The sequence below is a fragment of the Lytechinus variegatus genome, chromosome 3 (genome assembly GCF_018143015.1).
Source record: "Lytechinus variegatus isolate NC3 chromosome 3, Lvar_3.0, whole genome shotgun sequence".
NCBI classification, from domain to species: domain Eukaryota; kingdom Metazoa; phylum Echinodermata; class Echinoidea; order Temnopleuroida; family Toxopneustidae; genus Lytechinus; species Lytechinus variegatus.
This window is the reverse complement of record NC_054742.1, coordinates 20,994,975-21,067,063: the sequence shown is the minus strand read 5'-3', so window position 1 is coordinate 21,067,063 and position 72,089 is coordinate 20,994,975. Positions and strand designations below refer to the sequence as shown.

The window sequence follows — 72,089 nt, the reverse complement described above, 5'->3', positions numbered from 1 at the left end:
TCATGCGACCTTTAAGAGTTTACGATTACCTCCGCCATCACTACGACGTTGTAGAGAAGGTGAATATCATGGTAAACAACTCTTGATAATAATGCGTCTTTTTCGGGAGGTCATGCGACCTTTATGAGATTACGATTACCTCCGCCATCACTACGATGTTGTAGAGAAGGTGAATATCATGGTAAACAACTCTGGATAATAATGCGTCTTTTTCGGGAGGTTATGCGACCTTTAAGAGTTTACGATTACCTCCGCCATCACTACGATGTTGTAGAGAAGGTGAATATCACGGTAAACAACTCTTGATAATAATGCGTCTTTTTTGGGAGGTCATGCGACCTTTAAGAGTTTACGATTACCTCCGCCATCAATACGATGTTGTAGAGAAGGTGAATATCACGGTAAACAACTCTTGATAATAATGCGTCTTTTTTGGGAGGTCATGCGACCTTTAAGAGTTTACGATTACTTCCGCCATCACTACGACGTTGTAGAGAAGGTGAATATCATGGTAAACAACTCTTGATAATAATGCGTCTTTTTCGGGAGGTCATGCGACCTTTATGAGATTACGATTACCTCCGCCATCACTACGATGTTGTAGAGAAGGTGAATATCATGGTAAACAACTCTGGATAATAATGCGTCTTTTTCGGGAGGTCATGCGACCTTTAAGAGTTTACGATTACCTCCGCCATCACTACGATGTTGTAGAGAAGGTGAATATCATGGTAGACAACTCTGGATAATAATGCGTCTTTTTCGGGAGGTCATGCGACCTTTAAGAGTTTACGATTACCTCCGCCATCACTACGACGTTGTAGAGAAGGTGAATATCATGGTAAACAACTCTGGATAATAATGCGTCTTTTTCAGGAGGTCATGCGACCTTTAAGAGTTTACGATTACCTCCGCCATCACTACGATGTTGTAGAGAAGGTGAATATCACAGTAAACGCATTATTATCCAGAGTTGTATACCATGATATTCACCTGCTCTACACCATCGTAGTGATGGCGGAGGTAATCGTAAACTCTTAAAGGTCGCATGACCTCCCGAAAAAGACGCATTATTATCCAGAGTTGTTTACCATGATATTCACCTTCTCTACAACATCGTAGTGATGGCGGAGGTAATCGTAAACTCTTAAAGGTCGCATGACCTCCCGAAAAAGACGCATTATTATCCAGAGTTGTTTACCATGATATTCACCTTCTCTACAACATCGTAGTGATGGCGGAGGTAATCGTAAACTCTTAAAAGTCGCATGACCTCCCGAAAAAGACGCATTATTATCAAGAGTTGTTTACCGTGATATTCACCTTCTCTACAACATCGTAGTGATGGCGGAGGTACTGGTAAACTCTTAAAGGTCGCATGACCTCCCGAAAAAGACGCATTATTATCAAGAGTTGTTTACCGTGATATTCACCTTCTCTAGATCTACAACATCGTAGTGATGGCGGAGGTAATCGTAAACTCTTAAAGGTCGCATGCATACCTCCCGAAAAAGACGCATTATTATCCAGATTGGTTAACCATGATATTCACCTTCCCCACAACATCGTGAGGTAATCGTAATCTCATAAAGGTCGCATGACCTCCCGAAAAAGACGCATTATTATCCAGAGTTGTTCACCATGATATTTACCTTCTCTACAACATCGTGGTGATAGCGGAGGTAATCGTAAACTCTTAGAGGATGTATAGTCAGATAGTCGTTAATATTACAGCGCATGTCAGCGTGTTCAAATAAATCTTATTTGCCTCCGCTTAAGATCAAAACATATCGTCTTTTCGTTGTTTTTCTTCCTCCATTTTTGTCGGAGATCAAAACAAATTATCACCAATTATCATCATCATCGTTTTGTTCTTCCCCGATTATGTCGGAGATCAAAACAAATCATTATCTTCTTCTCCACCTGCCTTTCCGCTAATATCGGAGATAAAAACAAATCATAATTTTATTACCCTTTATCTTCTTTTCCTTCCACCGCTTTTGTCTGAGATCTAAACAAATCACCAGCGCATTTTGACGGCAAACATGTCGCCACGTGTTTTTTTTTTTGTCTTGTTATGTTTTGGTTTTTCCGATCCGATTTTTTCCCCACTGGTCAAAAATCGGAGTTCGGAAAAATGTAGAAAAAAGGGGAAAATCGGATCGGATCGGGAATTGGAATAAAAATCGGTTACAGCATTACACTGAACATCTTGTGCAAGTTAGAGTAGTATTCAAAGTCAGCACTGCTGCTATATTGAACTGCGTGATGCAGGTGAGACGGCCAGAGGCATTCCACTTGTTATTTTTAGAATGTTATTGTTCAAAAACAACTCATCTGTGTGATGATTAAAACAAGGAAATGCATAAACATTTATAGAAAATAAAGAAGAGAACAGTAGAACCAGAAAAATACAAAGGAGTTCTTGGAAAATATAAAAAGGAAAAGATGAAGAAAAAATAGGAATGTTTATAGAATTAATTGAGCACATGTTTTTCCCCTCACTGTACTATGTATGATCACAGTGCATCTCGCAATTACTTCAGACAATTGTTATAATCTAAACAGCCCTCGCATGTGTACCTCATGTTTTGATAAGGAATTTCATGCCTGTTTGCTCCAGACGATTAGGGTTAGGTCTAGTGTGACACCAGAGAGAGAGACAGATCTAATCGGGGTACTGCATTAGACTGCAAAACTTACACTGTGTGCCATTGTATGCCATACCTCTGGTGTTCCAGAAATTAGGCCTATTAAACCATGGACCTATAGGTCCATGATTAAGCCAAGAAAGTAAAAATGAAAGTAATGATATTTTCTTTCAGACTGTTTGCAGCATGTGGTGAATTGTACAGAGCTTCTACATATAAAAACAAAAGAAAACATAACTACATTTCTACTTAATAAGAAATAATATCAAAAGTGTTATACAAATATTTACAAAGCATGGAGAAACATAAAATCAATTATACTTTTGAGGGTAATAATGAATGCAAAATAACATTATCAACAGAAATATGATAATGTCTTAATCTCGCAGTCTCAAGGTATGTCACTGGTTAAAATTTGTCATTACCAGTCAACAATCAACATGTCATTGTCTAGGAAGTGCCTTTGCATGCAAAGTCTACAAGTATCTATAATTTAATTCAGGAATTCATTGCCTGTCTGTGTTCAAATAGGCTGTAATAGAAATAAAAAAGTTTTTACCCCTTCACACTCACAGAGGGTTGCTAACTCTGCCGAATTTAGAACGAGACAGAAAATTCCTTGGACAGCCATTTCCTGTTTATATGTTCGTCATATTGCCCTTCTGATGAAGGAAAGTAGAGGACCACCGCTGAAGCAAGCAATTGGTAGCCTCCGTTTTGGAACATGCCATTATTTTGAGTAGGATAGCCTACAGGCTAGCAAGTATTCGCATACTGGACAGATTTAATTTGATACGGTGTTCCCTTACATCGCATTGTTGCTAGTGTGTTGGAATATGTAAGCTGGGCTTCTGGCCACCCTAATCATTTGACATTTTTGTAGTAGATTTCTGTGCCTGTTCAAATTGACGGTAAGTTTTAATGTGTATATTGAAGCAAAGTGTTGTAGCTTGTGCTCAAGCTGTTATATATGACCAATATGAGGCAACTTGTAGAATCAATGAAGTACAGTCTGACACCGTTCTCACTTCTTTCCTAAAACTAGTTTAACATGTTGTGAGAATGGATGAAGCGATCTTTCAAACTGGTTCAGAAAACCACCTCGCGATGTAATTTTCAAGATCGCTTTGCCTCGTTAAACTGGTTTTAGCGTAAGTGAGGACACAATTGTTCTTCGGGAAGCGATCTTCGCACATATTGAGCGGGCTACTTGACACAACAGGTGTAGAATGCCTAAGTTGCTGTTTCAAATTTCGCGCAAAACATGTCGCCTCACTGAGAGCATTTCCATAGCAACAAGATCGCTATACATGAACATTGTGAAGTGATTTTGAAAACCACTTTCGTGTGATCAAGTGGGAACGCTAGCAAAGCGATCTTCCTACATGTAATTGGTTTCCTGAAACGGTTTCCAGTAAACAAGTTCTAGAAAGCGTAATGAGAACGGTGTCTTAGACTAACTACAATGATGAAATGCTTCTCTCTAAATAGTGCATAATCTAAACGATATGGCATTGCTTATAAGAGCAGCTATCCCTGATTTTGTCAACATGGAAAATAATTTGGCTTTAATTTTCTCTCTATTGATATTGCAAATGGACTGCATAAAGAATTCCACGCTCAATATAATAAAAAACAAAAATAGAACAAGCAAACCAACAAAGGGACAAATAATAAGTACATTGTATAGACTAACAGTTTTAGTCAATATGTATCATGTGCTTGGTAGTATAGGGAGAATAGACCAAGAAAAAAACAATGTGCAAATAATATTGACCTTCACTTTATGATTGTGTGACCTGCTATTCAGCAGTGACCCAAGGTATTATGGATCAATCATCTGAGTCATTGAACAACCATAAGAGTTCAAATTGATATTATTGTTATTGATTCATAAGAAATTAAAGATAGTGGAAATAAATTATAAAAGTAATTTGGGTATGTAATGATAAGGGTTTTGCCATTTTGGTGGTCTTAAAGGCTTTGAAATTAATTTAGATGCTATAGGTTTAAAACAAAATTCTTTATAGGCTTAACTATGTAGATTTTTGTGTGTGTGTTTGTTTTTTTTTGAGGGGGGGGGGGCGGAAATTGGTTGAGAGTTAATTAATTGTCATACTTTTAATGGTGAATGACAATCATCAGTACCTGTTTTCACTTTTTTGTATAAAATATTGTTTTAAACACTATTAAAGTGATTGGTTAACATTGGTTTGACTTTTAAAAAATCTGAGCTAGAAGGTCACACTTGTCACCTGTGTCTGTGATATGTTTAAAAAATGAAGCCCAGAAAAAGTTGCGTTCAAAAATAATTATTTAATGCTTCAAAAATTGAAATATAAAGTGACCGGAAACACCATCTTAATTTCATCCCATATACTTATGTGTACTATTTAGGCGTCTATACTCTATAAGACGCCTATTTACAAAATCGGGGTTTGCCTTGTAGTGTTAGCTTTTCATTCTCAATAATGGTTGTTTTCAGGGTTTATTAGTTCTAATACATGCACTTGTACACATGTTTCATCTTTGTTTGATATTTTTTTAAATCGGCTGCTTACAAAGTTAAACAATACCTTTAATCATGATTTAGATGATGTTTAAAGTGAACCCCTAAAGCAATAATTGTTGTCACATCACCATGTGTAAATCTATTTTACTCAATACTTATGTATTTGATGCCAAATTTGTTCTATTAATGGTAAACATTATTCTTATCCTTTATAAAACTACTTTAGGAACTGTAAACGTCATTCTCTTTTGATTTCATTGTAAATCTGTTTCTCCCATAGCATTTTCCTCAATTTATATAGGCCTAGCACCTGTTGAACTTGCACTTAATACCTGCTGGGTTTAAACCCTCTTCAAATCAACTCTCTTATGACTGGCTTTTTATGAAAAATACCTTTCAAAAGACTTCAATTAATACTTTAATCGGATTTCACAGCCAGTTTAGTGTTGGTCAATTCTGTAGCTGCAGGCTTTTGTCTGAGTTATTGACTATTCACCTGTTTTGGCGGTACGATTGTTTGAACAGTGAAATTAGGTTTGATACACCGAGTGTCAAAACTAGCGCTTTTATTTCTTAGTGTGTAAGAGAAATGCCATATTTTTATTATTAAACTGAGAGGCTCAAGCAACATTTCCCAAATGCCATTTTCAACTTTAAAGGGTTTATTCTTATTTTTGCTTTCCCATAAACCCGGTAACTACTACATGTACTGATAACTGTTCCTCAGTCATAGAATATATTGATTTTTTTTTATTGTGCTTATAAGTTATGTCTTTTATTTGACAAGAAATTTCAGACAGATACATGTATAGCAGGCCTAAATATAATTATGACAAGTTCATATTGGCAATTTGATAATTATAAGGAAATCCACATTTTGACTCAGTTTTTGTTCTGCTTTAGATGAAAAAAGGTAGTTACTTTTAAATTAGGAATTGAAAGGAAAGAGCAAGCCCCAAATATATTGAGCATACATACTATATGTACCTATACATGTAGGTCTACTTTACTTTACTTATATTGGTCTTTCTTAAAGAGAAGTGAGGAATGATTTATTCATTCTTTATGGCTTTATTTCAAGTTCATGATATAAAATATTCACAGGGAAGTTAACCTTGACATGGTGTGAAATCTACCTCAGGTAAGCTGAGCAGAGATGACACATCATGAAGATATGGCTCTTAAAAGAATGATTAGAATTGTTTCCAGAGGAATGAAACTGATTGATTCAGTATGAGACTGTGCTCTAGAGATTCAAGATGACCATAGTCTGGAAATATAACCACTTCCTTGGGGCATGGTTATTTTCCCTCCTTGTCCTGACTTGTGCAGTACAAAAGTCCCCATTCTTTGTGTTTTTGGAAAGAGAGTAGGCCTAGCCTATATAGTATCATGAGCTGGTTTCAGACCGCCTCGAAGTTCGTCAGTTCCAGGTATTCTCTAATCGGGAAATTTACCCCGATCAGAAAATACCAGGTATTTTGGTAATGTGAAAGCAAACTACGCGTAATCTCCCCGAAAGAAAATACCCGCTAAATAGTAGGTACTTGGCGAAATTACGAGAACTTTCGCGGGGATTTTTCCAAGGTCGCAGGTATTTTGGCGATGTGAAAGCAAATTACGGGAACTTTTAGCCCAGCGTGTCATTGGGCGCGGGAGCTGTGGGTGGCTGCTGGGCTAGTGATTTTGAATCTCGCACCTTGCCTGCTTATCAGACCATACTATGCGCGTGCTCGTAACTTCAGGAACTTATCCTGAAGGGTATGTTTTGGGGCGGTGTGAATGCAGGAATAATTAATGGGTATTTTTTAGCCGAAAACAGTTCCCGTAATTTAACGGGGATTCTTGTGATCGAGGCGGTTTGAAACCACCTATTGATTACTAAAAGAATTCTCCCTTTTTTTTGCAGAATTCATATTCAAATATTCCTTTAGTGGTGTTACCATTTGTATTATTGTAGGAAAGTAATGTGCGTATACTCTGTTTGGAATCTTGATTTGTTGTGAAAGGAATTTGTGTGCAGGCATTGTAGTTAGTACATTTTGTATGTGTGAATGAAAACTATTCTGATTGAATTCGGTTCAAAGCAAAAATACTTTTGGGACAATAGGTAGGGCATATTAGTAAAAAAACAACAACGATGCAATCATATCCATAAATGCATTTACCAAACTACTATGCCAGCAATAAGAGGGTAGGCCTACATTAATATTATTTTCTACATGTGAATACATTGATAATTTGTTCTATGCTGTGATAGATCCAAACTTATAAAAATCTGCCCTTCGTAGAATCGTTCACAGATGTTGTTTTCAAATCTGATCAAACTCAAGCTTTGTGGAATAGAGAAAAATTATGTAGTACTATGTTGGTTTGAAAGTCATGAAAAATGAATTTTCATTGAATTATATTGATCTCTATGTATTTTGTTTGGTACATTAATTCATGTACTTTGGTTGCATCTTCATGAAACATTGTAACCCACATCTTCTCAGTCACAAGCAAACTACAATTTCCATTGTTTATGCCTGATGCCTCCACTCTCCTCACCAACTCCACAACATCATATCAAAGTCTTTCATGCACTCCTGTTATCATCCTCACTCATAATGTGCTAGCTATCTTCTCACTTATACCCCTTTCATATTGCGCTTTTTACCGGTGAACTTCACCAGCAAAGTTCGCCAGCGAAGGGGAAAGTGTCCAGTATGGAAGGTACACAGGAGAATTTCACCGGTGAAGTTCGCCGGCGAAGGTGGAGGACTTCGCCGGCAAAACTGTTTCACCGCAGAAAAGGCCAGTATGAAAACAAACCGGAGAACTTCTCCTCTTTAATGACGTCAGAGGTCATTGTTTTTTCTTACCCGAAGTCCCCTGTACCGAGATTCCACGCGCGATAGTTGCAGCTCGCCAGTGAAAAATGAAGAGGGCGGTATGAAAGGGGTATTACATGTTGGCCTATCCCTATCATTTTTCTCACCTATACACCTAGTGCCATCATCAAACTCCCTCATCCCATCTACATCTCCTTCACCCCCTCACCCTCACCTTTCCCTCCTATTTCCTCACCTGGCCATATCTAGCCCACACCTCCACTTATCAAACCCTTCACCTCCCTCCCCCTATCAAACTCCACACCACCCCCTATCAAACCCTCCCCTCCCTCAACAACCCTTTCACTATCTCCATATTCCCCTTAACCAACATTTTTGTGTGCTGAATTAACAGGGATGGCTTATCAATCCATAGAACATACAGATTCTTTTAAATAATATTTATTACGAAAGCATGTTTTACATGTAAAATTGCACCGAAAATATTAAAATTCTCTGACTTATTTTTTCTTGCTTATAATTTTTCTAGAATATGTTGAAAATTAAATGATTGACACCTTTTGTAATCGATAAGAAATAATGTTTACAATTTTCTCTTCATTTAACGTCGTAAATTAGATTGCGATATCAGTCAATTGAAGAAATTACTTCTGCTCGAGCAAACCACCCGTTGGCTTTTGCAGGGGAAGAGATGTCAGTGGGAAAGGGCACATTTTTCTCTTCGCCGGAGAAGTGAGGAATGCATGCCAGAGATGTTCGCTGGTGAAGTTTGTTGGGGGAAAAGGAAAAGGCCAGTATGAAATGGGTATAATAGTGTCACACCTCCCCTATCAAGCTGTTCACCCCCCCCCCATCAACCCTTCACTCACCCCCTTTCTCATCAATTCTCACCTCATCATGTGCTTCTTCCTGCCCATGAGCCACTGAACAATGATATCTCTGTATCATCATGTATGAGCTATGTACAATCAAAACATGTGAAAAAACAGTTCTTTCATCTCATGGTGGAATATTTAATGCAATGAATATCATATGTTTTCACACCTTTTTCAGGTTTGGAAAAAACTGTAGGGGCCCTGTATACAATAAACCCATGTAGTACTCATGGGGTCTATCATGTTGGCAAGTTTGAAGTACGATCCGTAAATAGCAGTTTGCAAAACATGGAAATAACAGAAATCAAGGAACTTTCAATTGTGTCTTGATAGATAACATTTCTACAAATTTCAACTTCCCATTATTTCTATCGTCTTGATCTAATCATTTCCTGACCTCTCCAATGCTTCCCTCATTCTTATTTCAATTTTATTTTAATTTGACCTGACATCCATAAAACCATTTCCTTCCATGAGGTCCCTTTCTTTCCTGAACTTGACCATTCTGATGAATGATATTTGCTTGTAATATCCCTCAACAATTCCACCGTGCTCTGGTTCAATTCTAAGACCAGACTAGTAAAATTGACGAATGGAAATTCTATGAGCTACAAAGAACATCAATGTATTATGTATATTATTGGGTTTGGAAAATAGGCTTTATTATGCTTTTTAATGGCCTGAATTATGCAACAACATACTGTATCAGGAGGGTTGTGATTGCTTGGTTTGCATGCAGGAGAGGTTCCATATTATGAATTTGATTTTTTTTTACAATGTGCAAAGAAAAAGTACTCAAATTATTCAGTGCTCAAATGGATGGAGACCTGGCAGCTCCTGACTGTGTAATATCTTTGTTTGGCTATTATTTGGCCTAAATTGATATGTTAGGAAAAGCTGTTACATAAATATAGACTGTATGTTTTGGACCATTTCTTCTTTAGATATGAAAGTATGAGTTTATATAAAAACCAGTATACTTAGCAATGTTTAGTGGATCATTTGGATTTATTTATACAAGAATTGTTTATAATTTTTCACAGACATGCATTAGGGGCAAATCTTTGTTTGCCCCTTAATTTTTTTTCTTGACTTGTATTCAAAGTAGTATTACTGAAAGAGATTGTTCAGTTGTTTTGTACATTGTACTTTATTCAACTAGATTGAGGATGTGTAGATTTCAAATACATTGCTCTGAAATAGAATAGTCTGCTTTAGGCAAGAGAAGTGTAGGCCTACTTTTTGGTATGGTTACTCCAGATAAATGATAGTCTTCTCCCGCAACAAGACAATAAACTGTTATTGATTTATATCTACAGTTGTCCTCAAAATTATTCATACCCCTTGTGGAAAAATATTCTTTGGTAGATTCTTTACTTGTAAAAGCTATTATGATGTAACTTTCTTTGTATCTTTTGTCTGCTTGTTGCTATGCATGATTTGACATATGAGCTGGCAAGTCTTCATTAGCATAATAATAGATAGGGTTCATTTCATCACAAACATGAAAAATCACAAATATCAACAAGGGTATGAATAATTTTGAGGACGACTGTAGAATCTGGAACTTTTTAGATTAAAAGATCCTTCTTACCTTTCATCTGCCACTGAGGAAGGATTCATTCTGTATGTTTCTATATACTTATAAAGCACAAGTATTGTTATAGAGATATTTCAATAATTTAATGATTCATCTTTAGTAGGATTGGTTAGGCTTATATGGTGTACAGTATAAAGATACATACCATATCTTATTTCATCACTAATATCCAATTAATATTTATTACAACTCATGTGAGTTTCTGTGAAAGCAATAGAAACTTATGGTAGTCTTCTGTCATTGAAAAAGCTTTTGAAAGAAGAATTGAAGAGGGAATCTGCAATAAATATTTTTTAAGTAGAGAATTGTTGGGCCAGGCGGATTATACACAGATGTTTCATAAATCATAGTGCAGTCCTCACTTAGATCAAGTATGTAGATCTATGTAAACATACATTTGTAATTATATGTACCTACCTGTCATCGTCATGTTGGTGCAAGAACGCCCTTCAAGGGATGGTCGAGGCTGGAAATATTTATACCTCAATAAATAGAGTAAAATTCACAGAGCAAAATGATGAAAATTTCATCAAAATCAGATGACACATAACAAAGTTATTGGATTTAAAGATTTGCATTATTCCGGTGAAACAGTTCTAGGCATATCTTTATGAATATTCATTAAGTGGGCTAATGATGTCACATCCCCACTTGTTCTTTTGTATTTTATTATGTGAAATTAGGTTTATTTAAAATTGTTCTACCAAGAACTAGACAATTGGATTGACAACTGAATAAGTGCATTAGATATTTATTGCCGCAACTTATTTCATCATAAGTGAGACACATCATTTACACATGTAGGAAAAAATTAAACATACATGATTTCATGTAATAACATAAGAAAAAGGAAAGTGGGGAACTGGGGATGTGACATCATCAGCCCACCTAATGAATATTCATGACGATGTGCATAGGGCCTATATATATATTTTTACAAAGTATTGATAAACTTTAAAATTCAATGACTTTATATTTTATCCAATTTTGATGAAATTTTTTCAGCATTTTGCTATGTGAATTTTACTCTAATTATTTAGATATAAATATTTTCAGCCCAGACCATCCCTTTAACACCACACTCTCCCTGCATTGCATGCAGGTGAAAACACCCTCAGCAACACATGAGTGTATTGTTTGAGGACGTTTTTGCACCAATGTGGTGTGCTAAAATGTTTTGATTTGGGCGTTCTTGCACAGACACTACGATATATGCTAGTTCAGTATATTTCTATTAGCTTTTTAGTGAAATTTTTTTAATAATTGCCCAAATAGAATCATTTTTAAACTATTCAATTTGAATGATAAAAATTCCAGTAATCAATATTACAATGTTTAATTTAATCAATCTGTCAGATTTCAAGTTTCCTCTTTCTATTAGTCTGATTTTTTTGGGAAAAAGAACATTTGATTATTTTTGGTGCATTTTGTTGATTAGATTAAAGGTAATTGTATATATAAGGGGACATGGTGACCTTTGCATGCTGCTCTGCCTTCTACTCAAGGCTCACATACCTATAATAAATCATATTTTAGGGAATGACAAGAATATAAACTTTCATAAATCTTAGCAGAAACATGCCAAAGATTTCTTTTAGAGACTCTGGTAATGACATATTTTGGCACATTTGAGGAAAAAATGGACATTTTTATTATTCAAATCCATTTTGAGTTTTGGTAATTTCACCCCCAATTTTTATAATCTGCAGGATGAGCACTGAATTCAGACTTCCTTGAATAACCATATTTTTAAAGGGGAAAGTAATTGATTAGCCCCTGCATTCATTAATTTAAAAAAAAAGAAAAAAAATTAGGGCATCATACAGGAGAAATTTAAAGGTCTAGTCTACCCCAGGAAAACACTGACTTGAATCAAACTAGCATAGTGCTGAAAATTTCATCAAAATCAGATGTAAAATAAGAAAGTTATGACATTTTAAAGTTTCGCTTATTTTTCACAAAACGGTGATACGCACAACTAGGTGACTCAGTCGATGATGTCCATCACTCACTATTTCTTTTGTTTTTTATTGTTTGAATTATACAATATTTCATTTTTTTCTAGATTTGACTATAAGGACCAACTTGACTGAACCATATAGTATTAAACAATGCTAATTCCACAGGTTCAGGGAGGAATTAATAGTTGTATCACTTGACAATGAGGAGACATGAGAATATTTCATATTTTATATAATAAAATGCAAAAGAAATAGTGAGTGGATGACGCCATAGTCTCCTCATTTGCATACCAGCCAGGATGTGCATATAAGAAATTAAGCGAAAGTTTAAAATGTCATAATTTTCTTATTTTATATCCGATTTTGTTGAAATTTTCGGTGTTAAGCTTGTTATATTTTTCTCTTTAAATTCAAATCAACTTTTTGTTGGGGTGGACTTGTCCTTTAAATCAACATGATTGCAGTGAGTGCTTTGCATTTGTTCTGCACAATTGTGTGTGTAAGTTGTGAGTATCTTTAGACACGACAGCGATTACTTTTAAACAAGTACATGTACAAGTATTAGGGTTTTTTTCTTTAATAGATTTGCTTTGTTGTATGTTGTGCTGTTATCACCAAAGAACAAAAGAATTCATGATTTTTGTCTCGCCTGCAAAGCAGAGTGAGACTTATAGGTGCGGTTTTTCCGATGACGGCGGTGGCAACGGCGATAGTGGAGGCGTCGTCAACTTTGAAATCTTAACCAAAGTTAGTTTTTGAAATATCATAACTTAGAAAGTATATGGAGCTAGTTCATGAAGCTTAGACATAAGAGTAATCAAGTATTACTAACCATCCTACCTGATTTTCACGTCACATGACCAAGGTCAAAGGTCATTTAGGGTCAATAAACTTAGACCATGTTGGGGGAATCAATATCAAAATCTTAACCAAGGTTAAGTTTTTTTAAAATGTTGTCATTACTTCTGAAGTATATGGACCTAGTTCATGAAACTTGGACATAAGAGTGATAGTGTATCACTAAGATCCTGCATGAGTTTCAGGTCTCATTATCAAGGTCAAAGGTCACTTAGGGTCAACAAACTTTGACCATGTTGGAAATATTTGTGGAATTGTCTTAACTTTGACATTTTTTTGATATAGTTCATGAAACTTAAACATAAGAGCAATTAAATATCCCTGAACATCCTGTGTGAGATTCAGGTCACATGACCAAGGTCAAAGGTCATTTAGGGTAAATGAACTTTGATAATTTTGGGGGTATTTGTGGATTTGTCATCATAACTTTTACATTTTATGGATCTAGTTCATGAAACTTGGAACATTTGGGCAATCATGTATTCCTGAATATCTTGTGCTTGTTTCTGGTCATATGACAAAAATCAAAGGTCATTTAGGGTCATTGAACTTTGGTTGTGTTGAGGGTATTTGTTGAATTGTCATTGTAACTTAAAAAGTTTATGGATCTACACATGTTTTTCATGAAACATAGACATAAGGGTAATCAAGTATGAATGATTGATTTGCACATGTCTTAGGTCACATGATCATGGTTAAAGGTCATGTTGGGTCAATGGACATAGTATTTTATTATCACATGAGAGTTTTCTTTTGTGAATAATTAGTTATTAGCTGTTTTCAAAGTCAGCACTGCTGCTATATGGAATCATGTAATGCAGGAGACTGCCAGAGGCGCTCCACTCGTTCTTTTTAGAAAACAAAACTGAACTTCTTGTTGACTCCAATTTGTTTATGTACTGAGTGATTTGGCTAAACAGCCGTGCACATGTATTGGAAATTAATGTTTTGTATCCTTTGCAATAAAGTTGAAGTTGACCTATAAATATTCCTTGGTCAAACTGCGCACTACGATTCGTCTATAATAAAGTGCTTAGAGATGTTGTTGCGATGTGTTAAACGCTACATAAATGCGGAATATTATTACTATTATTATGAATGTCTGTGCTTTAGATCATGATTCTGGCTTAAGAGGTTGGATAAACAGTGCCCTAGTCCATCATCTGTAGGAATATCACATTTGCTTTCTGGTGCAATATCCATCTATAGAGAAATGATCCAAGGAAGGTCAAAATCAGGAGAGAAAGTTGTTGTCCTGACCTCACTGACTTGGTGTTCCTTGGTTGGAACTATCCAGATGGACAAATGGAGTAAGGACTAAAAAAAGGATTCATTTCACTGTGCTTTCTCATTTTGATATATGCAGTAGGAACCTTCCATTATGAGTGTAATATAAAAGGGGGTACTGTAACTCTATGTGAAGGAACTGTAAATTAATGTTGCATGTGCTTTATGTTATTGTTTTGTGGGGCAGTATTACCAGTATCATGACATTGGAATATTATAATGATATTGTTGTGAATAAAATGATAGAAATCAAGAGAACAGGGAAGACTAGGTGCCCCCTTCAAGGTATGAATCCAAGGTGAGCTTGTAATGTGATCTCTAATGCTAACCTTGACAGCTCAGATGAGAACCTCTGATTTCAACCTTTTCTTTTGATGATGAGATTGATTTCACATAGATCAACATAGATTAAGGATTGAATTGCATACCTATATGAAATGGGGGCGGTTGGATACATAGCTGTCACAATACAAGTCAAGTTCTTTTCCCCACAGGTGTGTGTGTGTGTACAAAGGGTAGGTTGCGCACTGTCTATTAGATTAGTCAACCTTGCTTGCCAAGTCTATCCAGTTTGAATTTCAGTCTAAACTTCAAGATTCAATTTAGAAAGGACAATCTAGGAAAATGTGTACTTTAGGATGCTTCTTTCTTGACTTGGGTTGATTTTTAAAGAGTTAGTACAGAGGAATTTTAGTGTGAGCTAGCAGCAATGATTTTATTTCAGAAATACATAACATAGGCCTACATTTTTTTCTACTAATGTTGCTAGCTACAAGGCAATATATACAAGTTTTTCTGCAATCAAGGTATTTTCTTAAGCCTTTATCACAAACATGAATTCAAAATACAAACCAGAATGATGTGCATGAGAGCATTCAAGTTATTTTTCACCTGACACTCATATTCACCTTTGCCACTGCGCAACTATCAATACAGGTTGACCAAAACATTTCATATGACAAATTATTATGATTGAGATCTCCATACACATTCAAGAGAACTTATATGACTGTGATTCTGCATTATCATGTTTAAGCCTGAGTCATATCGATTATTTTGAAAACCGGTGTTCGACAGCTCTAATTCGATCGAACATCGATGCATCGAATATTGAAGGCGGGGAAAATTTAGTCTTGTTTTTGCGTCGATGCGATGCGCTTTGCATATGCACTACGCACTGACGGTATGCGCTGGCGTTGGCCGGGTGAGCGTTGCACAAGCAGATGACAGAGCAAAGTTCGTTTGTATTTTCCATGATCACAAAACACACAAAAAAGGCCGGGGACCAAAGCAGAATTCTTCCCAAAATATTTTCAACAATGATATTTGTCGATGACAACATATAAGTTCAAAATGAAACAATAATAAAGACATGAATCACGCAGAGTCGATCCGAATGATTTTCGGTCGACTAGCATTCGCAGTCCATTCACCAGCCCCGTCCGCAGCTCCGTACACTCACTCTCCCGAAACGACAGGCGTGCTTGGCGTCAGCGCCAGCAAACAAGTGCAATCAACGGAGAGCGCTGTAACTTGCCTGAGATTGTGTAGTTGGATCCAAAATGAGCTCCAAATAAATTTATGGGAATAAATACGTAATTTTCTCTGGATGGTCATTTGAATTGCTATTCAATGCTGATATAACGATTGTGAGGAAAGATTGTGGAATATGAGTTATGACGATGTTCGAGAATTAATCCTGATAATGACAATCCAGTTTTTTAGACGCAATTGAGCATGCGATCAAAATAAATACGAATGTTTCGAATCGAGCCCTAAATTCATCTAAATTATTACGATTTAACAAGATTTTATGGTCATACTAAGAATATTGACGATGTCAGCAAAGTATGTTATGTTCATATGGAAGAAATAATACTGGGATTATTTCTATTGTTATTCCATCTCTGGACGTCTCCTCCAAGCTCCGAGAAAATAAGCACAATGCGCATGCGTGTTTGATGACGTATGACATATTTTCCCATTCATGAAATCAGAGCCCAAAAATGGGCACAAACTAGCTTCAAATTGATGGGAAAAAATATCAAACGCAATTTTCTCTGTTTTGTCATGTTAAATGTTATTATATGGTGATATTACGAACTTGAACAGAGTTTTTGCATGTAGACAATGTTCGAGAATCAATCCTGACGTGATGATTATTTTTTTTAGACAAGTGCACTAGCTCGACTCAAGTCAAGTCGATCGTCATGAGATGTCCGCCATTGAAAATTGAAACGAAATACAAACGTTTCACATCAAGCTCTAAATTCATATTAATGATTATCATATGCAAATTATTGTTAGATATTACGATTAAATAATGTTCTATGGTCATGATTTTAATATTGTTCATGAAAGCAAGATTTATTTTACGTTGATCGCGTCAATTTCCGGCCATTTTCTGGTTTGATTAAAGAACAGTACTGCGCATGCACGATCGATGGCCATGACTTCCATTCATGAATTCATCGTGCATAAATTATCTCGGCACGAGCAGACGAGTAAGACTCGAACTATGATCGAAATAAACTTCAAATTAATGGTGAATAGCATCATAATTACTCATTCGGTTTCATTTTGGGGGCAAAAGAAATCAAGTAAGTAGTAGTAAAGTTGGACATTACTGATATTTTGATGATTGATTGTGTAAACCAAACGAATCGGCCGGCCGACGTATTTTTTTTTTTTTTTTCGATGCACCGATTTTGCAAAATCTGCACCGGTGTTCGATGACATCGATCGAACACCGATTTTAAAATCGATTCGACTCAGGCTTAATCATGTTACAAAATGCCCGGCAGCAATTCCTTTTTTACATTTTGACCAACAAAATTTGCTTAAATGCAACTGTATTTAAACTAGACCTATTTGAATTCAATTGTAGGTAGAAATTTTTTGGATTGAACAAAGCCTGAGATCGATAGAGTCCACGGATGCAGCCTCAAGCAAGTCATGTAATGTGATGGAGATAACCAAGTAAAACTGACAATGAGGAAGATACCCAGAAAGGTCAAGAGTTACCGGACATCACAAACCTCAAACTGTAACAGCTTATTTAATATGCCATCATTTGATGATTAGGAATCCACTACCCCTTACTTCTTTCCCATTTGCAAGCTCAGTTCACTGCAAGTGATATAACTATGCTCTTTTAAATAAATAATTTGAAGTTTAAGTCATGAATACAAATAATGGGAAGGTATTGCCTGTTTCAGTTCTATATAAAACTGCTTAGGGACCTCTCCAGAATATTGATGATTTTTTTTTCTCTAAATGCTAATAACAGATCTCAATTGAAAAAATAATGAATTACAACCATTAGGCTTGTGAATATAGCCATGCCAATGTTGAGACTCGTCATGCCTGGTAAGAGACTTATTAATTCAAAATGTTCCCTTTTTTGAAGTTGTAAATTTGTTGTCAGTTTAAATTTATTCTGTAACATGTAGCTACACAGACACATAATCTGGAAAAAAGAGAAAATTGTGTAAATGGCCGCCTACCATGTTACAAATCATTGAATATGCAATACTTAAAATGTTGATGGGCATAGCTAAGTTCTTATTAATTCAAAGCAACATTCATGTGGCTGAGGGAAAGAGATGATTTTCTTGAAGCCAAAACCTCTTCAACAACTCACTCCTGAATCAAATGAATATTTAATGAATCAATATTCCTGATTCATAATTTTCCCATTTTTAGCTGTGTGATTACTACAAGCTGAACAATATCCCCCTACCACCTAGTCATCATTTCCCTCACAGAGAGGCTTTATCAGTCATGTCTACAATATTCCATGCTCTTTGAATCACATAAGTTGTGTACTTCAGGTTTCATTTTTTTTTATACTCCTGAAATGAATGCAAATTTTATAAAGGTTCTAGGTATATATTCCATTGTGAGTCAGATCCATATTTTTGTTGCATACACTGTAAAAACTGCGGTGTTAAAACTGACAATTGGTGTTAATATAGGACCACACCCTGAGGTGCTAAAATTACACCCTAGAGATTAAACATAACACCAAAGAGTGTAAATGTAACAACAAAAGGTGTTGTAATAACACCTATAGGTGTAAAACTAATTTACTAAACTAATTTAACACTGGTGTAAAATAACTGGTGTGGTCCTCTATGTACACCAGTTAACACCACAGTTTTTGCTGTGTACTTGACACTACAGGTCTCGACAAAGACTTTTTTTTATGTATATATATTTTTTTATTTATTTTCCCCAATGGATAATCATTAAAAGATAAATATGCACTATATTTGAAGTCCTGACATTTAAACTGTACTATTAAAATATTCTGTTCAGTATTTGCTCTCTAATTAAGATGTCAAAACCTTGAAAAGGGTGAAGATGTAAAAATATATCATCAGTAATTCAAAATTACAGTCTGAGCTTATTAGGGAATTTATAAGGTTTGTGTTGAAAGTGTCTTAAGGGATGCTCCATGCTGAAAATATTTATATCTGAATAAATAGAGTAAAATTTACAGAGCAAAATGCCAAAAATTTCATCAAAATCGGATAACAAATAAAGTTATTGAGTATTGAAATTTTGCAATATTTTGTGAAAACAATTATGAGCATGTTGTCATGAATATTCATTAGGTGGACTGATGACATCACATCTCCATTTTCCTTTTTTCTTATGTTTTTACATGAAATCATATATTTTTCATTATTTCATACATTTGTGAAAAATATGTCTCCCTTTATAAGGAAATAAGTTGCAGCAATGAATATCTAATGCACTAAATCAGATGTCAATCCAATCTTTCTAGATCTTGGAGGAAAAAAAAGCTGAATAAACCTAATTTCATATAATAAAATTAAAAAGAACAAGTGGGGATATGACATCATTTTTTTCATTGAATATTCATGAAGACATGCCTAGAACTGTTTCACCAGAAAATTAAAAAAACTTTTAAATGTCATAAGTTTGTTATTCTTTGTCCGATTCTGATCAAATTTTCAGTGTTTTGTTTTTCTGTTTTTTCTTTATATGATCAAATCATATTTACCTCAGCGTTGAGTTTCCCTGTTAATACCAATATTGTGCAGTTTTCACCTGACATATCTGTTGAAAAAGAAGCTACAAAATATCTTTATTTCATCATTAGAATATGCTTAATTGGTTATGTAATTTCTTGTATGAAGAATCAGTTGGTATTGGATATTAATCCTCAACTTTTAAAGCTTGTGTATAGTTTTGGTAAATACACCAAAATGCACCTATCTCTATTCCAATTCATTGCTAGCTAATATGAATGGATATGCCCTATAACAGTTATGATGTGGAAGATATGAAATGAAAATGTGTTTTACAGGATAAATTTTGCGATTTTACATGGAAATTTAACTTGTTCGGGTCACCCGATCAAATTAAAATATCTGTGTGTTTTTGTCTTTCAATTAAATCCTATTCCAAATCATGGAATGGGCTGAAACTTTCAAGATATGTTCTTTGTCTGTAACTTTTGGATATCTAATCACTAAATTTTAAGATAAGTGCTTGAATGCCCATTTTTTAAATTTAAAACAAGCATCGCCGAGAGAGGGCGCTATATATCCATGATTTGAATATTTGAAATTTTCTCAGAGAAGTGCAGTTGGAAAAATATCGAACGGTCTCTACGCTTCAGTAAGGCTGTCATATTAGATGATATTCGATTATCAATCACATCATTGACCATTTACCAGAGCTATACACAGGCTTTAAGGTGTGGATTAAGATGTATTTAAAAGCAGGAATCACTTAGGTACTGTTGAGTGATCCACCCCTTGAAGTATGTTTACAGACTTCAGTGAGTGGGACCTGCTCATCATTGCCAGCGGCCAATTCCAGGATGAAGTTTCTCCAAAGTTGAGCGACCCCACGGTAACGACAGAAACCAAAGACGCTCTTGGTTATCACCGCCAAGAAAACGGGGCATTGGGTATGCGATCCGCAAGCCGCTAATTCTCGAAGTGATTTTGTTTGTGGGACGCTTTCTCCTCTCTCATCATTCGATTGAAAGAGATACAGTGTTGAACCTGGAGTCATTCTAGGACTCGATTAAGACGGACATTATGTATCTTAATAGCCAGTGGAATGAGGTAAATGTTGCCAGAGGCCGAGTGAGAAACTGGACCTATCGATTAGAATTCAACCTCAATATTACCATCTTAAACATTTGAAGTACGCACCTTGTTTGGTTGAGACTGGTCTCTGTGTCATGCCACAAACCTAGTTTTAGGAAAGATATTCATGTAGGCTTATTATCAGAGGTACACAGGCCAAATGCAACATACCAACAATTTATTTGAACTTTCTCTTTCCCATTTTAGCCACTTTATATTTCTTTGATTTTGGTATATTTCTAATTTGACAAATTAATACAGTTTTCTGTAAATTGCATGTAGCTGTACAAACCTGTGACACTCTAATTGTTTAACCTTTAAATTCTTGGGATCATGGATGTAAGCAGAGAGTGTGGGAAAGATTTGCTCTGGAGAAGGGACATTTGCAAACAGAAGCCAAACTGTAGGATTTGTTCAAGACATTTGAGAAAGTTACTATATCATCAGATTGGACTGCAAATGCTCCTCTGAAATATTTTTATTGGAACAATTTTGGAAAAGATGAAGTACGAATGGAGAGAACTGCTCCATCCTGAGCAAGGCCTATTCGTAATGTTGCCTAGCTCAAGCTCCTGCCGAGCTGATACGGATGTGGACCAAAATACACAGCAACCACAAGGTAGCATACCAATAGTATAGGTAGTGCATGTTAAAAAGAAATTGATCAGATATTGGTATCACAGGTTGATATTGGCTACATGCAATAGAACTTGCAAAGAAGGAAAGTTATTCCATCAATGCATTGCTTGAATGCAAGAAATATAAGCCCTTCTTTTTAAAAGCAGTATTCAATTGGGCTGAATCCTAAAGGTTTGGTAATTTTTGTAAATTTCAATGAAAACTTGGAAGAAGTCCCCACTCCAAAGTTCAGCTACTTTGCTTTGGGTTCTTATTGTTGGTTAAACTTTTAAACTGCTTTCCACATCCAGTGTTAATGAATAGAAATGAGAAAATTTTGATATTGTGCTTTCCTCTTATCATCCTCAAATATACTCGGGGGGGGGGGGGGGGGGGGGAATCTGTTAAGTTCAAGCTTCTTTGCCTGGCATGGCAAATTTAGATTTAAAGAAAGGGGATAGTTTTAAGTAATTTAAGCAATTTTCTTTTGATTGGGTTAAATCCCCTGTGAGATGGTCTTGATATGAAGTCTATGTGTTAGCCTGTCATTACTACAGAGTAAACATACCTAGCCTGTATACCTCAATCCTGTTAGCTAAGAGATAGCCTATTCACTCCGCCCTGTCATGATACATTTCATCTCTCTGCGCACACATACCTTTGATTGTTTCTTACCCCTCATTCAAGCCCATGTCAAACATGGAGATTGGCCCGAGCGTCGCGTCCCAGTGATGATTGAATTTCACCGATTAGATTTCATATTTCTGTATTCTGCCTCCTACATTCTCGGTCCCCCGCCTCCTTTATTACCAGTTGGGCCAGGGTGAAGAGAAATTTGGTGGTTAATTGCATTTGTGGGAAAGCCCCAAAGTACAGATGACACTGAAGTGATGTCGCACACCTTGTATTGCTTATTGATTTGACCAGGTGTAAAGACTTGTCAGGTCCAGCATCTTCCTATAATTTAGGTTAAGAATAGGCAGATTGGAATATCCGTCTAATATGCTTTTCACACTGCATTTCCTTAAACCCATACTATTATTAACCCCGTATTATCCTTAACCCCATACTGTCTTTTTATGGATTCACACTGTCTTTCTTAAACCCATACTATTTACTTAGCTGGGATTAATGCCTTAACCCAGGCTATCACACAGCTCATGAATATTGATGATTTTACCATACAGAGGGCGATGAACGTGCAGTTTTGACTTCTGTGATTGGCTAATGCTTAGCCCCACTTTTCATTTTTCCTTATCCCAGTTTTGTTTCACACTCCATCTCATAGCACTGCAATTGTGGTGCTAGCACCACAAAGCAGCATAAAAAGCCCAATAACCCTGCTTTTTAGCAGGGCTAGATAGTACTGTATTATTCATTGGCTATCCCACTTTGCTAAAACGTGTGAAAATGAAGTGGGCTAACCTTAACCCCGGGAAATTGGTGGGGCTAAGGGGGAGGGGGGGGGGTCATAGGAAAGAAATTGCAGTGTGAAAAGCATAATAGGAACCTTAATATAGGAACCTGATGCAATGGTCTTGCCACCTTTCAGCTGTTTGACAGTAGTTCAATTCACCAATCACAGTACTCCACTTCATGCATATTTACTCAATTGGTGTTCTTGTAGTTATCGACAATTGTAAATGGATCATGTCCGTATCTGATGTCGTGGTTAAGGCATTGATAAAAATCGAGGATCTGATTTGAAGTAAAACTAGGTGGTTTCAGACCGCCTCGAAGTTCGCCAGTTCCAGGTATTCTCTGATCGGGAAATTTACCCCGATCAGAAAATACCAGGTATTTTGGTAATGTGAAAGCAAACTACGCGTAATCTCCCCGAAAGAAAATACCCGCTAAATAGTAGGTACTTGGCGAAATTACGAGAACTTTCGTGGGGATTTTTCCAAGGTCGCAGGTATTTTGGCGATGTGAAAGCAAATTACGGGAACTTTTATCCCAGCGTGTCGTTGGGCGCGGCGGCGTGGGTGGCTGCTGGGCTAGTGATTTTGAATCTCCCGCCTTGCCTGCTTATCAGACCACACTGCGCATGCTCGTAACTTCGGGAACTTATCCCGAAGGATGTGTTTCGGGGCGGTGTGAATGCAGGAATAATTAACGGGTATTTTTTAGCCTTAAAAAGTTCTCGTAATTTAACGGGGATTCTTGTGATCGAGGCGGTTTGAAACCACCTACTTATAAAAATCAGTATGTTTTGATAAATTCTATGACTGAACATTCTTTTTATTTGTTTTCAGAGTTTGTATTGATAATATTAATAAAATTAAATATAGCTTGCAACACATGTGTGCTAGATTTGATGATATCCAAACATATAAAGATAAAAGCTAATTATTTCTTTCAAAATCATATTTAAAACAGGTCCCATAATTTATGGAGAATCACATTACAACTTATGGAGTTGAAAGAAAAATTTAGAGTACAATCCTTATATGCTTTTAGGAAGTGAGCTAACCTGTATTTTGTAAGTAAATAAAATTTCTGAAATGCCTACTTGTAATTTATTTCAAATATTGAAAAAAAAAGAGTTAGAAGTGGGGAAAAAACTGGCATATTATGAATTGATAGAATTTTAGCTTTGAACTTTATGTCACATATCTCAAACTCAGGTTTGGAGATGACAGTTTCAAAGCTCTATTTCCATTTTTTTTAAATCACCATTTTGAGCTAGCACCTTTTACTCATTTCTATTTTCACTCCTATTTTTTTATATATACATTTAATCTATGCCTCTCTCTCCTAATGTCCAATCTTCTCCATCACACCTCTCTTTCCTTTTCTTTCAATGCTAGAAGTATCCTTCATCCATTTCTTGCTTCATTTGATTTTCAATCGAGCTTTCTATCTTGGTGTCTCCGTTTCTCTGATTCCTCTTCACTATCCTCATATTTTAGCACTTGTGCACGACTCTCCACTCTGCCTGAAAGCACAGCCTGGAGTGTTGTATTTTTCAAGGTGTCAAATTACAGGCAGAAGAATGGGAGCGCATCCGCTAACAAGTATAGTAAGAGCTTAAAGGCCGAATGATGAGTCCAATGCAAGAGTTTAAATAATTTAAGAAATCAAAGAGAGAATAAAGTAGGATAATGCACTGATTGAAGTTAACTCATTTATGAGAAATTTATGGCATGTCTTGAAAGTATGGGGGTATGATAGGCTAACTGCTTTTGTCTGATCGTCATTACTGTCATGTCATCCTTTCTGGTATAATTGGAGTAAAATTATTGTAAAATATAAATCAAATGTAATTTAATCTTTGGATGTACTTACTGGTAAGATACATGTACCTTATTGCATAGAACTGTAAGTTTGAACGTGAGAGAGCAAGAAGTATATGACTCAAATTGAAATTTTAATGTTTAGATCTTGAAAATAAAGAAGAGGTAGTGAAGATATTTATGAATAATTTAATATTATTCCCAATTTTCATTGGGAAATGGCGTACAGTTTCTATATTACACCTTTTTACTTTGAACCTATAAAATCAGATGATAATTGATTATCATCCTAATAGAAATATGATCAGTAATATTCTCAATCCCTTATGCTGTAGAGATATTTGCATACAATCAGTTTGAGTAATCTCTTAGATGGTGAGTATATGGAAATGAAATTGAGACAGGATGTAAGTTATTTGATGTAGAGATTGAGATCTGAATTTGAGATGAAGGGAAATATGACGATCAGCCACTGAATATATATCCATTATTATGTTCCATGGAAACTCTCTGTAAGCTTCATGCCAGAAGTGAATGCCTTTTAGGAGATTAGTATTATTATGTCTTGCAATTTCAATTAAGCTTTTACCACATCTTCCCTCATTGCTGTATTGATAAATTTGTCATAAAATCCTGGGGAGGCAGTGGTGGGGGAGGCAAGCTGCCCCCCCTGTTAGACTTCACAAGGAAAATTTAAAAAAGGGGGAAAGAGAAAAGGGAGAAAGAATGAAAGGGAAAGAAAAGGAAGAAAAAGAGGGGAATGGGGAAAAGGAAAGTGGAAAAGAAGACAGAAAAAACATAAAAAAGGAAAACTTATAGAAAACAGGAAAAGGAAGAAAATAAGAACATGTGAGAAAGAACAATTCTCTATGATATACTAACATTAACATAATTAGTAAGAAAGGTAAATAAAATAAATTAAAGATGACAAAAAGGCAATCAAAAGCGGCAAATGAAGGTAGAATGTAATGAGCTGAAAGCTAATTTGGAGAGTAAAGAAAAGGGACAAGATAAAACGACCGGGCTGCTGAGGATTAAAGAAAAAGAACAGGAAGAAAGATGGATGGTATATAGCATAATGTACAAAAGTCTATCATAAGCTTGCTAAATCTCCAAAGCTATCGGGGGCTCTGCCCAAGACCCCGTGTAGTGGGGGCTCTTCATCTGTAACTGTCAAAGGGCTCTATAACGGGCCCCTGTTTGAACCCTTCCTGCATTAATCTTTGCATTGAAGCACTGGCATACGGGGGGGGTTCCACAGCCAAGGGGAAATGAAAGAAAATAAAGGAGGCATTTGCTATGGTGTGCCCCCTCAAAATGTTTGGATAATTACGCAACTGCATTTAATTTACATGTATGTGTTGTGTGAAAACTATATAAATATAGTCGCAATTTGATTAAAAATAGTGGCCATCTGTAAGGTTTTTAAAATGGCTTTAATATCAAGAGGTTCTGGGGGCTCTGCCCTGGACCCCCCCCACATAGCACTGTTGTATGGAAGAGTTTGGACCATGGCCCCCCAAAAGTTCTACAACCAAACTAAAAAGAAAGGAGGAAAGAAAGAAAAGCAAAGGAAAAGTGTATTATATTTTTTCTGAATATCATGTCAAAATTCTATCCTGTCAGATTTTTATGAAAATGTGATTTTTAAAAATCTTGCTCACTTTGCTCTCTCTCTCGAGACTTATATTAAGCTACTTCTTGCCACACGTGTCATACTGGGCACCCTTGAGCATAGAGCTTCGCCCTGATGCTCACACAAAATCATAACTCCTGTAAAAAAAGTGAAAGGGAGAGAGAGAGAATCTGGTGAAATATATTATTTTTGATAAACATGTCAAAATCTATAACAAAATTGGATTTTTGTAGTAAATATGTCCAAATTTTTGCTCCATACACCACATCGCTGGCGCGTCGTGGTCTATTGGTTCTAACTCTCACCTTTCAAACAGGGTCGCGGGTTCGAATCCTAGCCATGGTGTGTATTCCTTCAGCAAGAAATCTGTCTACACTGCTGCACTCGACCCAGGTGAGGTGAATGGGTACCTGGTAGGAAGAAATTCCTTGAATGCTTGAGCGCCCAATCAAGGTACATGAGCAGTGTAATAGTAAAATTATTATGTTATGTCGGGCCTGTTGGTAGAACAGCTTTCAGAACTGAAGTGGCTTCCCTGGGTAAAATATGACATTATTATCGCTCCTCTCAAACTTTTTGCCTTGTGACGCCATTGCCTGTTCATACCACAATATGACTGGGACTTTTTTGCTCTTGTCCCCACCGATCCCTGTTGTGGCCCTGTGGGGAAGGGGGCTGTGATGAATTATACAGTTTTTTAAAGTTGGGATACCAATCTTAATTTTGTAGCCAATTGTATTTTCGAATTAGCAGTGAGAATTTTAATCTTCATTTGAATATCCCAAACTGTAAGTTATACAGAATTTAACAGCAACTCCTGTTAATAGTAGAACTAAACTTGAAGTTGCAGTGATCAATAATTTTAACAGAATTTTTTAAAATTAAGGTAGAAAAAGGTCTAATAAGTTCTTCCACAGGTTATGTAAACTTAGAGGACATTTTGCTGGAACCTGTTTGAATTTATTTTGTGACAAATGCCTGAACTGGCATTTATATTTAGAACTTTACTGTGATGATCATTATTTTTATCGTTTCAATTTCTTAACCACAGCGTACAGATATACCCATTTCATAAATTTGGCAATGCAGATATAGATAGACCTAGTCTGCAGTCATGGACTCTTTGGTTTTCACAATTTGCATAGTGCACAATGCAGATTCTGAAGTACCTTTTGTGTCTAGTCTTTACTCTAGACCTGTTATGGGTTATAGTGTCAAATATGAGTCTGTGACTGCAGACTTATACCCCTTTCATAAACCTATCCTCCAATTAGCCGCCTAAGAGTAATGCGGATAATTCAATAAAAATTGCGTTCACAAACTCCGAAAATAATCCGCATTATTTTTACGAGCGCCCGTCCTGAAAAAGGCGGATAATCATCATGACAACTGGACACGCCCCCTCCGATGCGGTTGTGTTGGAAAAGGGTGACCTTTTGACCGCACCATGGCAATTATCCGCATTATTTGGAAATGCGTTCATAAACTCAAAATCTTGTCCCGATGCTGCTATTATGCGGATAATAGCAGCATCAAAATAATGCGGATAACTCTGGTCCTCCGATTTTACGACCAAATTATGCTGCTATTAGCCGCATGATTGGGTTTATGAAAGGGGTATAAGATAGACCCCTATCAAAACAGTGTTTTACCTATGAAAGTGTTGCATCCTGTGATTGGTAAATAAAATACATAAAAAAATGTAAGCCCAATGTCAGTTGATACTATAATGAGGTTATAAACTGAGCATGTCCAGGGCTCCGTAACACAAAGATTAGCGATCAATCGCTAAATGAACTGACCAATCAAGATCAACGTTACACGTGCATTTGGCGCATAATACTGACAAGGAACCAATCAGGAGTGTTCTCACATATTTGCTATTCATTGCTAATCTTTGTGTTACGGAGCCCAGATTGTATTCTCTTGATGCTGTTATCTCACACATGACAGCAGCATATGGAATGGACATATGAAAGCAATTTGAAAATATTATTTTGGGGGTTGGTGAAAAGTCGCTTTGTTTTTCTTCCCTTGACCTATAGAGCTCCATTGTCCAGCCAGATCATTGCAAACCTCTCATATTTTTTATCCAATTTTCATTATGAATGGGTACCCCTAAATATAATTCAGATTTTCGATCAGTTCATTTGATTATGAATACAGTTTTCTATCATTGAAATATACAGAGATCAAATTTGTGACAGTGGTAGGAGCAGGCCTAATACTAGTTTTGTCTTATATTATTTTATCTTGAGTTAACCTATATTCATAAAGCTATTGGTGAGAGTCCATTTCCTGATGTAGATCATCTGCTTTCCATCGCAGATTCTCTTTTTATATCACAGGTCCCTATGATGATTAGATCCTTTAGAATTGGCAACTTGAGTCTCACAATTATCATAAAGCAGCAAGGTTATAGAAAATTGATTTTCTTGGAGGGTGAGATATTCTGGTGGAAGAGGTTAATTTAGATGAGGTATTATATTGCTGATGGATTTCTGTTAAAAGTATATTGGGAGAGTTGACCTTACTGGATTCTGCTAACTCTCAGGGGGTATTTATGCCATCTCCATTTTCGATTTTCAAAATAAGTTGAGAAAAATAAAGCATGTAAGGAAGTGAGGCCCTATTCACACATAAAATAATGTCATTCCTTCTAGATTGAAGTACTGACTATGTGAGTGTGACATCTCATTCCTGAAGTAATTCTAAAGGTTCATCTGCTATCAGTTATATGTTCAGATAGTGAATAATAGAATATAAAAGTATCATGTTTTTAAACTTTATTGTTAAGTATGAAGGTTTATTAACCATTGTACTTGGATTTATTCTAAGGAGGGTTTTTATCAATCCTGATCCAGAAGGTCGAGATGTAGGCCTACCTAATGAATAAACCTGAAATTGTAAAAGTGTGTAATATGTAGGTATATAATTGCTACACCTTCATGGCTTGAAAGAAAAGTAATCTCTTGCTTTTTCTGGATTAAGATTATTGCCAAAATTAATGAATAAAATACTTTGTAGAACAGGGGGAAATAGTAAGAAATTCAAACATTAACAGCAAGGTCGATTGAGGGCTTATGTTCTGGATGGGAATGTCCTTGTGGAGTGTTAAATGTGAACGCACCCCGAGAGTCTTGAGGTGTGAGTCAGTCGGTGTGGTAAAGGAGTTTCCTTGAAACACATCATCTACCTTTCTTTACTCACAGCCAGACATGCAGGTCACATAATATCTCACTATTATTTATGAACAGTGGAGTGCACTGTATGAAAACTGGCATATTGTGGGTTCTGTGATGTTGTTTATTATCACCTATATTTTCATGTAGGCCTATATTAAAGTTGAATTATGGAGACATCAGTATATGATGGTTCAATGTGCCTGATTTGTTTGTGATTACATCCTGTTCTTGTTTACGTGTTAAATATGACTGTAGGCCAATATTCTGTAACTTGCCATTGGAAACCAAATTTCTGTTTAAATGTTCATAGAAAGTTAGAAACCAAATTAAACCATCTTGTATCATCACTGAAAGCTTCCCATTCATCATGTATGGCACGCTCATAGGGAAACAATTAAATATATATTTCACTTGAAAAAAATATGTTTCTCTTCCACTAAACCATTTCACTTTTAAAAATTGTATTCCACTTTTGATATAAAAAAATATATATTTCACTTTTCAAAAAAAGTATATTTCACTTTTCAAAAAAATATATTTCACTTTTCAAAAAAATATATTTCACTTTTCAAAAAAATATATTTCACTTTTCCAAAAAATATATTTCACTTTTCAAAAAAATATATTTCACTTTTCCAAAAAATATATTTCACTTTTCAAAAAAATATATTTCACTTTTCAAAAAAATATATTTCACTTTTCCAAAAAAATATGTTTCACTTTTCCAAAAAATTCATTTCACTTTTCAAAAAAAAAATATTTTTTTCGACGAAGAATCATTCCAATTGTTACATTTTAATTTTGAGAGAAAACAAATCCTTTCACTTTTTATATACAAATCTATATATCTGTCTCTTTATCTATCTATCTCTATCTATCTATATCTATCTACATCTAACTATCTATTATTCAGGGGCCGCGGAACGGTTTTCAGAGTGGGGGGGGACCATGCAAAAAATCACAATCATATGGTCATTTTTACGTTTTTGTACACGGTTTCGGAAAAAAGTGGGGGGAGGGCTGAAGCCCCCCTCCCCAGTTTTCGCGCCCCCTGTTAATATATCTATCTATCTTCTATTAATCTATCCACCTATCATTTATCTCTCCAGCCATCTATCTATTTATCTATCTTTGTTATATGTATCTGTTTGAATATGTATGTCTGTTTGTCTATTTATCTTTCATACTTATATCCACTCATTTGTTTAAATAATTATGTATGTTTATCTCTGTATCTACGACAGACCATCTAATTCGTCCGCACGACGAATTAAAATCTAATTTCACTTGTTACATATTAAATCTGAAATAAAACAAATCCTTTCACTTTTGTTGGATAACACGTATGGCTGCAGTACTTAGACCGTAAGTAAATTTTGTTCTTCACGTAATTATCCATTCCTCTCGCTACGAAAAACATTTCACTCATGTTGCAAATTCATTTCACTCAATTGCAAAAAAATACGTTCCTCTTTTTTCTCGGCCTGTAGGCGGCGCACACCATTGTTGGTGGGACGAGGACAATGCACCACGAGGTGGGCCCATAAACACAAATCGTGAAGTTTGAATTTATCGCTGATTATACACAATAGCCAAGGCAATCAGCTGTTGCATTCGGCCCAACCTACACTGCAAAACCAAATTCTCTCCATTTTGTCCGAGACATGATAAGGGGGGGGGGTCACCATCTTTAGAACAGACATAAAAAGTGAGTATTCGGGACTGAAGTTGGATGATGACGTCATCGCTCAGCCCGAAAAAGTTGGTGTTGGCCATAGAGATACTTATAACGCGTAATTAGTATACATCTCTGTGGTGTTAGCCGAGAATGTCCATGATGTCATTACCCTACTTCAGTCCCGTATACTCACTTTTTATGTCTGTTCTAAGAATGGTGACCCCCATTCATGTCTCATACAAAATGGAGAGAATTTGGTTTTGCAGTGCAGGTACAAGCGAGTTGACCAGTGAAATGTAGCTTTTTGTAAGCTTCATTTCATCAATCATTATGACCATCGTATGTCAATGAAGTAAAAGACAGACGAAAGGGAGAAAAGGGAAATTTCAACACTTCTACCTTGACCATCCAGCTCCGTAGATAGTGTATGTATAAAGTATTCACGCCTCATGCCTACAAAACGTATAGCCAGACCGTGCTAAGGTTAGTGATTGATCGTAGGGCCGAATGCAACAGCTGATTGCCCTGGCTATTGTGTATAATCAGCGATAAATTCAAACTTCACGATTTGTGTTTATGGGCCCACCTCGTGGTGCATTGTCCTCGTCCCACCAACAATGGTGTGCGCCGCCTACAGGCCGAGAAAAAAGAGGAACATATTTTTTGCAATTGAGTGAAATGAATTTGCAACATGAGTGAAATGTTTTTCGTAGCGAGAGGAATGGATATTTACGTGAAGAACGAAATTTACTTACGGTCTAATACTGCAGCCGTATGTGTCAGTGTTATCCAACAAAAGTGAAAGGATTTATTTTATCTCAGATTTAAAATGTGACAAGTGAAATTAGATTTTAATTCGTCGTGCGGACGAATGAGATGGTCTGTCGTAGATACAGAGATAAACATACATAATTATTTAAACAAATGAGTGGATATAAGTATGAAAGATAAATAGACAAACAGACATACATATTCAAACAGATACATATAACAAAAATAGATAAATAGATAGATGGCTGGAGAGATAAATGATAGGTGGATAGATTAATAGAAGATAGATATATTAACAGGGGGCGCGAAAACTGGGGGAGGGGGGCTTCACCCACCCCCCCCCACTTTTTTCCGAAACCGTGTACAAAAACGTAAAAATGACCATATGATTGTGATTTTTTGCATGGTCCCCCCCCACTTTGAAAACCGTTCCGCGGCCCCTGATTAATAGATAGATACATGTAGATATAGATAGATAGAGATAGATAGATAAAGAGACAGATATATAGATTTGTAGATAAAAAGTGAAAGGATTTGTTTTCTCTCAAAATTAAAGTATAACAAGTGAAATGATTCTTCGTCGAAAAAATATATTTTTTTGAAAAGTGAAATGAATTTTTTGGAAAAGTGAAATATATTTTTTTGAAAAGTGAAATATATTTTTTTGAAAAGTGAAATATATTTTTTGAAAAGTGAAATATATTTTTTTGAAAAGTGAAATATCTCTTTTGAAAAGTGAAATATACTTTTTGAAAAGTGAAATATATTTTTTTGAAAAGTGAAATATATTTTCTTGAAAAGTGAAATATATTTTTGAAAAGTGAAACATATTTTTTTTGAAAAGTGAAATATATTTTTTTTGACAGGTGAAATATATTTTTTTGGAAAAGTGAAACATATTTTTTTTGAAAAGTGAAATATATTTTTTTTGACAAGTGAAATATATTTTTTTGGAAAAGTGAAATATATTTTTGAAAAGTGAAACATATTTTTTTTGAAAAGTGAAATATATTTTTTTTGACAAGTGAAATATATTTTTTGAAAAGTGAAATATATATTTTTTTTAATATTAAAAGTGGAATACAATTTTTAAAAGTGAAATGGTTTAGTGGAAGAGAAACATATTTTTTTTCAAGTGAAATATGTATTTAATTGTTTCCCTATGAGCGTGCCATTATCATGGACAATATCACCATACATTATGGTCAACATTCGTTGTAATGATCATTAGTGATTATTTTCATCATTTATTAGTTTCCATGAGTACCATTTCCACCATCATAATTACCTCTGGGCAATTCCAAACATAAATGGACATTATTCAAAAAATTATATTGGCTCTATTTTAAATCTGGATCAATTTTTCTATTAAAACTATTAAAACTCATATGGGATTTCATAATTACCAAAGGGGAACATAATTAGCCACAATTTTTTTTCTTGCGCATTTCCTTATAGGAGAATCCAAACCATACACGAAAAATTTTTACATTGGACTAAAGATATTGTTTTTCACTTAATTTCAATTGAACAGAAAACTATTGCTTGTTTTGTAAAATTTTCTTTTGGATAATCTGAAGGTCATCATTTCACATCATATTAAAAGAAAATTTTAAAATATAAGTTCATTTTACGTTGCCTGTGTGAATATTTCAGATGTCACTCCGTTCCCGGGTATATGTTTATGTTTTAAGTTGTAATAAATGAAAAAATACACCAATGTTTTAATGTAATGCAGCATATTAAAGCTAGAACAACATAGAATCCAATCAATAACTCAACATTGTGATAGCCATTTAAAGTTCACAGAGTTTGAGCAATATGTTTTCTACTTAAATATGCATGTCCATTTTATGTCACTCTGTAACCATGATTATGAATATTCATATCTCATTTATTCAGTGGATCAAAATAACAAATTTTATTATTTTGAAAAGTGGGTTTTAGCAACTACTGTCAGGTTCCATTTCTTTACAAATAACTATTTAAATATCTGTGATATCTTTGTTTGAATGCTAAAGACTTGTTTCTGAATGTCACTTTGTAACTGTGGAACTGCCCCTCTGCTTTTACGTAGAACTTCTGCTATCACCTCGATCATTTATTACTATTTTCAGATTATTGCTGCATTTGGAAACAATTTCTACTAAAAAGTTAGGAATATTTTTCTTGAAATTGTACTACAGACACACATTGATTAAGAATTTCATGTCAGATGTTATTTTTTCAGTGATGTTTGTTTTCTTCAATGAGTATTATATTATTGAATGAAGACTAAAGAGCTTTTAATCGGAAAAAAGTTGTTACTGAAAGCCATGATACAGGGTAAATGGCTTTCAGTTTTTTGTACAGAAGGAATTTGAAACTAACCCTAACCTTAAAACGGACCCTCGGTCTGGATCTTATACCCCTTTCATAAACCCAATTATGCGGCTAATAGCAGCATAATTTGGTCGTAAAATTGGAGGAGGACCAGAGTTATCCGCATTATTTTGATGCTGCTATTATCCGCATAATAGCAGCATCAGGACAAGATTTTGAGTGTATGAACGCATTTCCAAATAATGCGGATAATTGCCATGGTGCGGTCACAAGGTCACCCTTTTCCAACACAACCGCATCGGAGGGGGCGTGTCCAGTTGTCTTGACGATTATCCGCCTTTTTCAGGACGGGCGCTCGTAAAAATAATGCGGATTATTTTCGGAGTTTGTGAACGCAATTTTTATTGAATTATCCGCATTACTCTTAGGCGGCTAATTGGAGGCTAGGTTTATGAAAAGGGTATTAGTGGTTGAATATTCTGAAATTTTGATTTCTTCAGAACTTTGTAAATGAATATAAAATGTGATTATCACAGTATCCAGAGAGAAGTGAAGGTGATTGTGATGGATGCACAGTGTAATGATGCAGTTACATGATTACAATGTGGACGAGCTCTGATAGAGCGTGAGAGATTGTTCTTGCTTAGCTAATGGTATGAGGTTACTGGGATCAGACAGAAAGACTAGAAAATGAAGCTCAACCTATTATCTGCTATTCTCATTACATCCTTTCATGCTCTCAATAAATCAGTGAACTTTAAAGAAATGACACACTAAAAAAAAAGGCAATGTCCGCGCAAGCTATACACTTTTCATAAACCGATCCTCCAATTAGCCGCCTGAGAGTAATGCGGATAATTCAATAAAAATTGGGTTCACAAACTCCGAAAATAAGCCGCATTATTTTTCGAGCGCCCGTCCAGAAAAAGGTGGATAATTGTCATGACAACTGGACACGCCCCCTCCGATGCGGTTGTGTTGGAAAAGGGTGACCTTGTGACCGCACCATGGCAATTATCCGCATTATTTAGAAATGCATTCATAAACTCAAAATCTTGTCCCGATGCTGCTATTATGCGCATAACTCTGGTCCTCCTCCAATTTTATGACCAAATTATGCTGCTATTAGCGGCATAATTGGGTTTATGAAAGGGGTATTAGAGTTATTGCAGCCAAGGTAGGAAGAAGAGTATAGGCCTGCTTGGTTTATTGGGTCATGTAAATGGCAGTACACTGTCTAAATTATGAGAACAAAAAAAGTTCACCAGATTATGCAAAATGCTGTTTACATTTGATAAGTCAAATTTCCATAGTCAAACAGATTCCTGTGGTTTCAGTAAATAAATTGAGGTAGAGAATGGTGCCTAATAGCTTCAGAATATTTCTCAATGAATCATTCATTTTTACTTTTGCTCTCTTAAAGGGGTGGTCCAGGCTGAAAATATATCTTAATACACAGAGTAGAACTCATTTAGCAAAACGCCAAAATTTCATCAAAATCGGATAACAAATATTAAAGTTATTAAAGTTTAGCAATATTTTGTGAAAACGGTCATTATGAATATAATATTAGCCTATTCATTAGGAGAGCTGATGATGTCACATCTCCACTTTCCGTTTTCTTATGTTATTACATAAATATTTTTTTTTTCATTATTTCATACTTGTGTGAATAATATGTCTCCCTTAAAATGAAATAAGTTGCAGCAAAAACTATCTAATGCTCTAAATGTGTTGTCAATCCAATTTTTCTAGATCTTGGAGGAAAAAAATTGAATAAACCTAATTTCATATAATAAAATACAAAAGAACAGGTGGAGATGTGACATCATCAACCCATCTAATGAATATTCATGACGACTGTTTTTACAAAATATTACTAAACTTTAAAATTGAATAACTTTGCTGTTTATTGTCCAATTTTGACGAAATTTTTGGCATTTTGCTCAGTGAATTCTACTCTATTTATTAAGCTATAAATACTTTCAGCCTGGACCACCCCTTTAAATAAGTTTTGTATTTTGTGACTGGCCATTTCTCTAGAAATATGCCAGATCTGCTGAACATGTTGTCAGCTTTGGAATGTCTGACTTGGGTATAAGTATCAGCTTTCAGCAGTTAGGTTGGTGTTTAATTGCATTAAATGAAAGACAATTAAATGAAAACTAATGCTTTTCACACTGTATTTCCTTAACCCATACTTTCCTTAACCCCATATTATTCACACTGTCTTTCTTAACCCTATACTATTTGCTTAGTGGAGGTTAATGCCTTTACTCTTGACAGTCACACAGCTCATGAATATTGATGATTTTACCATACAGAGCACGATTAACGTGTAATTTCGACTTCTGTGATTGGCTAATGTTTAGCCCCACTCTTCCCTCGCCCAGTTTCGTTTCACACTGCATCTTTTAGCACTGCAATTGTGGTGCTAGCACCACAATGAACCTGCTAACCCTGCTTTTTTGTACTATTTCTCGTGTAGCCCACTTTGCTAAAATGTAGTGTGAAAACGGAATGGGCTAAGTTTAACCCCGGGAAATTGGTAGGGCTAAAGACTCCCCCCTTAGCCCCACCTATTTCCCGGGGTTACATAAAAAAGTGCAGTGTAAAAAGCATATAAGAGTAAACAAGCACACATGAACTATTTTATTTATTTTTATTATAGGGCAATTACAATATATAGTAATCTATCTACAATTCTTTCATTCAAATTTTTATTATTATAAGTACCGGTAGATATGCATTTGCATTAATTTGCATTAATGCATTAATTTCTCAGTTTCCTTTTTTTCTTTTGTAATTGGTATAATGTTTAGAAAATATTCTATTCCTTTTAATGTGTTGTTTTACATCCTTTATTTTTGCTCCTGCATCTGGCGAAATCATCCAAGATGATTATGTTTCATTTTGTTATTGAATACAATTGTGTTTGGAGAAGAGACTATGGTATGGATGTTGAGTTCAAGAGCAGTGCACTTGAACAGTAAATTAAGATAATCGTATTGAGAGTCAACTAAGCAGAACATTGGTGGGTGAAATGAAAGGCACATGGTATACCTATCAGACTACTACAAGTATCACTTGCTTTCCTTTTGTAAGTCTCACCATTGGTAGTGGGATTGTGGTTATTATTCTCATCTTTTGTTGCCATTTATCAATAGCAGCAGCAGCAGCAGAAAAATCATGGTTTCTGAATATACCAAAATATGCAGTAGGGAATATGAGAAAGCACGCTGTTTTGCATTTTAGAATGCGTATGGTATTGATTCTGGCTGACTACTGCAAATACCTATCATATTGCCAATATTACCTCTATATCCAGGTTATTAATCTTCACTGCTCAACAAATGAGAAACTTTCCTGAAGGTCATTGTGCATGTTGCATCAGAACATATAGGTCCAGCCATGATAAGAAAAATTAGTCCTGAGCAATGACTTTGCAGATGAAATAATGGGGGGTGGGGGGAACACTCGATTGTTGTAGAGAAAATGTGTGACAAGAAAAACACATGAAAAAGGTTATTTTCACAGATTAAGACACAATATATGCCTATATATGCGACTATGCCTTTGAAGAAAACTGGCAAAAATGAGGGGGAAATGCCATGTTTTAGAGATTATTTATTCATTCAAATGTTTGGTTATTTCCAAATATTTATCCTGATTTTTTGCAATCTTGAATACTTTGATTCAAAATAAGGGCATTATCAGGTAAAATTTTCACAGAAAGCATGTGGAAATATATGAGTAGGGTACGATCTTGACAAATGGGAAAAAAAAGTACAGGGATGATTTTGAAAATGTGTATGTGTGCAGTGAAATTAGCCTTATGTAGTGTAATATTTCCCCAACCCCCTTTCCCATCGCTCTGGAAAGAATACCAGTAATGTTTTAAGATTCAGATTCTGTTTTCTTTATTCTTCTCGATGTGGTAATTGCTATCTATGCTCTGTCTTATTTTTTGTCTCGCACTAAATGTTTTTATCCGGTGAAGGCTGTTTCAAAAACCAGTGTTATATCATTGTGCAATCTATGCAATGATGTGTGTATGCAATGTTGTATGAACTCACTGCTGTTATTCATTGAACGTGTGCATTGAACATATGCATGTGAAAGGGAGGGGGGGATAAGGTGGCAAGGGGTCCCCATGACCTCATTTCTACCCGTCTGTCAGCTTTAATTTCCTTTGGAGCCGCGTGTAAGACCGCTGTGACTAGATGCCTCAACTTCATTGCCATGAAGCGAGACGACCTGCTGTGTGGGGACAACCGCACAATAGTATCCAGTCAGTCTCAACGACCAATTGAGAAACACTAGCATTCTCCGTTAGATTATTACTAAAGAAATAGAGGTAGGGAAGGGAAAAGGGGAGAGGAAGGCAGAAATGAAGGAGGCAGGAAAAGAAAGAGAAAGACAAGGAATAAAAGATGTTAGATGAATAGAGAGATAGAAAAAAAAAGAGAAAGAGAATAGCAAAGGAGGAAAGACTCAAATAAGGAACAAGATGTGAAAAAAGCCTTTAACCTAGCCAAAGGTAGAATAATTAGATTTGAGAAAGTTGAACAGAGGATGAGACGGTGTAGAAGGAAAGGGCAACAGTTGTACATGTAGACTTGGCCAATGTATTTCATTCAATTCAAAGCAAGCAGAGAGAGCTCATAAACAGACACATTGACAACACGCATGGATGCTTAGCCCTGCGATGCCTAGCTGGGCTTACCATGCACCCTGGCCAATATTCGCGGTTGATCACTGCTCGTGTTCAGTCGCCTCTCAGCTGCTGTGTCTGTCGGTTGTCTCTTGCGCTCACTCTCTCTCTCAGTTGAAACCCACAGGGGTGCATGTCATTGTATCATTCTCGTTCATCCTCTACAAGAATATCAAGCCATTCCTTTTCTAGCGAAGGTATAACTTCTTGGTTGTAGTAGGTGATCAGTCTCTCCTTCATTCTGAGCACAGCTGCAGTGATACAAGATTGTTGATACTGAGTAATGTCTAGCCCAGTCAAAGGACTTCCTAAATACCAGTAGCCAGTGGGAGGGTAATGTGTGCAGTGTATATTGACCGAGGGCACAGGGATATATTTGTTATTGGATCTTGCCCATGTCTCATTGCATCGTATGGTGTGTGGTGGCGAGACTAACTCTGGTGATCAAATATTTGGAATATCAACTCATTTTCATGGTAAGGTTGATGATAGGGATCTATTAGTAGGATTCTTTCATTTAGGTACTTTTTTACACTCATTTTGAAAGTTTTAATAATGGAATTGTGTTAAAGCTTCCTTTAAAAAAAAATACATTGAAAAAGTAATTATTTATTTCATTTTTTATCATTGATAAGCCTTCAATGGCCCAAATTGTACTGTTTTTATTTTGGTTTCATGGCAGTGAAGTGAATTTGCATGAAAAAATGGAACATTTGAAAAATAGCATAATAAAAATTCAGACATGATTATCAAAGTAATCATGATAATTGATATCATAAAAAGAATAGGTTAAGATGTGCGTGGGTGTGTGTGATTTATCTAGCTAACATCTTAAAATTGAACCTAACAAATAATTTAGTGAAATTGACATCACAACATTAAGGCATTATTGTGAATTTGTCTTACAGGGCTCAGGTCTGCGATGTATAAAAGTTATTATGTTGGTAACTTTCATTGAATAATAGATTTTGATTGGCTGATGAACATTATTAGCATGGTAGTAACTGTTGAATAGCAACAGAACTGCAGACCAGTATGTTTTTGGCGTATTTAGTACGCTTTTGCAACCAAAATACGACAGTAAGTTTTTTCTTTAAAAAATACGATTTTGTAAAATAACAAAAATTTTTTAATACAAAATCGTAATTTAGTGAGAAAAATCATCTCCATATGCCTCTAATTCATAAAACTTTCGCAAATATGGTTATTGGATCAATGTAATTTCAGGTAACTTGTGTTTTTTCAATCGTTTTTTTTTAAACCAGGGTGAGATATGCACATGTTTTAATGTTTTTTTTTTTCATCTGCAAGAGCAGTGTGCATTTTAGCTGGCATGCAGCTTGAGTGCCCCGATGAACGCGCACATCACGCATTGTATTATGAAATACAGTTTTTTTGGGGAAAATACTTTTTTTTTAAATCACAGAATACAATGTTTCATTCCCAGAGGTTGGCAGGTCTGGAGCAAAGTTACCATAGTAATAACTTTTATGCAATAGGACCCATGTTTGCCTCACACCCATTACATATATGATAAACAGTGTAATGATAAGTGCAAATATTGTTTTACTAACAATATTTGGTTATCAAATGATCCATGTCACATTGAGAGATACCAAATACTACATGTAATTGTGAATAAATGAACCTTGAATGTTTTTTTTTTGTTTACAATAAAAGTTTACAAAGCAAAGATTGGAATGCTGTTTAATCAAAGTGGATGTATGAATCATAGTTTTGCCAATATTATGTGCTATATTGATTGCTTTGGTTATGATGTCAAGTAAAAATACACAATTTCAATTGTCTGGATGGGAAATTTACAGGGAGGGGGTGGGGGAGGGGCAACAGGGGAAGAAGATGCAAAAAAGTTTATTTTAAAATATACAAATTTTTATTTCAAAAAATGAATGTTAACCTCCTGCATAATTTGTAAAATGGTTGGTTAAAACTTGTTTTTCTTTGTATAATAGATTTGTTTGTGTTCACATGAATATAGTTGATGGGACACTATATGATTACAATCATATCAAATGCATTTTCTGTTGTAAGCTGTACACATGTTTACACTGTGTTTTGGATGTAGACATTTATGTTAATCAGAAAGGAAGCTAACCCCACCAATAAATTCTGCACAATCCTGTCTGTAATTCTTGCCCTTCCTCCAAATGACTCCAATAAATTCAGCGATCTCTTGTCCATAGGAGCGGTTTGCTTCCTTCCTTGTGCCCCGAGGCTAGATGTAGTACACGCACTCTCTCCTCCCTCCCTCCTAGCATGGTATACAGCCATCATTACCCACACCTTATTTACATCTTCCTGTCTCTCGTATTCCCTCTTAATTCATACTTATTACTTGTCCCCCCCCCCCTCTCTCTCACTTGTCCTCATCCATTTGGGATAGAATCTGAATGCTTACAAAATTGCTCTGATTCACTAAAGTTGCCCCCCCACACAATACCACACTATAATTTCTCCAATAGACACGCTTCGCTAACCGTTATTACTTAAATGACCATGCATTTGCCATCCATTAAGCTTTCCATGGGCAGGGGGCCAGCATGTCGAGTGCCTTTCCTAATTTAGATTTTCGTTCGTCACAATATCCATATTATAACACCCCCCCCCGGTGATGTTTGGTGCAAATATTATGGTTTTAATGATGCAACCAATGAAAGCTTGCATTGACTCCTGTAAGTACATGTATATGGACAATATTCCAACAAAAAAAGGTATTTATATACATCTATATGTCCTTAAAATGTGATATGATGAAGTTGACTTTTTTTTACCTTTTGTTCGATATTCAGCTTCCATTTGTTTGGTTGTATCAGAATAAATGTGCATGAGGGTGCAGTTCTTTGTACCCTACCCCAAGTAATTTACAGGAGGGTTTTGTGAGGAAATTGTTCAATATACTGTACCTAATTTCAGGATTAAAACATTTGTCATACAATGTGGTAGGTAAACTTGAAAAGTTAAATTATCTCAAATTGGTTAATGGTGCACAAAAAACCTTAACAATGGACAAATTCTGTTTAATTCCAAACAACTTGTTTAATACCTCCAAATCCCTTCTTAATATACAATGAAAATACCAACTACACATCCTAGTATGTACAAAGAGAACCTTATATTCAAAAGAAACAGAAAAAAAGGACCAAAGAAATTTAAGACTTCCATATATGACTCATGACATAATGAGTTTTAAAACTTTGTTAAAGGTATCTTTCTTATTATAGAAGGAGAGATTTTAAATTATTGATGAATCATTGCAGAATCACAAATAAACATCACTATTTTCTTCAAAAACACTGTTTCAGTTGAAAGTAAAAAATGGGTCTTGACATGCTTATTTGGAAAAAAAAATGCTTCAAATTACCTGATGTATAGGCTAGGCCCGTGTATAGGCCCATATTTATTTTTTTTACAAAAAGAAACATATTCATTTTCCAATGTGTTAAAAAGATAAGGTTATAAAAACGATAATCATTTTTCAACTGTAAGTTATAAAATACATTTTTATTTCCATCATGCCAATGGAAGGAAATAGCATTTTGCGTTATTATTCCACTGATTTCATTAATGAAATCAATCTGATATATGATGGGAATAGTTTTGATGTATGATTGTGGGTACATGTGAACATTTTTTGTTTATAACAGTTTAAAGAATTCATATTTGATATTTAATGATATTGATACACTTATGAGCCACTGAGTGAAATAAAGATATTTTCATATTGTGCACATGGAGTAACTTTATCATTGATTGAATCATCAGATATGCTCTAAGCAATTAAAAATATTTCTCAAGATATTAGATATTTTCTCCAGTCTTTGCAGATTTGTTTTTATGGATTTGAAAGTCAAGTAATTTTCTTTCATGGTGTAAGGCATTGTGTGGGTAAATTGAGGATAGAAGCAGAAATCCTGAAAGTTTGAGGTCAGAAATCTTTATCAGAGGGATTTCATTGTTTGACCATAAGAAAAGGAAATCAGAAGCCATGAAAGAAGGGATTTTACACAAGACTGACTTTATAAGCAGCTTCTAATAGCTGGAGTAAATGTTTGTGAAAGGAAAAACTTATTTTCTAAATTGTTTTGGTTTTGTTATGGTTAAGCTATCAAAGTAGGATGATCTGATTAATCTGGGAGGATTCCTGACATTGATTAGATTGTATAGGGAAGCAGTGAGTTGTGTAGATACTAGGTTCATGATGGGATTTAAAGTATGTATATCCTATTAAAATAAATGCCAGGTTCATGTGAAGTTCAACATTTTTGTCAGCTTCAATATTTTCTGTCATGTCAAATCAAGAAATGTATAAAGTAAAACAAATGGAGTGTTGAAAGGAAAAGAAAAGAATGGGGAAATGTAAAGAATAATACATTTAAATGATAAGCAGTAAGTTACTTTGAGTGATAGTTGATGGCTTGATTTTAAGGATGTTGGCTTTGCCATTAGTCTTCTGTGTTTGAGCAGGCTCAGTAAGTAAAGTTTAGGATTTGTAAGGCTGTTGTCTTTGTCTTCCCTAATCTTAGGTGTGATAAAAATTCTATTTAAAGTTATAAGGTTCGGAACATTTGTTTATTGCTCTCGTCAAACAAAGAAAATATCATGATTGGTCTGAAAAATATTCTTGTTTGGACGTGTCATCGTCATAGAAACACAGTAAAACAGTAGACATCATAGACTGTAACACCCATTTCTTGGGTTGTTGCTTTTTTTCATTTCAAAACTGATGGAGAATGGAGGGAATGAAGTGTTTTACAAAACCCCTTAATTAGTTTTTCTTTGATACATTTAAACTCCATTTGAAGAAAAGGACTTAAATAACAATTAAAATATATTTAGGGCCTTTTTACATGTGAATCTTGAATCATCATTGTAATAATGATTGCAATTCGTCTTTAGAATCATAGGACCTTTCATGCGCTCACTCAAAAACTGTCATTTGAATTCCTGAGCGAAGTCGGTATGTGTCCTTGATGACTTGCCAATCAAAGCACTGCATTGCAGATACACACTGTGACGAGTGTATGACAATTGTATTAACTACGGAAGTGCTTAACAGGTCACGTAAGCTCCACCCCCAATAATACCGTGTTTACACATTGACTCGGCTCGGGGGTTGAACACGAGAGCCGTGCTCAACAAGGCAATTTTATGCTGTGTAAACGCGATCAGAGTGATCCGCGAGCCGTTTCGAACACGGCTTTATCGATCCTACAAAATCAAAGGTTTCAACCCGCGACCCGAGTCAGACTCGGCAATTTTTTTGTGTGTAAACAAAAAGCCGTGTCAAACTCTCTTTACCTAGGTCACTTTTGGCATTGTTGTTGTTCGCATCGCAAGAGTCCCAAGCTTTCCCGCGTTTAATTTGCGACGTGATAATTCTTCCGTTCGAGATCCGCGAGCCGTGTTGAACTTGCCTTTTTATATGTACGTATGAATGCGATCTCTGATCCCTTCTTCGCAGTGCTCAACCTGACTCGCGGATTCAACTCGCGAGCCGAGTCAATGTGTAAACATGGTATAAATGTTTTGGAGGTAAAGCCTTTCACATGCAAAATTTGTACTGTAATTTGAGTGAAAATTAACTGAATTCACCTCTGTAGTAGAATTTGATTTCATGATTTTTTTATTGTGTGAAAGGACAGATAGACATGCCTCTCAGAGACACAATGCAGGTTCTAGAAGTAGAATTAGAAAGAAAATGTTATAAAACTTGGCAATATTATTCTGAATCTTTATCATAGCGATCAGTTCATTTCATACATGTGTAATGTTATCTTAAAATAAGAAGACTTTATCACAGTCACACTGATATCATGTTATTTTCTATCATGTTTTGTTTAGAATGACATTGATTGTAATTCTAACTGTTATTTCTGCATTTTCTCATGTTACAGATAGTGGATCTTTGATGGAAGACCTGAGTTAGAACATGAAAGCTTTACCAAGCTGCTGAATATCCTACCAACAAACATGGATAAAGAGAAGAGATACTGTGTTACATCCAAGACCATGTCACTACCAAGCATTCTAGTTCATCTTCACATCCTTCTCATGACTGCATCATCAGTCTTCAGCTATGTTCATTTCACAGAGGAGAACTTTCCTGGTAATCCTGACATTTCATTGCAAAAAATGACTCTAGACCCGACAACTAACACACTGTATGTTGGTTCAGTTAATAGATTATATAAACTGAACAGTGATCTGGAAGAAGAGATCCATAGAGATACAGGACCAGTGTCAGATCATCCTACATGCTTTCCTCCGCCAGGACAATGTACAACCCAAGAGTTTAGCAGGGAAGCTACCAATAATATCATCAAAATTCTATTAGTTGATAATAATAGGTTAATCACATGTGGTAGTGTCTACCAAGGGACATGTCAAGTGCGTAGTTTAGAAGATTTTACACCTCTGGGTAATAATACCTCTGAGGAGATAGCAGCTAATACAAGAATAGGTACTTCAGTAGGATTTATATCTAGAGGTCCAGAGAATCGAGCAAATGTATTGTATACAGCTACATCTAGCGCTGATTGGATAGACAATAATGTGCCAACCGTGTCTGTGAGATCATTGCCAGAGGTGATCCCTTCGAGAAATCTGTTTTCAGTTCTGAAGACGGGATTTCGTGCAGTGAGTCAGATTGTGATTCCAGCGGAGACTGTGTCTGAATCTCCTAATGGCTTTAATATCACCTACGTATATGGGTTCCCTAGCGGTAATTTCAGCTACTTTGTAGGTGTTCAGCCAGAGAACCACCGTACACTACCTAGAGAAGTGCAATACTACACAAAACTCATCAGAATATGCCAACGAGACATCAATCTACTGTCCTACATAGAACTACCATTAAAATGCTACTCTGGAGGCGTTGACTACAACATCGCGCAATCTGCTTACATTGCAAAGGCTGGTAAGGATGGTGGAGAACCTTGGCAGAATGAAGATGCCCTCTTTGTAACATTTGCTCAGTCAGAGGAACATGATCGTGAACCTCAGCGAAAGTCTGCTGTTTGTATGTACCTTGTTTCTGATCTGAATCAAGCTTTCTTTGATAGAAGACGTGAATGTGTGAATGGACATCAATCAGACACCCAGATGGAATGGTATAAGAGTGTACCATGTACTGAAGTTGGGAAAACTCCTGCATTACTGGTATGTATCTTTTTGCTTATTCAAATTGTTAAATGATAATTAAATTTTAATACTTTACATGCATATCAGGAAGAGCCTCAATTAATGTAAGGAATGCCACTAGAACATTTTAAAAAATCATTACCAAATATAATAAATCTTCAAAAAAAAAAAAAAAAACGTTCAAAATACTTTTTTATCTAAAACGGATGGTTTTGATTTACTTTTTACAGTTTGTTTTCTGTTATGATTTTTAAGACAGGGTTACGCCAGAACCGAAGTAGCTGTGTATTCGGGTGGTTTCGGGTGTTCTCCCTCTGCGAATACAAGAAAATTCAGGAAGGATTCGGGAACGTTTGAATTTACCGAAACCCTCCGAATTGGGCCAGATTCAGCTAGAATCGATCCAAATTTATTCGGGCGAATTTGGTTTTTGTCTCACCTGCATTGCAGAGTGAGACTATAGGCGCCACTTTTCCGACGGCGGCGTCAACATCAAATCTTAACCTGAGGTTAAGTTTTTGAAATGACATCATAACTTAGAAAGTATATGGACCTAGTTCATAAAACTTGGCCATAAGGTTAATCAAGTATTACTAAACATCCTATTAGAGTTTCATGTCACATGACCAAGGTCATTTAGGGTCAATGAACTAAGACCATGTTGGTGGAATCAACATCAAAATCTTAACCTGAGGTTAAGTTTGTGAAATGTCATCATAACTTAGAAAATATATGGACCTAGTTCATTAAACTTGTACATAAGGTCAATCATGTATCATCAAACATCCTGCGTGAGTTTCATGTCACATGACCAAGGTCAAAGGTCATTTAGGGTCAATGAACTTTGGCCGATTTGGGGGTATTTGTTGAATTACCATCATAACTTTGAAAGTATGTTGGTCTAGTTCATAAATCTTGGACATAAGAGTAATCAAGTATCACTGAACATCCTGTGCACATTTTAGGTCACATGACCAAGGTCAAAGGTCAATGAACTTTGGCCATAGTGGGGGTATCTGTTGAATTACCATCATAACTTTGCAAGTTTATTGATCTGACTTTGGAAACTTGGACATAAGAGTAATCAAGTATCATTGAACATCCTGTGCACATTTTAGGTCACATGACCAAGGTCAAAGGTCAATGAAATTTGGCCATAGTGGGGGTATCTGTTGAATTACCATCATAACTTTGAAAGTATGTTGGTCTAGTTCATAAATCTTGGACATAAGAGTAATCAAGTATCACTGAACATCCTGTGCACATTTTAGGTCACATGACCAAGGTCAAAGGTCAATGAACTTTGGCCATAGTGGGGGTATCTGTTGAATTACCATCATAACTTTGCAAGTTTATTGATCTGACTTTGGAAACTTGGACATAAGAATAATCAAGTATCATTGAACATCCTGTGCACATTTTAGGTCACATGACCAAGGTCAAAGGTCAATGAAATTTGGCCATAGTGGGGGTATCTGTTGAATTACCATCATAACTTTGCAAGTTTATTGATCTGACTTTGGAAACTTGGACATAAAAGTAATCAAGTATCATTGAATATCCTGTGCAAGTTTTAGGTCACATGATCAAGGTCAAAGGTCATGTGAGGTCAATGAATTTTGGCCACGTTGGGGGTATTTATTGAATTACCATCCTATCTCTGTAAGTGTATTGGTCTAGTTCATAAAATGTGGAAATAAGAGTAACCAAGTGTCACTGAACATCTTGTGCGAGTTATAGTAGTTTTCAAAGTCAGCAATGCTGCTATGTTGAATCGCGTGATGCAAGTGAGATGGCAGAGGCATTCCACTTGTTTGGTGTAACCCTGGCTATGGAATTTAAGGGGATATCACCTGAGTGGGCTTTTGGAAAGTTGATGTCACTTAATTCTAGTTGCTCTTTTCTGATTACTTGGATGTTAGCAAATTAATATTGTTAGTTTGAAAGAGGTATAATGTCCAAGTCTCCAAGACAAATGGCTATGTGCAGTTTATTTCTGTTTCATGACAAGAAATTGTTTTTCGCTGTCTTTCCAGTCCTGTATTTACATGTCAATCTAGAGCAGGATTTCCTGCCCATTCCTAAAAGGAAGCTCTTAAATGATTTTTCTTCATTAATTTTAGTTTTGCAGTTTAGTTTTGCAGTGTGTGTGTTGTCTATGTCTAAACTATTCATTTGTTTACTTTATGATAACATTAACAAGCACTGTATTTTTCTTCCTGTTTTTCATTATTAAAGGTTGAACGAATGGACAGGGAAGGGCGGAACTACTGCCACACTCTTGATTTCATTGGTCCAATGGGTGGTACTGATAGTCCAATCATAGCTCAAGCAATTCATGTTGATGACTCTACACTATTCACAGCCATAGCAGTATCTCATAAACCACAGGAATCAGCCATCTTTGTTGGTGATGACACAGGACACCTATTAAAGGTTTCAGGATTTTCATTGTATTAACTTTGATGTACATTTCGTAAAGCTATAACTCCAATTCCAAACTACTCTCATTTTCATTACATTAAATTGTTTTGGATCAAATCATACACAGATTGAAAAAAATCTGTCTTTTTAACAAATAAAATCTATGTCAAAACAAAACTGAGAGTTTTGTTATCTTCCCTCTACAAGTTGAATTACCCACCCCCCCCCCCATAAAACAACACAGAAATCTTCTGACTTATTTAGACTGGTCAAGGGCAACATGTTACATTACACGATCTTTTTAACATTTCAATCACATCTTTTCTTCTTAGTTATATGTGTGAAATGTCATTAAATTTGGTGATTGCTTGTGAATGACTCAAAACTAAATTACCAAGGAACATACTACAGACTTCACACTCAAAGAATCGCCAGATTTGCTTATGGGAACTTGAATTCATTGTGGTTGGAGGTGGCATATGTGTTTACTTGAGGGAATATTTAGAAGAAATCTGAAGGTGCACTACATGCAAATTTTGCATATTCATAGATATTTTGTCCTTCACCTTGAAATTTGCATCACATATAAATTTTAATTGAGTGATCCATTTAGCATTGCATTATCAATATCCATGCCTTGCCTAGTTTTTAACATGATTATGATATTCCATTGCTTTTTCTTCAGGATATCAAAACACTAGGAATCAAATTATTATCTATATTTCGTTTTCAAGGTTGAATACTGAATTCTTTTTTTTTTACTATCCAGCTGATGCTAACCTCTCAAAGCAAGGCAAGTGTGAGTACAGATCATGAGATTGTACCTGATGGATCTGTAGTTCAGAATGGACTTCTTCTCAGCCTTGATGAAGAATATGTCTATGTCATGACACAAAGACAGGTAAGTTGAGTATTCACTTCTGGTCAAAATTTTGTTTCAAAACAACTTCATGGGAAACAAAATCATTTGAAAAAAAAACAATTGTATTACATATTTTCCTCTGCCCATCAGTCTTATTTCAGCTTTTAACTTTCTGTATCAATGAATTTCTAAAATCAGTCTACATTACATATTTTTCTACAAATAGATCAAATACAGATAGTACAACTCATTCTCAAGTAGTATAATAATTACATTGAATGATAAAAGTTTTGCATTCATAAGTGGAAGGAATCTAAAGAGAGGTATTGCATGTTGTGAATAGACCCTAGGTCTAACCTAACTTATCTTACACTAATTGGATTATTTCAAAGTCACCTGTTTTCTCAAACAATTTCAGAAAATAAAACTTGAATTTGAACAAAGGCAACCTGCCAATGATAGGAACCCCTTCCTTTCTGCATAGACTTAAAACACAAAGGAAAATATATTACCACTAATGAACAAGCATAGTTGAATAGATTGTAAGGACTATCTCTATATTTGATTTTTGTCTTTTGGGGGCCTCTTTATTTTTTTTCAACAAATGGTCTTAACATACCTCTATCGACCAAGTAATCAAAAGGTGGTCTGGGAGCATTCATGTCTGAGGCTCTGTTTACGCCAATGTGCTCCTTTGGTATTTGCGGCAATAATGTCAGTCTATGGCTTTGAGAGCATTAAAAGGAATTACCATGGTTCACTTGTCTCCATTGACATTCATGCTTGATCAAATATATGTTTTACGACTGCATTAGTACTTGTAACCTTGGTAGACATTCCTTTATGTTTCTGCAAAGTCTTGGTACAGAGGATTTTTTAAATTTCAAATTAGTGTAGTGTTGTGATATTTGATATGCTTGGAACACATAGAGACATTCATATAACATTAGTGGGAATTGGTGAGTGAAAGGTTTCCCTTCTTCTTCAGCTTTCTGTCTTATAGACGCAATAATCTAATGTAGTTTTTGAAAATAATATAGTGCTGAATTAATGATCATTTTGTGATATAAAAGAGATGAAAAGCAAATATCTGAATTATATTAATAGAAATATTAGTATACTGCCCATGTGAGAAATGATTATGCATATGTATGGAACAAAATTGCAGTTTTGGAGACTAATTTACAATTTACCTCAGTCTAATGATTTTTACTAAAATGATGTTTCTTCATTTTATTAGAATAAAACTCTGAAATATTTTCTCCAGAATTTTCCTCAGTGAAACTGCCAAGTTTCAGAAAAGGTAACAACATTACTTCTCGAAATTTGTAATGCAACTCCAATTATTGTAACAACAAGAAATTTCGTGTTAGATTAAGCGTGATAGGTACTCAATTCAAGTGATGCATCTATGGTGTCTTGAGACATTCACCGGGTGTCTTCGATCAATTCTGTCTTTCCTCTATCGTAATACATCTTGAAAGATTCTACATTTGAGGTTACCATTGATGCGTAGAGAGACTCATCTACGTCACTTGGCTTGATTTGTTAAGCTGATGGCTTGTGAGATAGGTCACCAATTTAAGGACTGACTGAATAATGTGCAGCAGAGAAAGTTGTTTATGTAGAGGAGGATTGAAGGGGATTTAAGTCATGAATAAATTTATAGAAGATTGTGGTACTGACCTCAATAAATAAGGTCTTGTTTATGAATATAAAATCATTCCATACTTGACATCTAGTGAAATAAAGTAAATCTGAACTTAATTAGATTTCATATCTGTGACCTTTAAAGGCAAGTCAACTCATACATAATAATGGGATACATTGTAATGAGAAAAATAAGTTAAACCAGTATTTGATTTGAAAGTGAATGTGATTAATCGTAAAAGGGGTCATCATTGAAACCAAATTGCAACACTAACAACACATCTTACAAACTTCTCATAAATGTGCATTCTACTAAGAATTCTAGAAACTTGTATTTCAATATGGTATCTTATAATAATGATTGTATTCAGGGTGAATTTATGATTAGAATATGTCATAACAATGGTTACTTCAAGTTTTTGTAGGGCAAGAAATGCATAATGTTGGAAGGGCTTTTTTTAAGATACGTACATCACCAATTTACAAGTTATTTTCTTTTTTTTTAATTCTGCTTTACAAGTTACTAATCGTATTCCCCCAATCATATGCAATAGCCAATAATCAAAGTCAAGTAAATGCCAAAATGCAAATCTATTTCTCTGTAGAATATGTAATTATTATACTAGAGTTTGCCAGTTCTTTGCCAATTACCTGATGTTTGAACAAAATATATTGCATCTCAAATGATGAATTGTAATTTTTTTGGTCTGTCAAACTGCCTTGCGATTCTCACTTTATGAAGCTAGGATGTTAGATATTCAGTCATTTTGTTTGTATAGGTCGTAGACCAGTCAGTCAAATAAGGGTTGAGTGTGTTAGGTATACAGTAAAAACAGAGTAGACGGTCTATCAGCCGAGGCTAACCTAGAAATGAAAGCGGATAGAGTGCGTGAGACAGCTGCTTGATAAAAGAAAGACTTGAAGTTAGATAACAGGGAAGGCGTATGCTGTCGGATCATTTGAATTGATCGCATATCGGCAGGAAATGTGTTTGGAGAGCCCACTTGAATATTTTAACCTCTTTAAAATAAAAAAGAATATTTTAAGACAGTCACGATAGAGAATAATGTATTCTAGATGTATCATCATACTTCACATCTAAATTTTAAATTATTTGAGGTTGCCCTTTTGTTCATTTCTTTTATATCATCAGTTTTTGTCTTTCTCTCTTTTATGTTGTAAGGAATTTCCACATGGAGAAGGTAGAACTGATTTGATTTACAGTCAGTAATGGTGTTATGATTTTATGGATTTGTAAAAGCAAATTGTATTGAATTGTAGAATTTGCTTGCATTGAAAATAATTGACACGAAAACACCTCGGATGAGAAAATGTTTCATATTTTCCATCTCTATAAGATATTGTCTGAAAAGAATTCATTTTTAGTCACAGAACTTGTTATATATAGGTAGAGTTGGATGTGAGCCAAAGTATAGCTTTGATGATTTCTCTTTTTAGCTGTGATTTTGAAAAAAGTTTTTAATCAATTACCCTTTGACCAGTCATTCATGGTAAACAGTTAACTGAGCGTAAAATGAACTTGTAAATGTTTCTTTTCAGAATTATTTATATTACACCGAGTTTTATTATATCAATCAGATGCAGTCTCATTATTGTCTTTATACAATGAATGGCCTCATTTGTAGGAAACGTTGAACAGAAAATGAATATTCAATTCAATTCAATTCTTTATTCATTCAAATTCAAATAGGTTAAAAAAAACATGTGTACAATGCAAACAAATTAGAAATGCATACAATAATACAGAGTAAATCATTTCATAAATAAACGAAACATTGCCTTGATGAAATATCATAATTGTATGAAAGAGAACTCGAGAAGAAAAGAACAGAGGCCTTGTGAGAATAAGTTCTCAAAAGAAATTATAATATTATGCAGATATATCTTGGGAAATATTTTCATATACTTGTGTAACATCAGAGGAAATTTTCATACAGACTGCACTAGGAGTTTAGTATGATAGATAAGATATATATTAAAAAAGATTGTGTGAATTTATAAATGACCAGTTTTTGGTTATAATTTGTAATATTATATTTATTTTATGTCAGTAATTCACTTATTGTAAACCAGTGCCATGAGGTATGGGCATGTATAATAAGAATGATTAATCTTCAACATGACAATCAAAATGGACACTAATTGATAAACAAATATTGGAATAAGTCATGACAAAGCACCCAGAATTCTTATGAATTTCATCACCTGATCATTATTTTATGCTTACAAATGACCCTGGTTCTACAAAAATTTAAAATCTGGAATTTGTGTTCTTCAAATTTTTATCTTATGCACACAACACTTTATGTTGTACTCAAAATTTTGCATCCATACCATTTTCAATAGATTGTTGATACAATAACATCAGTTTATCACATCCAGCATGATATCTACAGGTATTTCTAGATAACCTTTGTTTTAAAAGTACCAATTTATATTGTGAAACAAATAGGCCTTTTCAATTATTATATATATATATATATTGTAAAGAAATGGATGAAGAGAACAATGGTAGACGTAGCTTAAATCAAGGTTCCCCAGAGCTATCTACCCTTTGGAAAAATTGGTTATGCCGAAAAAAAAAAAAAAAATATATATATATATATATATATATATATATATATATATATATATATATATATATATATATATATATATATATATATATATGTATAGAAAGAAGTTTCCTCATAATACAAAATTATACAAATCCAAATATTTTCAGATTCATATTTCCAATATTTTTCGATTCTGCTCAGAATAAACAATTCTTTTCATTAATTTGCTTCATGGATATATGATCTTTAGTTTGCAGTGGAGATATACAGAGGGTTGTTTAGACAGCATACATTTTAAATGTTGATCAAAGAAACATGGCTGATTGATTTAACCATGAATGTCTCAAGTGTTAAATGAAGGAGCATTTCAACGTTATTATTCTATTCAATATCATTGAGTTGAACGCGCAAATAGATTCTCATTTTCTTGATAGAATGCAATATTATTGTAGTATAGTGTTTGTGTGTCTAGACTGTAATGAAGGAAGTTGTGAATTACTTTTGAGGTCTACGAACAAAACAAGTCAAGGTCAATCACTGCATGCTATAGAATGTGGGAAGAGCAACTGAATAATTGTTAGTTTTGATTTCAAATTTAGGTTTATCACTTTATTTCAGGTTTGATGGGGCTTTCTTCAGCAAATCATGTGTCATATATAATGATTGTGATCTGACTTTTTGATTGGTTATTTATATTCCTTATTCACATATAGTCTAACTAATTTATCATCATGTGTCACATGGATCAATGATTTAATTCTGATTTTTGATTAGTTAATTACATTCTGTATTTCCATTCATGGGAATTAATTGATTTATAATCATGGCACTGAATATTACTCCGCTACAGGTGGCTCTGAGATACATTTAGGTTATACAGTACAAATAAATTGAGAGATACAGATATTCTAGGATTCATCAAATCAAAATAGGTTTCAGGATGTGCAGCTTCTGCCTGTGCAGGATTTTGAGAAGTGAATTTATATTGCAGGTGCCAAAGGCAATTTGATTTTAGAAGTCTTATATTTTGACACCCAGTACATAATTTATTGTTAAAGTAGACATTCAATCATAACAAAAGAATACATCCACATAAACATATCGAGGCCCAGGGCAGACAGATGGCATATATACAGTACATTACTTTAATTAAACAGAATCGATTATATTTTAGCAAGTGTGAAAACGTTTTGAAGGTAAGCAAGGAAAGAAAGAAAACATAACTCTAAACCACTTTAGAAAATAGAGGGGAAAAAAGTAAAAATTGAGGAAGAAGGGTGCAGAAAAAGAGAAATATCGAGATGAAAGAAAAGAAGAGGGACCATGTGAAATCTAAAAATTGTTGATTTGTCAGGTGAACTTCCTGGTTGCTGCTACTTTTTTTTGAGGGGGCGGGGTTCTTGGTTATTTTCTCAGAATTTATCTGAGCCCTCACAACTAGGTCTACATATAGAAGATTTTAACATAAAACAGACAACTGTTGCCTGTGAAGTGTGAGTTGGATGACATTTTGAGAAGATAGTCTTCGACAATTCACCATTCAACGTAAAATGTAATATCCAAAGCAAGATGCATCATGGGAAAGGAGAGTCTTTTTGATGATCCTGTGATCAGAAGGACATAAAGCCATTGATGATGGGTACAAGGTATCATCGATTGAAAGTGTTCCAATCACTACTCTCTTACAGGTAAACGCCACTCTCTAACATCTCTTTGTCAATCAATCTTTTCTAGACTTTTTTTCAAGGCTAGTTCACATCTGGGTCTCAATCGATTGCTACATTCACACTTGATCCATCTTGTTCGAAAGGGTTAACGTACAAATCAGTTTCTTGATAGGCGATACCGTGATGCATTGCTCGGTATTGATTGATATAGTATCGTTGAACGATTTAAAAGTAAAAGAATTTGTTAAATGTATCATACCATGTGTCTCCTGATGCTAAAGAGGGTATTATTGATATTTTTTATCTTATTTTTATATTATTTAAATTAGTTTCCTTTTTACCACAAACATGAACATATCAATAAAGAAGAAAGATGAACTGATATTTTGATTGTGTTTCCCATCAAGGACATGCAGGCCTATGTTACTAATCTACATTTTCATCCCTATAGATAATTGTTTAATTTGAGAATGAAAATTTTAAGCTGTAAATTTTTTCTTAAAAAAACAGTGATAGCTCCTGCCTAATTAAAAATCAGCATCTTCACTTAGAGTAATCAAACAATATATGTACTAGATTATATGAAGTTAACTCGGCCATGTAGACTTTAGTCATTAGGAGAAGTAGTTACCAATGTACTTCCTTTGAAAATCAGATTTTAATTAGTAAAAAGCTTTTTTTTAATGGAATGGGAACAGGTTGTTTCTAAAGAGCAATGGCTAACAAGAGTACTGTTAATTTGAATAGTGGCCAATATCATCAAGATAAAGCTGGTACTCTATTTTATCCTGGTTTCTTGATACTGCGATATTTGATTCCGAGCATTCTTCCTACCATAAGCTGTATAACATGTTCAAAGTTTGCAATTTGGGCCAAAAGTTTTGCTGTGTATTTATTCTGACTGAATCCTCTCATGATAGCATCTTTCAAAACCCTACTGGTCACCCAACCATTATGAAATGATTAGTAGAGAAAGTATGATATAATGGGCTACTGATTTATGCAAATTGCAAAGCATTGTTATTTGAAATGGGATTGAAGATTCAAACTAAAAATTCCTCATGCATCTATCTACTCATAGGCTGTTCTGGAGCTTATGCTGGAAAATAACTCAGTAATGATGCAGTCACTATGAACTAGCGAATGGAAAGTATTTACTTTTCATTGGCCATGTTCTCTAAATATGATGATCAATTGCAGTGCCTGTCATTCTGTCATATGGGGGATGCATGCTTTGAGCTAACATTCTACTGTACCTAATATTTGCCAGTCCTTGTCACGTTGTGTTATTTAAACATTCAATTAAAAAAATGGTGATGGAAACAATGATGTGCCTTTCTCTGGATTTTCTTTCTTTCAACTGACATTTTTTTTTATATTCATGATGATTTTAATGATTCTTTCTCTTTTTTTCTCTTTTGTACTTCACACGCATACTAGAAGAATTTATTGAACATCCATTTCTGGAATATAATTTTAGCAGTGCAGGTTACTATTGACACTAAACACAATTTGATCAGCAAATACTTCATAGTCAATTCTCGAAACCTGAGATACTGTTTACCTTCTTCAATAAACCTCGCAACACTGCAATTCTTCCAATCTTATTACTTCTCTGCTTCTTATAAAGCCCATATGATTTTCTCTCGCTTCAGTTTGTGGAAATGGTAGAGGGTTGTTTTTCATCTATTTGGCTCAAGTCTACTAGTGGTGGTTGAATGTTTGGTGAATGTGATATGTAGACATTTATAGCAGTGGATTTGGAAAGGATATGAAGTTGGCAGGGGCTGATAATGTGTTTGTAATTGTGTACGTGCGTGCAAGTCCCCCTTTTTCTTTCTTTTTATATCATGCCTGCTGCTGTGTAAGATAAGAATGGAGTGAGGCCCGAATTAAGGTGAAAAGTTGAATTGTTTTCGGTGACTTGCGTGTTTGTGGTATAGCGTGCTATTTCAGTTCCTTCCTCGGGAGGGAATGAACGACAGGAAGAGCGGGTTCTCAATCCCGTTTTAGCTTGATGATCAAGAAGTTTTTAAAGGTATTTGTTTCCTCTCAAAAATATTTTTTCTCTTAATATTTTTTATAGATACATTTACTCTACTTTCCTTTGTTGGCTTGGATGTTTACAAAAAATTTTTTTGGTTATACTAAAAATGTTTTCTTATTTATTTGTATTATATTAGGGTCACATTATGGAGAGAAAATTATTTTGTTAAGAATTTCCTTCATGATGGAAGTAATTGATGTTGGCAGGATGATTTTCATATTGCATTATTTCTCTATAATTCAAGTGAATAGAAGTGAATCACTTAACATTAATCATTATAGAGAAATAAAGTAAAACAAACTTCATGGGGTAGAGAACCCAATTCAGAATACATATTGCCATAATATTTAGTTAATAACACGCTAGAAAAGCAAAATGTAATCTATATTACCTGTACCTGTGCAGTTCATTACCAAGGCTACCTGAATTCATCAAGGAAACAACCTACTTGAGCTCATTTCCATTCCATACCAGATCTAGGTGAGATAAACCTTAGGAAAGAGCAGTGATCCAGGTCTCCGCCCCTCCAATTCTCAAATGTTACCCTGTGTTAATGTCGTTGAAAGAGACAGAAGATGTTTTTAAGGTGATATACAAGTGTTTTTTGTTGTATTCTGAAAACACCCCCACCATTGTTTCCTTTGTTAAGAAGAGCATTGTGGCTTTCATTTCCTTGCTGTAATTTTTTTTTAAAGAAAGGCATTAGAGGTCTATCATGGGAAAGCTATTCTTGGACTTCCTTCCACTTGGTTCACTCAGATTGGAATATAGATAATATAATTTCAGTTTGTAAAATACAGAAATGTGTATACTCTATTCATTGGCATTATTTTTCCAGGTATTCTATAAACGTGGGAAAGCAAAAAATAGTTGTATTCTCAAGCGTTTGCATGCTCAAATTTACACTAGATCAAGTATCATGCTAAACATCAATGTTATTCTCCACGATGTATTTAATATTGTCCTCAAGAATTTCTCCATTTAGCTTGTTCCATGTTTGCTTATCTGCTAGATATTGTTGAATTTGAAATGAAACTTCCAATTCACCTGCTGTGTGGTATTATATTTTCTGTCAATCCTTTCGCGTTCTTTCCTGTGACAAGGTAAAGAGGTTGCTTAGTGGACTAGAAATATTCTTTAAAAACTTTATTTTGATGTCGCCTTGAAAGTTGTCTTTGTAACATTGAGGCATGTCGAGGAAGGCTAGGTGAAATGCTATTGGTGCAAAGAAAGGAAAAGAATGCTTAAATTTTACACAAAGTAGTCACCCTTGTAAGAAAATATCTCAGGTAGGGAGTTTATTTTCTATCATAGTGGAGTTCAAGAGACATCAAGCTTATAATTCAGTATATGAATATAAAAAAGCCCAAGTACATAGCTCATTTTGAGGAAATAATTTTTTTTTGTTGATTTGGGCAATTAAAGTATATTTGGCCAAAATACATCAGAGAACATCATAAAAAAATTTAAGTGTACATGTTTTTATGAACATTAATATTCACTTGTGGGTGTGGCCTTTTGTCTGGTGGATTTGGATCGTTTTTAGAATCATATGGAATGGGGTCATTCTTACATTCATATACATGTACATGGTAGACTTCTGTAGTAAGTAGAAGTAATGAGAGAGGGCGGTATGATATGAATGTAAGGAAAGCCCAAGTCCGAGACTTGGACTTTTCTTACATTCGTACCAGATTTTCTTAAGGCATTTCTGAGATGATATCAGAAATATATACACAAGATGAGTCATTTTGTAAGGAACAATTTGCCATATTGAAGTAAATTTCGTCAAAAATTGGACCTAGGTCGTTTTTATATTCAGATACTCAATAATTTATACTAGAGGGTTTTTTTATACAAAAATACAATGAATGCCACTATTAAGAGTATCCAATTACACAACTCTATGTAGACCATGCCCAATCGATGTTCATATTTATAGTATAGGAGAATTAAAATAATATATATAAGTTTAGATCAGTCATAATATAATGAGATAACCTCCCCATTTTGACATTTGCTACCACCTCTTATTAAAGGACAAGTCCACCCCAACAAGAAAAATAATTTGAAAAAAAGGAGAAAAATCCAACCAGCAAAACATTGAAAATTTCATCAAAATCGGATGTAAAATAAGAAAGTTAGGACATTTTGAAGTTTTGCTTAATTTCACAAAACAGTTATATGCACATCCTGGTCGGTATGCAAATTGGCAGACTGATGACGTCACCTACTCACTATTTCTTTTGTATTTTATTATTTGAAATATGAAATATTCTAATTTTTCTCCTCCTTGTCAAGTGAAACAAAGGTTTATTTCTCCCATGTGGAATTACCATTATATTAAAAGTTTATGGTTAAGTTTAGTTGGTCATTATTAAATTTGTAAAATTTGAAATATTGTATTATTCAAACAATAAAAAACAAAAGAAATAGTGAGTGCTGTACATCTTCGACTCTCTCATTTGCATATTGCTGAGTCGTGCATTTAACTGCTTTGCGAAAAATAAGCGAAACTTAAAAATGTTATAACTTTCTTATTTTACATCCGACTTCGATGAAATTTGCAGCGTTATGTTTGTTTGATTTTTCTCCATCGATTCAAATCAACAATTTTCTGGGGTGGACTTGACCTTTAAGTTAGGACACAGAAAATAGAATTGTCCACTTCAAACAAGAAATGTTATTTTGAGTTTGAAGCATGTGGTGGCATAAACTTGGACCTCAGGATAATATAGGGATAATCGATCTTAGTATATCTAATGATAGATACATGGGTACCAGAACCTATCACGATCATCTGTATTCATAGCGCCTGTGAGGTGTCGAAAGCGGCGTTATATTACACCACTCTGATCGCTTCTAATACACAGTTGGTATTGATTTATTGATCATGGGGAATAGAATTTCATTCGCCCTCGTAATATTTGTGATGTTGTCATTTTATATCTTGGTAGATCTATGTAGAACAATTCCCTATCCTGTATGGGTTTTTTTTCCTTCGTTGCCCCGTTGGATATTTCCTGTCATTTCTAGGGTATGAATACATGGAGGGAGGCTTAGGTATATGGTGGGGGTAATTCGCTTTGGGAAAGGATAATCACACACTTTATTGATTAGAGTAACAAATACTAATCATCATTTATTACCCACCTGTGTCTATAATGTGATTCTATTGAAGGATTATTCTTCATTCATAATAGAGCATTTGTTCCTTGTGTCCCTTTCACAATGGCAGTGTTATAGTTGGCAAGAACAATATTTATTAGATTTATTACTATTAAAAAAATTATTCTGTTACAATTGTGATGTGTTAAATGAAATTTGAAATTCATTTTCATAATAACAGGTTTAACCTAATGCAAGGGACAGTGAAATTCACAACTAATATTCAGTATTTCTGTCTAGTGAAATGAAAATGTTGCTCACCATTTTTATATCCTTTTGTTAATTTTATCTAGGATTGATTGATTGATTGATATATTGATTACTCATTTCACATTATTGTAATTCCTTGATCTGTTATCATTTTTACTTTATTATTTAAATTTCAATCTTATTTCGTGATTTTATTTTATTCTTTAATTACCATTTTTGGGGGTGTGGACTTGATACAAAGAATGAGAGTTTTATACCCCTTTCATAAACCCAATTAAAATGAATTAGGCGGCTAATAGCAGCATAATTTGGTCGTAAAATTGGAGGAGGACAAGAGTTATCCGCATTACTCTGATGCTGCTATTATCCGCATAATAGCAGCATCGGGATAAGATTTTGAGTTTATGAACGCATTTCCAAATAATGCGGATAATTGCCATGGTGCGGTCACAAGGTCACCCTTTTCCAACACAACCGCATCGGAGGGGGCGTGTCCAGTTGTCATGGCGATTATCCGCCTTTTTCAGGACGGGCGCTCGTAAAAATAATGCGGCTTATTTTCGGAGTTTATGAACGCAATTTTTATTGAATTATCCGCATTACTCTTAGGCGGCTAATTGGAGGATAGGTTTATGAAAAGGGTATTAGGGACAGACTTGTCATTGATGGGGTTACTGTTTCAACCCACCAATTCTTTATAGAGAAGGAAGAGAGAGAGAGGGAATAGAATATATGCCTCTCCACATTGCCTAGGGGGTGATGAAAATACAACCTTCTGGTCCAGGTGTCTGAATATGAAATTAATTGTAGATGCCTGCAGCTAGAAAAGAAGATGATCTACACCCCTTTTAGAAATCAATCTTACACATTCCATTTTAATACTATTCCTTCTCCTGGGACAATTTTTTTTTCTTGAATCATTTCCACATAAGAGTTGAACTCAAAAATTTGACGCTAAGTCATTCAAGAGGCAGTAACTAAGGAGGAAATGGATTTGCACTTTCATATGAAGGAACAGATGGGCTGGCGGAAATGCAGGGCCTGTGCAAATCATTATTCATATTAATTTTTTTGTAATGTACACAATGTGTCTTTTTCATCATAACCCTATGGTTGTTGATAAAAAAAATATGAATAGTAAATCATTTCTTTATAAAACATTCAAGTAATTAGATCACTCTGTCAAAGACAAAGTCATTGCATGGGAAGGCCTTCAGTGGCACAGCATCACATCCACATACAAATGCCCTAATGCAATTGGCGAATAGATGGAGTATATATCATCCAAGATGTAACTTTTTTTCAGGAGAAGTCTCTTTTGTGATGGGTGTAGGTCTTTACCTTCAGATCAGAAAGCTCAACATGCATGAAATACATATTAAGTAAATGAATAAAGAGTTCTGCGTGTTTCATGTCATGAAATATAAATAAATTAGATTTAGGTTCAATCACATTTGCAAATTTGTGAAAGTTTCTAGTTTTACTTCTGTTTTGAGCAGGTCTCATTGGCCTTGTCAACTCCATCTATTCCTTGGAAATCAATAGTTCAGACACTTCATACTGGAACTATATATATATCACTAGTGATATGAGTAATCATACATGTACCATAATAGATATCTTTTATTAGAACCTGTCCTTTTGAGTTTGTCATGATTGATTAAGGAGCAAGAGGGTATAAAATATTGTTTGGAGTATCAGGTTAAGCAGTGTGAATTGCTTTTTACATCTTATTTTGGTAACAAGGGGCCAGTCCAATAGTACAGAATCATCCTTAGCTTGCTTTCTGTTGACACTTCATGGTTTCTACAGAAATAGGCAGCTTCAAAGCAGGACTAAACCTATTATGGTGCCAAGTTTAAGCAAAAAGAAACAAATCAAAATAATGAATAAAATATGAAGAACTTGTAAATGTGAACATTTAGATCATCTAATGTTTTATCAAATATTGATACTAGTTCACTGTTTCTCATTTATTTTCTATATTCCTCAGCTTCCACTCCTAAAAACACAAGCAAAAAATGAGATAGAAACAAGGAACACAGGAAACAATAAAATATAACAAATGCCCGTGTGACCATCAATATCCTCTTCCTTTATTCTTGAAATCCATTCCATTATGTCTAGACCTGCTCTGTTTACTCTTCCTTCTGTTCCAAGATTGAACTCTATATAGTTTCACAACAGTTACGATAAAGATGTCACTTAAAGTTAACTTCTTTTTTTTGGGGGGGGGGGCATGGGAGGTATTGACGTTGAGTTAGAAATATATTTCTAGCAGCTGGTGAGATTATATTTATATGATTTTTAAAGGGGTACTCCAGGCTGAAAAATAACATGATTTGAACAGATTAAGAAAAATCGGACAAAACACTGAAAATTTGATCAAATTCGGACAAGGAATAACAAAGTTATGGCATTTTAGATATTTGCATTATTTTGGTGAAACACTTCTAGGCATGTCTTCATGAATATTCAATGAGGAAAGTGATGATGTAATATTCCTACTTGTTCTTTTTTATTTTTTATATGCAATTAGGTTTCTTCAAATTTTGTCCTTCAAGAACCGAAAATATTGGAATGATAACTGATTAAGTGTGTTAGATATTCACTTCTGCAACTTATTACATTACAATGGAGACATATCATTCACACATGTATGAACAATGATATAATTATGATTTAATGTAATTACATAAGAAAAAGGAAAGTGGGGATTTGACATCATCAGCCCATCTTATGAATATTTATGATGTGTGTATAACTGTTTTCACATTATATTGCTAAATTTTAAAATTCAATAACTTTGCTATAAACCATCAGATTTTAACGAAATTTTCAGCATTTTGCTCTGTGAAATTTACTTTATTTGTTTAGATATAAATATTTTCAGCCTGGAGCATCCCTTTAAAAGCCACTCTATCAGGATATAGTATTTCACTATACTGAGCAATTTTGGTAGTGACAATAATATGAATGCATATTTTATGTGAAATATTTTCCATTTATGTGCTCTGTTCATTTCCCTCTATCTGCAAGTATTTTGTGGACCTGCACGAAGTACGGAAAGCCCTCTAGGCTTGAGTAGACATCCCATGTAAGGACACGCTTCTATTTCAAGAGTGAAGAAGGAAATCCATGTTTATGCTCCGTTTATTTGGATTTGGATTTGAGAAGAATCCTAGATGTTTAGTTGCCTTCTTTTTCTTCTTTATAGAGGAAAGCAGAGATGAAGAGCTTGGCAGAAGATGTGACCATATTTGGTAGTCTTTGTCCAGTCCATGTGATTTATATGCATTAATGTAAACACTCAATTTTTCAGTATCATCAAATTTTAAGTGTAGCAATCTGAGTTGTCATCAGCTCTTGATGTCTTGTACATGTAATAGCACTGTCTCCAGGCAAAGCATGAAATATCTTCATAAAAGATTTTTTTTTTGTTATCACTTGTCACTTTCCTCAAACACATTGTAACAATATTTATCATTTACCTTTGTTATCAAGAAAGGGTATTATTGTGTTAAAAGACATCAGCATAATACCTATACTATTAAGCTGGATTTGAAATAAAAATTATGTTGCTTCTTATCACCTACTGTGCTTGTGCATCAAATGTAATAAAAGAACTGTATAATCTAGGCTTGGAGTAATTAATTGTTTTTAAACCATTGCTCATCAACATGTTCAAATGTTAAGAAATGACTCAAATCAACATAATGTTTACTGATTTTTCACAGCTAAAAAATAGGATGACAAATGGGAAGGCAGTTTGAAATCAAAGCTTTAAGCATTGCAGATGTTCACATATCATATTCACCAGACCTAAACCACAAATGCATCAATGCATCTTCAGGTTCAAAGAAAGAAATTATGAAATAAATCATTTGAAAGGACGACAATGGCTACACCTGGCCGTGCGTTGACAAACAACTCCAATGATAGCCCTAGGCTAACATCATTCATTCATTCATTGACACCTCCTCCCATGTCTCCATGGAAAGCATGCAGTTCTGTGCTTCCCTAGCGTATGTTGCAAATCATGCTAGTTTGTCGGTATTGAAAATGAATGGGAAAAGATTTAAAGATATATACATGTATTTATCTAGATTTCTGATAACATTTGTCTGATTGTACTATAATGGTCTACAACAGCCTCAAGCTGTTAATCTTAAAAGCGTTGAATAAATAAAGTAGAAAATATTTGGATATGTGTGTTAACCGATTTACAAGAGTGTACAAAAGGGGAATATGTGAAAATTGGAAGAAATCATTCTATTTTTTTTTCAAAGATAAAGTTACATACATGTAGTTTCATGAATATTTTTTTACCCTTTTTTTATCGTCTTTTTCTTACAGGCGTAGGTCATATTTCCAGTTCAGTTTCAATTCATTTAGCATCAATGAAAAATATAATACATGTCAAATCTTTGAGAAAAATGATCCATGGCCTTGGAAATCAAACTTGAAACCATGAAGCAACACAAAAATAGAACCATAAAATTGCATTCCAAGTAAAATTGTAGTAAAGTATGCAAATACAAAGTATGTAATACAAAGATATATTTGATATTATAATATCCCCTTGATTATACTTCAGCTTCTTATTTGTACAATATAGAGCAGAGGTAATGATATTAATGTTATTTGGGGAGTTATTGGTTTGTCTTGATATCATTTTGTAGTGTGATTTAACTATAGCAATATGGAATTGCTTAATATGATGTCTGTTAGAAAGCATGGTCAATTGAATAATAAATGTTATGTTCCTGTTCAAAGTCTGAGATATGTGCAAACATATTACGATTTGATGTTCATTACGCGTGACATCATTCCCCTCTCATCTTTCTTTCCAGAAGGTTTAGGGGGAAATCAAATAATGCATCAACTCTGTGAACTGCACAAGATGCCCCCTTTCTCTTGATCCATATTGCATGATGGGGAAATAATCTTAGAGGGGAATACATTGTCCATTTTGAGGGAGGTGGGAGATACAGGAAAGGGGGAAAAATAACCGGAACAAACATTCAGTGCTGAAAATATGAAAGCAGATTATGATATTTGATACAGAAATTCACATTTTTTCTAAAAGCAAGCATAAAGGCTGGCAGTATATTCTAGTTCAAGCTGTGATGGCCTAATTGAGCAAGCAATTTGCAAAGCAAAGAAATGGAAGAAAGGATTGGAGAAATGATTCAGTGGGATGCATTGAGTGAATTTATAATGCTCTTTTTTTCCGCTTTAGTTCAGTGAAGTAAGCCAGCAAATTGCTTAGACCCATGCCAGGATTAATACGTAGTCTCAGGAGACTGGACAGACGGACGTGAAGGGGATTGTGATTGGGCGTTTAAGTACCAGGCTTCGAGTATGGAGCTTTGGAAACACGCTAGATATTGAATTATTGAAATAGTACTTTTTATTTGCTTGTGAAAATGTGTGGATGCAGCATGATTTATTCTTGAACTTGCCATATTGCACTTCTTTCATTTGACCTGTAACACAATGTGGTATCTCTTAAGATTACAAATTATGCTGAAGAAATGCAAACCTTTTATCATTAACATATAATGTAAGTATTCCTTGACAAAGAAATTTGTATTATATGTTGATTAATCCATATATCTGTTTCATTCTCCCAAATCATTTCAGTATTGAGATGCTTACAATTCCAGTGAATGAGAATTTCATGACACTCAACAAATGACATTAGCATATCTGGTTTATATGCAATAATCATCATATAATGGAGTTTGAAGGTGAACATAATCATCTAATGATAGTGGTTAAACCTTGTAATTTATTAGCATAATCCCTGTACAAGCCCGCTTCATGAATACCTAACTCGCCACCTCTCCAGCCCTAATCAATACAATATATGTTACCACGTCAGCTGTTAATTCGCACCACAACCATGCGCATAATTGAATTCCATACGACTGTTTTTCCAGACAGTGTTGATTTGATTTTGGGTTGGTCTGTTTTCATTATGTTCATGTGTGTCTTTTACTCTACGCATTCTGGATTTAGCTCATTGGCAGTTTATACTGACCTATAATCAATCCCACACTTCATTGAGCTTCAGTGGGCAAATAGATTTAGGTAAAAATAAGACCAAAATAGAAAAGAATTGACATTTTTCTTCAATAAACATCAAAATTGATCATTATTTATTTGTGTTTTATAGGTCATTCTGTTTGTTTCTCCTACACTGTTGAATAGAATGGGTTATTTGTTGCTAGCAGAGTTGGCAATATCATCCTAGCTCTTTGTGATTTTTAATTTGTTCTGAATTCGCGATATTTTGCTACATTATGATATGTACGATAATTAAAAAAAAAAAAAAGTAATGCCGTTGGTCTCTATTGAATGTATGTAGCTCTTTTGGTCTATTTGAGAAGTATTTTCAAATCAATATATACAATCCAATGTTGGACCTACTTACTAAGTGTGCCATAGCTAAATGATAAGTAGTATGACTGCTTTTCAGTCTAATAAACTAGATGATGCATTATTTACATGTATCTTCAAATAACATCTGCACCAGTTATTCCTTATCATCATAAATATCTCATTTGAGTTCCCTTTTTATTGTAGATCACTTGACAACAGTCTCAATTAAAGGATGAGAGGGCAATTAAATGGCCAGGCCTCGGCCATTTATTATTGATTTGTCATATCATATTTCATCTCTGATATACCGACTACATATGTAGTAGGGGTTTTTGTAAGTAGAGATCTAGTGCCATCCTCATTAGATCACACAATTTGTTTTCTGAGAATTTGTCTTTGTCATTGAATACAATCTTAAAATGTGCCATAGTCAATTTAATTATGCTATTGTCAACATAATTCAACATTTGAAATGACCACATTGATTTTAGGAAGTTCCATTGAAATATAGATTCCTGAATACGTTTGACCATTTGAGCTTAAGACCACTTTTCTCATATTGAAATGCAAAATATGCTTGCCACATGATACAGATTGACAACTATTCATGTTTCAATACTGAGCACATTTACTAATGGCTTAATTTAGACAGGTTTATCTTCAGACAACCTCATTCATTTCTCCTGTTTTCCCCTCTTGTCAGTTGTGTCTCTAAGCAACCATTTGCCAATTTGTAAGGGTATTGAGATCTTTATTACAAATTGAACCGGAGTGACTTCTACCTCATGTTGGCCTGAAATTGATATTCAAGTCAGATTTGATTTCGATTCAGCATAGGTTTGCCCATCCTTTTGATTCGGAACACGCGCTGCTGCTTTGTCACTTCTATTGAGTGAGTTCCGTCAGGGAGATATAAACAGATTGGTGGCAATGGGAGGTTGCGAAGCATTTGGTCAGTCAGGTATCAATTGGAACAAAGGATCTTTGGATTCATTTTGACAGATGAGAAGGTGTTGATTGTATTGTCATTCAGGCATAGGTTATTACAACTATATGAATGATGACTGATTGTGTTTATTAATAAGATGTGTGTCACTTTAATTGCAAAAAAGTAAGCTATTGAAGATAGATCCATATTCAAACCGAGACCCGAATTCAAAACCAAATTGATATTTGATATATTTCTATCATGTTTTGGAATTGGGATTTAGGCTATAGATATGATTTATAGACAGTTTTATTTTTATGTGTTAATTGATAATTTATTTGGGAAGTTTTCTCAGATTTATAATTAAAATATTTGTTACAGAAAATCTAAATATTGATTTGTTTACCATTTATCATAAACTAAAAATGTAAGAATATTCTCATCAGTTGGTTACCATAGTATTTTATCAAGGAGTAAAGGACACATGAAATATAAACTTGTCATCTTAGAACAGACAATTTTTGTAAATTGCTACTGATTATTTCACTTCTTGTGCAAGAAGGAAATAAATTCCATATCAGGGAAGAAAGAATTTTCCAAATTGTTGATGTGAGCAAAAAATATTTTACTTTTCATCAAATTGAAGAAAGAGGGAAAGGGGTATTTTGATCAATATTTTGCTCTATCCATATATATTTTTTTCCATCCACATATCCATCATAATACTCGCACACATTTGTCAATAAGACCTACCTACCGTTGTCCATGATTGGATTAAAGGGGCACACATCTTAAGCGCCTAATTCCGGCTGACGGCGACCTAATGAAAATCAATACGAACCACACCTGCCCGCATAGCGACCGCTTTCAGACCCCTTTCTTTCTAGATTGCTGTTAATGTGTGGATAGAGATGCTCTCCCATGTCTATAGTATAGCGATGGGTTGTAAGCAAAGAAGATGTTAGCTGTAGGGTTCATATCTTATATCTTCTGTAGGGAATAGTGGTGTAAGAGTATGAAATAGCAATGACCCAAGAGGGACGAAAAGTTGATAGTTTTATCATGGATGTATTTCCTTGGTTACAGGTTATATGCATCCATTCACTGTCCATCTGAATCAGACCCTACCTTCCATCCATCTAAATACATGTATCCTCAATTTCTGGACCATACACTTGTATTTTCAGTATTATATTTTCCAAAAGTGAATCTAATGCATGTTTTTCAAGTTGTGGACAGACGAGCATCATATATTAAGTGGAAGTGTTAATGTAAAGAAAAGTTGCATGTGACCCACATAGCTTAATTGAAGGGCATTTGATCTGATATTCAGTCATTCTTTGATTCTTCATCTTCCAAAGCAACTGTTCTCTTATTATAGTGTCTTGGAAATCTTGCCATTCCCAAGGAGGCCGCTTGTTTCTTTTGATCACAATAGAAGAACCAGAGTGACGTGCAAAAGTCACTTGGCTTTGCTCATTCAGCTTCCAAATAAATGTTATCTGAATGTTGAGCATGCGGCAAATTACAAGGCCAATGACAATACCTCAGGCTGATGCTGGCTAGAAAAGAGATGCAATTATACAGCTCTGGAGACGAAGGCTAGCCATGCTTGCAGCCCTTCTGATTAAAAAGGTATGGCTATTCAACAATAGATGCTTTGGATGCATCCATTTTATAAGAGAATGAAAGGATAGATTGCTACTAGGAAGAGAGAGAGAGAGAGGTTGCAAGGAAAGAGTGAGAAATCGTATTAGATTCAGTGTGGGAGTTTTATGAATATATGATAAAAATGGAAATTGTGTGTAGACCTATTTGTTAACCCTGAAGATTAATATTGCCCTTTCTTTACCAGGCTTGTACAATTCAATATGCATTATGCAGCATGAAGAAATTCTTAAAAGCTAAAAGCTTAGTGAATGCAAAGCTATATTTCTTCAGATAATAGCCAGAAGAGTTAGTTCAGAACTCTTCTCTTCAGCTAATGTAGAAGACGGTTACTGGGTTAAGTTTACAACAAAAGAGAATAGTTTTGTTTTTATCATAGAGTGAACAAAAATAGTACATAAAAACATTATGCCTGGTTTTCCACTTAGACAAAGTGGGTATGTGGTTTTTGAAAACAATAAAATATGAACATGTACCTGCTGCAAATAAGACATAACTCTCGTTAAATTATTAATAAAAATGAAATGGGAATGTAAAGTGTATTCTTAAAAGACAGGTTATTTATAGAGATTTGACTGAATGAAATAGCACTTCCGCCAACATCATATCAGGGATTTTAGGCATACATATTTGTATCAAATACCTGAATACCATGTACGCTTGAATATCATCACTGATGTAGGTTATCATAAGTAATATAAAACAGCATGTCTGTCAAGTTTTTTTGAATAACACATCAACATCATTTATCCAAGTCCATGAAGACAGCTGGGTAGTAGAAGCTGCTCCAGAAAACGCTTCCATGTCGTTGAATAAAGGCTGTGGTACATCTTGTTGAAATAGCCTTTAGATAATTCACCTGCCTACAGCCCGTTCAAATATAGTTGTAATTCCATTAACACAGATCTTGTCTTACATAATTGAATCAAACCCATCAGCCAATCTTAAATGCTAAATCACAACAAAAGGTTAGTGCTCTTCTTTCCACATTTTTTCTTGTTTCCTTCCTTTATTTTTTTTCTCTCTCTCTCTCACACTCACCCCCCACACAATCTCTCTCTATTTCTCACTATCAATGGTATATTTTACCCCTCTGTTTCTGTTTCTGATTAATGGCACCATAGGAAAGCTTGTGTATTGATGCATCAAAACATTGTTTTGTTATGCTTTAGTTATTTGTAATAGAAGTCAAAGTTTTTAGATAAATCTGTAATTCATGTTATACTGTAAAAGCTGTTATTTTCGCGGGTTGTTTAATTCGCGATCGGAAGATGTATGATACATTTCCACAGCATTTCAAAGAAGCAAAACTAGTGCAATTCATGTGCAAATCTACACTTCTCAAAGTCACCATGCTGATATGTCTTTTGTACATAAATATGTCCCTGTAAAAACAGTTACAAATTGTGGAAAGAGTGGCTTAAATTTCACTTTTTTAACCTTTAGATCTAAAAATTCATCATGCCACAGGATCTATAGGGTTAAGCAATCTTTGGAATTTGTGTTTGATTCGATTCATTTTTCAAAAAGTTGGTAAAAAGTGCAAAATTGTGGAATTTTGTGAACAGAATGTTCACCTTAAAATTCTGGTCATGTGACTTATGAATATTAATGAGTATGCAAATAGCTACCAATACGTGTGTATAGAGTCAATCAGATGACAATAAAATCAAATTGTTTCATGGAAAATACATTTTAATATTACAGTGAGTGTATAAATATTGATAAAATAATGTTAGAAAATAGTTTAGGCCCTGATTTTGTTTGAGAAATTAAAAAAAAGTGAAATTCTAGCTAACTTTTTGAATCACTAACTGTACTTTCTAAGCCTATTTTTTGTACATATAGAGGTGCATATCTCCATTAATAACGTACTAATACAGGGCAGGAGAGGTGGTCTTGCACAATTTCCTGGGAACTTTTCTTTCCTTTCTTTCTTTTACTTTCAAACTGACATAATTTGAACAAAGAAATTATCATATTTTGGAAAAAAAGAAAAGCATATTTATAAGGCAACAATAGTCAAAACTGACTAGTTTGCCTATTCAAAATAACAACAACAACAACATTTTCTCAATATGCAGGATGTTTTCAATAGCAAAGCTTTGTTGTTGGGGGCATTGGCGCTGACTAAGAAATGTGTCAATATTTTCGCGTGTTGTTAAATTCGCGGTCGATCGGCAATTCGCGAAATCCGCGAAAATAAAACCCCCGCGAAAATAACAGCTCCTACAGTATATTGGTACAAATCACTTCTTGTTCAGTAGTAGCATAGTTTATAAATAAAGATTGAATCCAGAAGCAGAAACATCTCACCATTCCTAGCTCTCTAGCCTTGTTATTAGCTAAAGTAGATATTAACACATTATATTTTCATTCTTCTACCTCCTTTATCTCTCCCACTCTATCCCCTATCTTTTTCTCTTTCTCCCCCTCTCCCTTTTTCTCTCCCTCTCTCTATGTTTCTTT

General features: G+C 34.8%; 1 protein-coding gene across 1 annotated transcript; it reads left to right on the top strand.

The window, feature by feature from the left end:
- The first annotated feature begins 38,678 nt into the window (after positions 1-38,678).
- LOC121410472 (plexin-A4-like) lies at positions 38,679-52,693 on the top strand. The gene is made up of 4 exons (XM_041602593.1): positions 38,679-39,345; positions 44,785-46,048; positions 48,269-48,466; positions 49,224-52,693. The coding sequence occupies exons 2-4, from the start codon at positions 44,861-44,863 to the stop codon at positions 49,362-49,364; spliced, it is 1,527 nt and encodes a 508-aa protein (XP_041458527.1). The 5' UTR covers positions 38,679-39,345; positions 44,785-44,860; the 3' UTR covers positions 49,365-52,693.
- The last annotated feature ends 19,396 nt before the right edge of the window (positions 52,694-72,089 follow it).

Excerpts from the sequence above, each read along its gene's own strand:
- LOC121410472 (XM_041602593.1), top strand. The coding sequence starts at position 44,861 with ATGGATAAAGAGAAGAGATACTGTGTTACATCCAAGACCATGTCACTA. Across the intron at positions 46,049-48,268 it reads GGAAAACTCCTGCATTACTG|GTTGAACGAATGGACAGGGA; the intron begins GTATGTATCTTT and ends TCATTATTAAAG. Across the intron at positions 48,467-49,223 it reads ACACAGGACACCTATTAAAG|CTGATGCTAACCTCTCAAAG; the intron begins GTTTCAGGATTT and ends TTTACTATCCAG.